Genomic DNA, 64,530 nt, shown 5'->3' on the forward strand with positions numbered 1-64,530 from the left:
GTTCTAGGAGAAGAACCTCAGGGTAGCGGTTGAGAGTTGATGCTATAGACAGAGGTGTCAAACTACATCATATGGAGGCCATGCCCATCCCAGCTCCAGCAATGCAAAAAAAGTCATAATATGTTGTGACACATCACGTGACACAGCCAGTTTGACACCCATGCTCTAGAGGGCATCTTGCTGGGAAAGACCGGCTGAATATAACATCTCATATCCAATTTTTAATTTCAGGAAATTGACGTTTCTAGAAACAACTTTAACCAAAACCTCATGTACTACACAGGTAGTCCTTGACTTATGACTGCAATGGAGCCCCAAATTTCTGGGGTTCAGTGAGACATTTAAGTGAATTTTGCCCTATTTTACAACCTTTCTTGCCATAGCTATTAAGTGAATCACTGCCGTTGATAAGTTAGTAACCCGGTTGTTAAGTGAATCTGACTTCCCCATTGATTTTGCTTGTGAGAAGGTCGCAAAAGGTGATCACATGATCTTGGGGCACAGCAACCATCATAAATATGAACCCGTTGCCAAGCATCTGAATTTTGATCACATGATCGTGGGGATCCTGGAAAGATTGTATCTGAGAAAAACGGTCATAAGTCATTTTTTTCAGTGCTGTTGTAACTTTGAACGGTCATTAAATGAACTGTGGTAAGTGAAGGGCTACCTGTATAGCACTGTGTAAATATATTGTACATTTAACGTCAGTGTAGTATACCGTGGGAAATTTAAAAGTATTCAAGGATAGTATCCCCATAAAGACTGTTTGCTTTCTACTATTCTAGGTATATTCAAATTGTTGTTTTTGTGTGCATTATTTCTCCTCCATTCACTGACAAGATCTCATTTCTCTCAGCTGTTCTTTTCCACTAATGAATGCATCATACTGTACCTAGCACAAACTAAGTGTTAATTCTTTTCAAAAGAAGCCATATTAAGATGGAGATAAATATCATGGTATACTCTCTAATTTAAATAAGACAAGGCTGAGCCTGGGCAACTTTTGCTTGGTATCTACTGAATGTCCTGTTGAATCTGGCAGGCCCTCATCTTAGTAGGCGCAAGGCCATCCCTGACAGCTGGTCACAAGGAGAGTCTGCCAAAAGACCATGTATGATCATCAGATGTGTTTGCTAAGGGCAAGATTCCAGGATGGGAATGTCAAAATTGTTTCTGTCCTAAGCTTACATGCCTATGGCTCAAAGGACCATAATTCACTCCCGCTCCCTCTCTTGGTGAGACCATTTGAAATGACCCAATTGGTTCCATGATCAAATAAAGTTAGCAGGAGGATCTAGCAGGTGATCATGAGTAACCTGGGAAAGGATGAAGATAAAAGCTATTAACAGCTCTTTGTGTTCCACTCCCTTTTGGGATGTCCAAGCATTCGCTTGTAAAGCAGCTGAACTGGATGATCTAACTGGTCCCACAGTTTATATTAGCAGGGCCAATTAAAGATCGAAGAGGGAGCAGGAAGTGCCAAGTTTCCGGGGCCATTGCATAATGGAGCACACCAATGGTTTGGGGCCTCCTCCATACACAACCAGGTATCGAAAGATCAGGCCATATAAAGACACGTAGAGTTTCTTCTGACTCTTCTCTTTCCCCTAACTCTTCTCTTGCTTGAAATTGGCTTCCTGTGCTGCACATCCCATATGCAAAGACCGTGAAAGAGCTTTAAGAGGCCTGGTGGCAAAGGGTTAGAATGCAATATAGCAGGTAAACTCTGCCCATAGTCTAGAGTTTGATCCTGATGGGCTTGAGGCCAAGATTAGTAAAATGATGAGCCAGGCTGCTCCCACAAGGAGGCAATATGCTGACATTTAAACCACTCACAGAGTGCTGTAAAGCACTATGCAGCAGTTTATAAGTTTAAGTGCTTTTGCTTAATCTCTTGGATATATGTGTTAGCTACTTTCAAGGAAAAAAAAGGCTTCATATATTTCAGAGATTGCACACAGTTCTGGAAAGGCATGCAGGGCAAACACTCTTGAGAGTAGATGCAGTGAGAACAAAGAAGTGGAAAAGCCAAGAGAAAATTACATTAGTTTTATTTTGATTTAAATTAAATCACAGGCAGTCTCTGATTTATATTCCAAGAACCAATGTGTAGGACAATTTTTACAAAGGTCAGATTACCATACATGTTCTGCCTGCCCATATGTGCAAACAGCTGACAATTGTGTGGTTTACGGGAAAAGAATGCATAAAATAGTTTTGAAGCACTTGTTATTAAATGGAATTAATGTGAACACCCCCTATTAAACTAATAGGTGTCCCTGCGGATTTTACTCCACTGGGGCGTTGCTCATGTCTTTTTAAGGGCCATTGAGCCAGTGCTGTCTGAAGACATTTCCACGGTCACGTGGCCAGCATGACATCACTTTCTCACCGTAGTGATACCGATTTACCTACTTGCATTTGCATGCTTTCAAACTGCTAGGTTTGCAGGAGCCTGGGTGAGGATGGGAGCTCACCCCATCATGTGGTGCTTAGGTCTCAAACCTGGGTTGCCAGCTTTCCAGCCAACAAGCCCAGCTTCTTAACCATTGAGCCACTGCATTCCCCCCCCCTGAAATTACTATTTAATACTTGTATTTAAGTGTTAGTGGCATAATAAAATTATAATTTGAAAAGAGCCAAGATGTTGAGGGCTGCATTACGATCCTGTATTAACTATGCAGGGTTGCTTTGGATAGCAAGATGGACAGCCATATACATTTAATAAATAAATAAATAGATCTCAATTCACCCCTTCTTAATCTGCAGAACTTTGGATGTCATTGCATTCTTTTAACTCTTCATCATTATAGCTATTGGTGGGTTAGAGCTGGTGCTCTTGATATGCTCCAGATTGCAGTTTCCAACATCCTTACTGTGTGATGAGAACTGTCATTCTGGGCAGAATCAACCTGCATATACAATTTTAGGGGGAAAAAAATAGTATCATTTAAGGTTTGTTTTGTATTTAGGCAAATAGTGTTAGGAATGGAAAATAAAATAATCCATGTCTGAATGTCTGTTTGTCCCTATATAATTTCATGATTAAAGAGCGCTCGTGTACTTCTAGGAGAAAGCATACTTATACCACAGATACTTGTAGGAGAAAATGTGCATCCATGTTACAAATCACAGCTTGTCACTGAAATATTAACCACCTGACCATGAGCGGAGCTACCTGTTCAACTAGGTGCAACAGAAAATCACAGCAGTTTAAGGAAGGAAGAAATGCAACACTGAATTAAGTCTATGAACTGGCTAAAATGGGCCTGCCAAACATTGGCATGATCCCAAGGGGGGAAAAAATGCAAAAGGGGAACCAGAAAGATTGAAAATACATTTTGAATGGACAAATATTGTGGGCCATATTAAACATTTTGTTACCTGTTCATATTAGCACTCTAAACAGCTGTATGAACTTAATCTACTAGGAATCACACGGTCACGTTAGCAGAACAATTCAGCCAATCAAATGTATTGATGTAATAATATCACAAAGAGGAAAAACTCTATCACTGCAGTTTATAACAATAAAATAACAGCAGTATGGATGGTTGAAAAAGCTCTCTGAACCAAAATAAACAGATGAACTGATCTGTTTTGTTTAAGGAACTCTGTTTATCAAATGCAACTGCTACTTGGTGGGCATCCTATAGTGCAGGCAGTAGAGTAACTCCTGGATTTGTGACACAATCTTGTAAGGATGTGCAAATCTTTAAAATGAAGCACTTAAGCTCCTCTTAAAAAGCTAAGGCAGTTGCAGCTTCTCATTCCTTATCACCACACAAATGCTTGCACAACTACTTGTACTCACTTCTTTTTCATAGTCAAGCGAAGGCACATACAGTATATGGTGTGGACACAATGAGTGTGAACACAACTTCTTAAGCAGCCAAGAGACACAGGTTTTGTGAAAGACGTGGCTGCTTTCGTGATTCCAAAATAGGAACTTAATACAAATTCCAGTCTGCTTCAAAATATTCCTTTCCAAAGATTTGTATAGCCCTACAACTAAATAAAAAATAGTGCTGCGTGAAGAAAATGGGGTCTGCATTTAACTGCGGATGTCCAACTTTTTGGATTGCCTGGGCCACATTGAGTAAAGATGAATTGTCTTGGGCCACATACAATATCGTCAATATATAATATAGTTAATGTTTATAAATATTGCTAAAATAATCACATAATATTAAAAGTTTACGATCTTAAGGCACTGCATTACTATTTGTCCAGGGCCACATGGGCTGCAGGTTGAACATGCCTGATTTAGACAGTGCTTCATGCTGCAGATATTGTGAAAAGCATGGGGGTGAGCCAATCTGCCTTAAGAGGCTGCCTCCTTCTAGAAAAGTAAGGTCTGCACATGGACAGGAGCCATTTTTCCCAAGCAAAATGAAACAAGGCAGCTGCTCAGTTCTACTGCTTAGAAGTAGGAGCAATTATCTTCCTCAAAGTGCTTCAAAGGAATGCTTCAGTTGGCTCTTGATTGACGTGAAGTGCCCTTCTGAAACACCCAACCATTTGGTACCATATATCAAGGCACAGTAATTCTAAGTGTCAGGGGAATAAGTAAAGATCATATTTTTTATTTTCTCTGCTTGCAATAAGAACATATTCCAGAAGCACTGTAAATTCCTATATCAGGGCAATGTTTTCATCCCTACAAGTGGTCCTCGATTTACGATTGTATGTTTAACAATGTTTCACAGTTATGACAGCCTTGGAAAAGTGACTTATGACCTGCCCTCAGAGTTATGACCACTGCATCATTCCCACAGTCATGTGATTGCAATTTGGGCGCTTGGCAACCAGCTCGCATATTCAACAATTGCAGCCTCCTGCAGTCTCGTTATCACGATTTGCCACCTTCTCAGCTAACTTCTGATAAACAAAATAGGGGGAAACTGGATTTGCTTAATGACCATGGTAAAAATAATTGTAAAATCGGATCTGGTCATGTGATGGTTCACTTAATAACCATATCACTTAGCAATTGAAATTTTGGTCCCAAATTGTGGCCATAAATCAAGGACTATCTGTACTGACTGCTAAGAAACAATACATGACCAGTTTCATTCTCTATAGCAGGGGTGTCAAACTCAATTTCATTGAGGGCCGCATCAGCATTGCGGTTGCCCTTGGGGGGCCAGGTGGATGTGGCAAGGGTGGGTGTGGCCTACTGGGTGGTCATGGCCAGCTCTACATCGTTCGTGTCAAGGGTGCCTGTGGGGGCCTGGGCAGGAGTGGGACAGATCTGAGGTGGGACCAGGGCAAGCGCCAAGGCATGGTGCATTTTTTCATTCCTCACAAAGGGTGACATTTCCCCAGCATGCACCCAGGGCCGGGGCTGACGCAGCAGGGCCTGGTTCCTCACTATTTCCAGACGGCCTTGTGGACCTAAGACTGAATGGATTTCAGCATAGATGGCCACCACAAATTGTACATTGGCTCCTGGCCGGCCTGGGCCAGGGCCAAGGCAGCGGGGGCCATTCCCTCACTGTTTCCAGGATGGCTTTGCAGGCCACATGAAACCACTTCGCAATCCACATCTGGCCCCCGGGCCTTGTGTTTGACATGTCTGCTCTATAGGATGGCGGTGTGGTGTGCTGTGGTGGCACAGTAGTTAGAATGCAGTATTACAGGCCAACTCTGCCGACTGCCAGGAGTTTAATCAAGGTTGACTCAGCCTTCCAACCCTCCAAAGTCAATAAAATAAGGACCCAAATTGTAGTGGGCAATATGCTGACATTTGTAAACCGCTTAGAGAGGGCTGTAAAGCACTATGAACTGGTATATAATGTAAGTGCTACTGCTGTCACTATACAGAGCCACAGATCTTTTCCATTGGATTCCAGGAATTGAACTCACGAACCATTGTACTTTAGATGGTGTATACAGTACAATGCATTAGCTTCAGGAGCTCTCCAGGTCCTGGCATTCATTAATGTGGCAGGAAGAGTCTACCTTTCAGAACAGTGTACACAGTTCATCTCAGCCTTTCAGAAATCAGAGCAGAGAATATGGATGCTACATTATGAAGTTTTGTTATCCCTCCCCCATTTATTTTCTTTTTAAAAAAAAATTGCTGGCATTTATATAGGTTGCTTTGTGCTTGTAATCTGTTTCAGCTGGAGTCTAATATGTACTCGGTCACATTTCTGTCCCCATAAAGACCAAAGTGTTCTGGTTTTACTTTATTCTCTACTGAGGCTGGTATTTTAGTTTTCCCTTTTTTAAAAAAAAGATTGCAATAGCCAAAAGTCCATGTTGCAAGTGCATAGGAAAGCAGTTTCCCCCCTAAAATAGAGATAATGCAAAGTTTATTCAAGGTTGTGCACTTATTTAGGGAATGGTGAAAATTAGTATTGGGATACTATGCTTCCTCCAGATAAATTATGTCACTATTGTTGGTGAAAAAGACAGAGCAGGATGTCTGAAAATAGTAATAATTTGCAGACAAATTTATTGCCAGGGAAGAGAGAGCTCCTTGTATATCCTATTCTTAAATAAATTAGAGCCCTCATGTAATTAACATTCAGCGGGAGCAGAACAGTGCCATTTTTAAAAATAAGACTATTATTTATCACATTTTCTTATATCCACTTCGGTACCAACTTTTTGTACCAACTTGAATTTCTGAACACTTTTCAAAGGCAGCCTCCTATAAACCACATTGCACTTAATCTAACCTATCTAACCTGAATATAACTACAGTGTGGATAATAACTGAGCTGAAAATAAGCGTGCATATAACTCAATACAACAAATGGCAATCATTCTTCGTTCACACAAACATTCCCAAAGGGAAAAACCTAATTTCAGGATGCCAAAGAGAAAGGTGGACTTATGAATTTTACACTGAGGCAGTGCTGCCATCTTGTGGCACAGTGATGGGCTTTCCTTTTTTGCTTGTTTAAAATAAATAACCCTGAATTATGATGGGGGCTAAAACAATAAAGTGTCTTTAAAGTTGAGCTCAGTGCATGAGACCTCATCCATGCAGGATTTGGGAGTATAATACATTAGTAGTTACCCATTGCCCTTTTTCAGTTGTTTCTTTTTAATTTCCTAGTTTAGCCATTTGGCATTTTCTATTGAACTTCCATCTGAATCTTAACTAGGCCTGCTGTTGTTTATACTCTTAGCCCAGATAAAACCAGCCAGCTGTTTCCACTCAAAAGGTGAAAGGCTTTGCAGAATAACATAATTCTCCAGTTCTGCTGTAGGCAATTCAGTATGCAGAATCAAAGACACTACCTGACTACATTTTGTTGGAATAGTCTGGGTTCAGTTAAAAGTGTGTTTAGATTTTTGAGAATTTTTTTTTTTGGGGGGGGGGGATTTGGAACAATGTTGCTTTTTGGTGAACACAATTCCTTTAACAGAAAGCTTTTAAAGCAGACAAAAATTGCTGTGGCACCATATTTGCATATTGTGCTAAACTCCTGTGTACTGTGTAGCTTAAATATGCCTTTGACAACTATTCTACGTTTTGAATCTTTTGAGTATTGGTGTTAGAACAATGAAAAGTAGGTTCATGATTTTTTAGAAACTGCTTTCAAAACATTTGTATCAATGATGACACATTAGCAAGTTTTGCAAATCCAGGCAATTGTAATTTAGCCACAACCATGGCTAAGTTAACCTTGGCTTAGAGCAGTGTTTCTCAACCATGACAATTTTAAGGCATGTGGACCTCAGCTCCCAGAATTCCACAGCCAGCATTGCTGGCTGTGGAATTCTGGGAATTGAAGTCACATGCCTTAAAATTGTCAAGGTTGAGAAACACTGGCTTAGAGAGACAGACAAATGCAATCAGAGGAGTACATTCAAATGTTTTCTTTGATCTTTGGGTCCTATTGCAAGTTTGCAAAGTCCTGCTTCTGCTGCTCTCAACCTCCCCAATGCTTTGAATCAGCCAGAACTTGGCAATCTCAAAAGAGAAGAATATTTATTGTCAGCTAGTCTGTCAAAGCAACAAGTAATATGTCTCTTTCTCTGCTGTTTTTTTTTTTTTTTTTGTCAAGAGAAACAATAATACACCATTCTAAGAATTTCCAGGCAGATGGGTGGCTTGCTCAGTCACTAGAGGGTGCTCAAGGCATTGCTTTACTAGCTTCATCACTACGCTAGCCTATGACTTCTAATTCCTAAAAAGGGGAGCTGCTGTGTTTTAGAGTAGTGGTTCTTAAAGTATGATCTGGGGACACCTGGACAAGACCCCTTGAGGGGGTCTAGGAAGTCAACTAATTTTTTTTTAAAAATTCTCAGTTTTAATTTCTCAGTAAATATGGATAGATATACTGTAGCTCTTGGGATTCCCCAATCCGATTTAAGAAAGTAAAGAGGTCCTGAGAGCAAATTGTTAAGAACCATTGCTTTGGAATAATATGATTTAGCTTTAGTGTTTTTCAACTTTAGCAACTTTAAGATATGTGGACTTCAAGTCCCAGAATTCCCTAGATAGCATGCCAGATTTTTTTTATTTCCTTAGCCTTTTTTATTGTCTCTTTTGAATGATGTGTAAATCTGATTTATTTCTATTCACCATTTCAATATGGTGTCTACTGATGACTGATTTGTCTGAATGCCAAACTTCCAGGAATTCCAAAGGATTTTTGAATTTAGCCTAGAATGCTTACAGTTTTACAGTTTGTTAGTTGAAATTATAGTTGAGTCTGTCCTTGTGTTGTGATTTTTTTTATCTTATGTTCTGATTGCTCGTTAGTGTTCATGGATGCGCTCTGCTGGTCTTCTGCCTGTCTATTTTACATAATGGCTGTTACAGTCCTTACACTGTTGCGCATGACTCATGCTGATGATGTTATCTACTTGGGGAATGAAACATCTGTAGACATGCAAGCAAGCAAGTTTAAAGAGCACCAAAGTCTCCACATTTGAATCCTGGACTATATGTATTCTCTTTTATTAAATTAGGAGATAGTAAACATTGTAAAGGTGACAATTAAGCTTTAAAAGGATGTATAATAGATAAGCTGGAACTATGGACAGGAACCAGAAAAATGAACCTCGATACAGACAAACCTAAGAATTAGTGCAAGATTGGAAGATGTGGAGAGACCTGGCCATCGAATCTCCAAGAGTTGGACATGGCTGAATGAATCATCGTTGTTGTGGTTGTCACTATCATCATCATCATCATCATCATCATCTCTGGACAGAAAAAAATTAAAAACATAAAAACAGAATGGGGATCTTGGTAAATCACAGACTGAATGTGTGTCAACATTGTGTTGCAACTGCATTTTTTTTTTTTAAAAAAGCAAAGACAATCCTAAGCTGGATCACCAGAAGATACATAATAGTTCTCTTCAAGTTCCTAAAGTCACATAAAATCATGCAGATTTTTTTTTAATGCCTTCATATCATTCTTGATGCCTGGACTAGTCCCTGCGGTTTTCTTGGCAAGATTTCAGGAATGGTTTTCCATTGCCTGCTTCTCAGGGCTGACACTGAGTGACTGCTCCAAGATCACCCAGCTGGCTTTGTGCCTACACTCGTGATTTCCCAGTTTCTAACCTCATGCCTTTGCTACAGTACACCAAATTAGCATGTTGAAGATAAGACAGATTTATTTAAAGTTGTTCCAGAAAACAAGACAAGGAACAATGAGTAAGGATCCAGGTTTCAGTTGGACATAAAGAGATAAAAGATTCCTAATAGGAAGAGGTAATCATCCATGGAATAGCTTCCTTGGGAGGTAGTAGACTTTGCTGCTGGTTATTAAATAGAGGCTGGATGGCTGTCAGGAATGCTGTTGGAGTGAATTCCTGTACTGAGTAAGGGGTGAAATTTCTCCATGATTTCTTCTACCTTTTCCATTCTACATTTCTATAGCCTGTAATAATGGTAACCCTCAGATGCCTCACTGTCAGACCTGCCCCAGCAAGGTCCCTAGGAAAGAAAGACCCTCAACTCCATTTTGTTGAAGTGATAGGTTCTTTTACTAAAGATTGCTGGCTGCAGTAAAGGCAGGCTAGAACTAAGGTCCCTGTGCAAAAGGTTACAAATTTTCCCCATTCATCCCAGCCTTCTCCCCTTGACCAGTTCCTCTTCAGCCAATGGTGAGCTGTATGGTGGTTTTGAGAACTCTTGGGATGTTTGGAGCAATCCACATTCAATTCTCAAGCTTCTCAACCTTCATGGCCTTGAATAGCAGCACAGGCTGGTTTCTTACACCCCATGTGTATGTCAAGCTGTTATTCTCCCCTCCCTATTTCCCACCCATGCCCCATACATGTTTATTGTCCACTAGCTCTCCCCCTTCCCCCTAAAACTGATGGCAGGATGCCAGCGAGGCACCAAGCCGAAGATGACAAAGCCGACACTCACTGTCTTTCATGTATGAGAAACCATCAAACACATATTGACAGCAGTCCAGAGTTAGGAACAGGAAGTCAGGACCAAAGAACAATTTTGTTCAGAAGACTAGCCAGGAAATAGAAAAGAGAGGGGCTTCTGGAACCAAGTTTCAGGAGGCAGGACACATTATATTAATTGTCACAGAAAAGCCAGTAGCCAGCATGGAAGGAGTCAATCTGGAACAAGCTGTATTGTTTTAATTCCTTTATGGAACCTTAGTCAATAGACCCCATCATGAACTAGTTTCAGAACAGTATTATTGGTCTTGGAAAGAACACTTTCATACCATTTTTCTCACCATTGAAGAATTTTGACCTAAGACTTAATAGAAAACTAATGCTTCTGCTCTGTGACGATTTAAAGCACTAATGTAAAAGTTCACAGGACAGCTGGCAATATCTCTCTTTTTAAAAAAAAAATAAAAAGGGGGGAGAGAGAGATGATAATGGCCCAACTGACATCTGCTTAATGTCCTCCAGCCAATTCTCCGCATCCTACTGTTGCTAGTACATTTCCCTCCAACAGCTCTTCTCAATCTTCTCGACAAAGACATTTGGAGAGGAAAGGAAACATTAAAAAGCCCAACATGTTTAATTTAAAAACAGATATACTCTTGCATATTGGCTATAACAGAGGGCATTTGTTAAAATAATGCTTTATTGCAGGCTTCAATATTTTTGTTGCCAACATTAGTGGAAAACTTTGCAAAGCTGAGGCTTTTAAAATAAAGTTATGGACTCTTTACTGTCATTTCTTGTTGCATTTAGACAATTTTAATAGTTTAAAAATGTCATCAGGTCATGGTTTACTTTGAAGTAAATATCTGTTGGCTTACAACAGCACCAATAACTCCTTCCGTGCAAGGCTAAATGCAACAAATATACCAGAACAACTCTCCATCAAGGCATATTGTATTCTAGTGTAATTCTCCAATGTTATATAAATTGCCATCCCATAAATCACATACAGCCTGAGCACCTGTTTTGCATTCCCCAAACTCTCTACTGAACTGTGACAGCAAATCACCCATTTTCTTCACTGATTTTCCAGAATTTATGCAGAAGTTCAATGGCCCAGCTTTTTTTCCAGTCCTAATTGTTTTGTCCCCAAAAGATAAAAATAAATTAGCCTGTGCTTTGGGGATGTCATTAGGTCAAAGATACGTCTGCTGAAGCCATGATCAAATGCAAATAAGCACAACCTGTCTTTCCACAGCACCTGTCACTTCCCAAGAATCCACTGAAAAGTTGAATTATAATTTTTAATGTGACAGGAGGGTAACACTATTAATAAAGAGAGAACAATCATACTATTGTTACACTTTCATGGATTTTAAACTACATTAAACCTAGTACTAATAGTTTCAGCTGCCTCCTTCTGCTTTTTGAAGTGCAGTCTCCAGCACTGATACATTACTTCTACAGTATGACTTACACTTCAGTGTGGCCCGATTATACTTTGCTGTAAATGTTAAAGTATACAAGGGAGTAGATGGGTATTTCCCTACATGCTTGGCTTAAAGAGTTTGTATTAGGTATTTAATGTGAAATATAAAGAGGGACACTTAGCAGGGAAAATTTAGTTGTACTCTGACAAAGTCAGAAAGAAGCTTCAGTATCATGGAAACAGATTCTCAAGAACTGCTCCCAAGACCTCCCAGGAGTTCTATATGATCCAGCTTTTATGAGATGCCAACTCCTGCATGAAGCAACCTAAGGAGATATTTGTTTATAGCTGCCCAGCTCCAATAAATAAGTTTCACTTAGGTCCGGGGTGTCAAACTGCCGGCCTGCGGGCGGATGCATCATAGCAAAACCGGGCCCACTCCATTGCCGGCAATGGAAAAAAAGTCACGATATGTTGTGACATGTCACATGACATTGTGAGTTTGAGACCCCTGACTTAGCTCAATTGTAATTTGAGTTTGAATCAAGCCTTAATTTTAAAAAAAATATATACTTTTTTTTTAAATTATGTTCTGTTTTGTTGGACTAAAGGACTCTAAAGGGGATTATATGGGCAAGCCCAAAATGTTTCTTCAGACTATATTCTTATTGATTAGTTTTTGTATCCTGAATGGCATGTGCCAGTCCAGCTGATCATTTCAAACACTAAATCATAATTTGAAGGAGGCCTGTTCTAGTAGGGGCTGCTTTCTTGTCCTAATTAGTAATAACTCCTCATTATTCTGTATTCCTGAGAAGAGATACTCTGCATTATCCAATTATCCAGAACTGCAAGTTAAAATGTCCTACAAAGCTTTTTTTAAAAAAAATCTTTGAAAGGAGAATGGCTCGCCTTGAATATAACAGATGGTTTAAATATGGTGATTACAAAATCCTGAAGTTAAAATAGTTTAATTACAAAGTCAATACAGTCCTAAGCCTTTCACATAAAAACAACAGACGGGCTAATGCAAATGGTCAGGCAATCTTTAACCAGAACTGTACATTAGCTAGTCCAAGATGATTTTTTCTCAGTAGATCCTCATTGCTTCCTATTCATACATATATCTCTTCTTGTGTGTGTGTGTGTGTTATTTTTTAAATAGTGCTTTGTAATGTTTGAAAAGTTTTATTCCCCTGAGAAAGAGGGACTAATTTTTCTATTTCAGTTGCAGATTGTTTGAGATCCCCTCTCAAACTTCTCTTAATGGGTATTTTTTTAAACTTACTTTCTATGGTTGGGAATGCCATGGGTGACCACTTCTACTTTTTTATTTTTAATTACTCAATTTCCCACCACCCTACAACAAACTTCCCACTCCCCACAACTCTTCCCAACCAGGGGAAACATTAAAAAGAATTCCTCCTGATTTTTCTTTCTATCTGCTTTACAGGAAGCGTGAGTAGCAAAAGAGACGGAAGACAGCTGGAAAAAGTAAGGATACAGTAGAAGAGAAGACTTTGATCTACATCTGTTGGCTGTCTCAGAACTAAGTCAACCCTCACCTGTCAGCTTTCCATTCAAAATCTCTTCTCCTTCAGAAAGCTTCACAAGCAAATATTCTTCCACCAAAGAGAATGAAAGCTGTCAGTAAAAAAAGAAAAAAGAAAAGAATAAAGCAAGGGTGCTTTTGGCAACCCAGCCTTAAATTGTTTGATTCCTTCAGTCCTCCCCCCACACCACTGAATCCAGTTGCCAAAAATCCAAATTTTCATGGAAGAATCACGGGCATAGATGCGGGCTGCTTTGGTGTTGCATTTCCGTCTGTTGTTCTGATCCAAATCTCTTTGACAACTGCCATAAGCTGGGTAAAAAATAAAACCCCACAAATAGATGATCTTTTAAACATCAAGATTGCTTTCTCATTAAACCTCGGAAGAAAGATACAAGGGCCTGCCTGCAGCATATAACTGAAGCTATGCAAAGATCTGCTTTCCCCCCCTAAATTTCTCCCCCCCCAAAAATACTTTGAGGGAATGATGATACAGTTTGCACAGCTAGCAAAGTTTTCTCTTTATCATGCTCCATTGTCAGGCACCAGAACAGCCCTTTTAGTACAGATCAAACTGGACAAATCAGATAAGACTAAGGATGCTGGCACATGGGTGATAACCCAATTGTTCTTCCAAGCAGCCATGTATAATGCAGAGATTTCGGCTTTGATCTCCTCCACTGCCACTTGTTTGGCTTTTGAGGTTCAGGAGTTCTTTTTTTGACAAGATCAGATAAAAACATAGGGCTTAAGACAGACAGGATTTTTATGAGCAGACAACACGGGTCTTAACCAGACATTCTAGATGGGTTGTGCTTGTTCATGGAGACACACAGAGTTGATTATAGCTTGACTGCTTCATGCTCTTAGCCACTTCAGAAATGCAGACAAACTTGACAATATTTTTCAGTTAGAGGAAAGACACGAGGAGTGGTGTTTCTAACAGACAGTTTGTCCCCTGAATAAATTCCACAGTTCCTGATAAATCCTTTGCTCACCATGGGCTGCCACTTTGGATTTTGTAAGGAGAGGGTAAATGGCAAATTCATATATCTGCTTTGTATAGAGCCATAGAGCCCACCATATTTTAAGAGCACTTCTGATGGCTGCTCATGTATAGCTCAAGATTCGTATCTGTGCTTTTAGAAATTGGTTTTTATGCAGTTCGAGGCCAGCCAGAGTCATTGCGAATAGCTAAGTGATAAATATATTAATAAACTAATATGGACAACATTGAAATAAAGAATGGAGGGGGAGTCTTTCTGTTTTTCCACAGCAGATATCTCTTTGGCTTGATTATCTCCATAGATATTGCAATAGCTTAGTGTTGTGGTTCCGTGCCAGCCTGTGCTCCCCACAGCTGAGTCGGATGAATCTGAGGAGGAGGTAGAGGAGGCATTTGAAGGGCCATCAGAGCCAGAGGGAGACTCTGAAGAACAGGACTCACAGTTGGATGCAAAGCCTGGGCCCTCCAGTCGTGTTTCTGATGAAACTCAGCTGTGTGAGGAGCATAAGTCAGACTTGGAAGAATCACAACAGATGGACTTGCTAATTGACGCACGCAGATGGCATCAATTAGCAAGAGTAAGTCAACAGAGGTCAATGAGGCACCTTCAAAGTAAGAAGAAACGGCAAGGAGAGGCACCGCCTTAGGTCTGCTAAATAAAGGGAGGAGGTGTGGGTGGTGCTGGTTGCTGAAGGCAACCGTTTGTAAACTGCGTCTTGGAATCTTGGTCTGTGACTTCTCTTGTAACTTCATGTCTGCTTTTCATCGTGTTCTTTTGGACTGGAGTTTGCTGTATTTGACTGTCAACAGAATTAAAAGGGGTTTTTGTTTTTGTTTGCAAGTCTCCAGCCTATTGTAGTAGCAGGGGTTTTGTCCTTGTGAAGATATTGATATTGCAATAGCTTAGTGACAATAGGCTGGAACAGAACACTTAGTCTCATGAAAGTGTGTGGGGCAGTGCATCCTTTTTCAGAACAAATAAATCTGTTTTGTGCTCAAGTCTTTCTGTCCTTCTTCAACATCAGGAGAAATTCTATTTGACATGAAGATAATGGCACACGGCGTCTTTTCAGTTACTGAGAGTTAGTGGAAGAATCAGGGGGAAAAAATCTTACAAAGCCTTCCACTGTAGAAGTGTAGCTGGGCAAAGCTGTGATGGCATTTACACTGTACCTAATGAGGTAGTTGCAGGCTGATTGAGGAAAGGAAAGGCTTCATCCATATGTAGCTGTCAGTCCTTCAAGGTAGACTAAGAACTGAAGTTATGAATTCTCAAACTATTTTTATTATACCGTTACAATAGCACAATCTTGCAAATCTGAATACTCTTTTCCCCCCTCTCTCTTTTTCTTCATGGAAAGTAGGGAGGGTCACACCTGAAATGTATTCTGCTTTGGACTCATTTTTTTTTGCAATCCAATCATTGTCTTGGGTGTAACTCTCTCTATACATAGCATTTGCTTCTAACAATTTCCAGACTCATCATTGCTTTATAGGATGGTGGCAGAAATTAAGGGAACTTCTACACAGGTTTCATTTAAAAAAGGGGGGAAAAAAGGATGCCCTATTGTTTTTCTGTATAAACATTTTGCAGTTTGGCCATTGTTTTTCTAAATTTGCTCTCTTTTTTTGTGTCTTTCTATGTTCCAGCCTAATTAGCAAGCATCATATTTGTATGCATACAGATAGAGAAAATCTGCATCTGAGCCTGAGACTTCAGACATTTTTTAATGATCTTCTAAAATCCATACATAAATATTCCTTTATCTAATTATATCCAAATATATCTAATGGCAGATATAGTCAATATATTCTTAGAGGCCACCATCTTTAATATACAATATATAAACATTCTGCATTAGTACAGTGATTATAACACTTGCCTTACATATAGAATGTAACTTTTACAAATTACTATTTTTCTTTCCCTGAACTACCTATTTTTTTTAACTGGGCCTTTTTTTTTTAAAAAAAAAAAAAGTCAACTGGAGAAATGAAGAAACAGTGCATCCATTCATTTATTTTTTTTAAAAAAGCCTCTGGAAAAATAGGTAACCGAGGAAAAGTAAACTAGTAGTTAAAAAAAAGAGAAAGAAGCAAATTTCTTCTAGGTTTCATATCAGCAATATTCTATATGCTAAGCAAATATTATAATCACTACACATTAAGCACCAGTTTGGTATTGTGGTTAAGATGTTGGCCTAGGAAACCAAGAGACTGTGAGTTCTAGTTTCATCTCAGGCCTGAGAAACCAGCTGATTGATCACTCTCTTTCAGCTCAACTGATCTCACAGGATTGTTGTGGGGAAAATAGGAGAAGGAAGGCATATTGATATGTTCACTGCCTTGACTTATATATAAAGTAATAAAGGCAGAATAAAAATGTAAAAATTCAAAATTTGCAGCACTGTTGCCTAGACTAGTTGTAGAAGATACAGAGACCATGACCACCCATTAATTCAGTTGAGGGAGCATTTCTGAATCTATGAAGCAGCCAATCAAACTACAGAGGTTGGTCTAGAACAGGGTAGGCAACCTCGGCTCTTTTATGACTCATGGACTTCAACTCCCAGAATTCCTAAGTCAGCATAGTTGAAGTCCATGAATCATAAAAGAGCTGAGGTTGCCTACCCTTGGTCTAGAACAAAATACTCATTGCAAATGAATAGCACAACAACTTTTGAAGCAGAAAAACTTTATTTTGAAACTGATGTAGAAATGTGCACCATGAGATTGCTTTTGTAGTGGGTGAGAAGAGTCTATAGGAAATATTGTTCATTCAAGCCACCCCAAAATTGTGATGGGGCAATTGGCAATGCACTTTCGTACACTGTCTTGATTTGTTAGTGATTGGGTGGCTTTAGAAATAAAACGAATATATATTTTTTTAAAAAAGAAAAATGCATTGAGGAACTCCTTTCTGGATTCTCTTTGGGAGAGGACATCCCTCACCTAGATCAACTCATTTTAAATTCAGTCTTTGCCAGCTTAACCCTCTGCACAAATTTGGTTCAGTTCAGTTGTCGGAGAGTTATCCTACTGATAAGGGCTCTTATATATTTTATTCCAAATTTACGTTGGGTTGGAAGGCGTGAAAACATAAAACAGAATGAATGCACATTTTGCATTTCACTTTCATAGATATTTATTTCTATAGAGTAGTTTGGTCACTGTTCTGCACATGCTGTATGTGCATATGAGTTTTGTGTTACTTTTTCCTTTTTTACCTTCTGATCCAATGAGGAGGTGAGCTGAGTAAAACCCCGATACAATGGGAGAAATTCTCTATTAACTTGCTTCTCGTGCAAAGATATACAGCACACAATGAATACAAAAAAGCTCTCAAAATCAATCTCTTTTTAAAAGCAGAATTTAACTATGTATCTGCCTTTTCTATAGCAACCAGAGCACCAGGGCAATCTGAACATGTGGCCTTTTATTTGATCAAGGATAATAATCAACTAAGCTGAGAGGACAGGAAGTAGATCTCCTTGTGCCAGTTTAGTAGAATGAAATCCCTCTGGTATATTCAATTGTCTCTTGCGAGGTTATTCTAAAATACTAGTGTATTTGGGAAACAACGTGCATTTTATATGCTTAATATGCAACAGTTTATAAAATAATTTTATATATCCTAGCATCTTTATTTTGGATTAAATAGTAACTATATTCTGCTCTCTGCTTCTTCTAACATTTAACCTTTGTTGTGTCACTTCTATATTTGATAACTGGTAAACATCTCATCTCATATCTGGATGTTAAACACATTGTGGAAGCTGAAATTTATTAATATACAGCTAAGAATTAATATAAATGTGTTTCTAATTTATTAGGTGCATCTTCACAATTTTGAAATTTCTAAGGTGTGGTAAACATATCACACTTACAAGCAAGCTCAGTATGCAACGTTGGAATTTCCTTTATCATGTAAAAGAGACGCTGAACCAATCAGAGACTGGCAAAAGGATAAATGAGGTTGTGACTCAATTAATACTTGAAATGAGATTTTTAATCCATAAGATTATACAACATAAGTTTTGGGGTTTGAAAAACTGGCCTTGTAAACATTTATGTAGGAGGTAGAACACATAAATTTGACAACCTGGTAAACAAAATTGCAAATTCTGTAACTCAAATAAATAAAAAGAACATATGTCTATTAACTAGTGTTTCTTTGATTTTACAAAATTGAAAGTATATACAAGACAAAAGAGTACTGCTTTTAATAAATATAGAGAAGTGGCTTTTAAAAAACAAATCACAAGTATATTAATTTTACTTGTCCTGAGGTTGGGGAATACGGATTGGGTGCTAAAGCAAATAGGGCTCATAAAGTTTTAAATTTTGAACAAAGAAAAAAATAAGATAGCTTGCCACTGAATATTCTGTAGGACAATATCCAAAGCAATGCAAGTCCATTGGCATATACTTTTCTTGCAGAGCGCTTAGAAATAGTTCCTTTCATAGAAATCTGTGGAACTCCTAAATTCTGCCATGAAAAGATTTTATATAGACAGAAGCAAAAGTTCAATTCAAAAACTGAGTTTGATTGTCAAATTCACTCATAATGCCTATATATAGATATTTCATATATCTTCTCCTGGGTGCAAACTGACCCATTTGAATATTGAATTTTTAAGGCTCTACTGAACTCATGGCAGTTCTATAAGTAAGAAGACTGAAGCGCGTTAAAGATACATTTATAAACAAAAAGACATACATGAAACCTTCCAGAGGTAAATATTCATAACAATAATTTTGTGATATGTTAAGTAATAATAAGATGACTTTATTGTACAAACTTGGGTCCTACTGTTAGGTACTGTAAGAGTAGATTGTACTACTAATGTCAAATTAATGAAGCTGCTACACTGAAATTTTGGCACTTTTAAAAAATATTGTGTGTCTTTACAACAATAAGAGTGTTGAGTTAATAATGGTGGAAAGCTATTGATATCAAAATCATATCTTCCACTGCAAAGTCCATTCAGAGCAATACCCTATGAAATATCCAGACAAAAATTTGTATCTCTATTCTGATATTCTGACAAAGAGAGAAAGTGAAATATTCTAAGAGAGGAAATGAAAAAAGGGGCAAAATGTGGGTAATATATGGGGTAACAATAAAATGAAATCATGAAATCATAGTGAACCACACGTATTTTGATTAAAAATGTATCTTACAAGGAAACTTCTAAAAATTAGCAGATTGGTAAAACTACAGTTGCCATGTCCATAAGAACCATAGATTACAAAATGTTAGAATAATATAACAGAACATAAAGTATACATAGGCAGTTACCCAGGATCCATACATCATCACATCATCATCATGCATCATTATTATTATTATTGCTATTTTCCCTACTTTTAATTAAGTATTACTGTTAGTTTTCTTAGCCAATTTTTTGGGAAGTGGTTTGCCACTGTCCTCTCCTAAGGCATGACACTTGGAGAACTGATAACTATTTAATGAAACAGTGTAATTTCAGGCCTAACTGAAAAGATGGGAAGAAGGGCTACGATTGTTGCTTGGGAGCAAAATCACAAAATATGCTGTGCCTTAGTATTGTGAAATGATTTAGGATAGGCTTTCTTAATTTGGTGGCTTCAAACTCTGCGAAACAACTTCCTAAATCCCTGCCAGGCAGGTTAAAGTTGTTTGATATTCCTGTCCATCTAAAATTGATTTGATATCAATATCAAGGAGGATGCTGGACTAGAGAAAGATCACCAAATGTATCACGAAAGTGCATCTGTGTTTCTAAGTCTGGAGCAGGTATCACAGTCAGGTGCATCTGTGCAATCCAAAGAGTTTCCAGAATGTAGGTGGTGTATCAAAGAGAAAGAAATTGCAATGAGAGAAAGAGGAATTATTGGTTTTGCTGAAAAGAATGAAACACTGTTTAATTATTGTTTTAAATTGCAATGAGGGGAAACTGGAAATATGATCGTTCTCTAAATGTGCATTTAAACCCAGTCAGCAATAAGAAGAATATACTTTGCAAGTATATTCTCATTTACATATAAGAAATAATTTGCACTTGGACTGAGATGTCCAATATTATTTAAGCATGCACCGTAAAATCTTTCTGGACACTCTTTAAAAACAATTTGTAAAACTTTTCTGATGAACAAAGTTGTTAAGTGGAGGAAGGAAGGAAGAACTAAAAATCAGGTGCCTCCAGCAGCAGTTCCCATGAAGACAATATTAATTGGTGGTAAGGATGACACCATCTCATTGTTAGCTTGTCCAGAAGAGTCCATTGGTTCCTGAGAAGAGCACTGTCGAGAACGGCTATACATGCATTGAGAGGAATTTGTAGGCAGAGCAGGCAGCATTTCTGAAGCTACAAAGAAAATGACAAGAGTTACTCTTTGTGGTGCTTCTAAAAAAGAAAAAAAGGAAAAGATTCCAGAGCTTTTAATACATCTAGCAAGGTCATCCTACAATCTGGATTTCATTTCTTAAATACTAATATGCCAAGATTTACACTAATTATGCACATTAGATTAATGTAATCTAATAACAATTTTAATAATTCCCAAGTCAGCTGCTTTGATTTTTCTGAAACAGGAAAATGATCTCAGAGAGTACAACTAAGCCAGTGTTTCTCAACCTTGACAATTTTAAGGCATGTGGACTTCAACTCGCAGAATTCCACAGCCAGCATTGCTGGCTGTGGAATTCTGGGAGTTGAAGTCCACATGCCTTAAAATTGTCAAGGTTGAGAAACACTGAACTAAGCAAAGGGATCATCACCATGTGTCATTAACTTCCCTGGTGTGAGCCTGCCTGTTAAAGTATAATTTCTTTGTTCTGCGGCCACCACTGAACCCTTTTTTGGCTTTAGAAATTATTTAGATCCCTAAAGTCTTCTACTAGAAGAGACATAGACAAGATTTAAGACAGCAAAGAGACTTGACTAAAACAGAACAAATATATTTTATTGAATATCATTTTTAGGGGGCTTTTACGCAGATTCACATACTTTTATTGTATACCCTGCCGATGCCAATCTGCAGCATAATTTATTCTTCTGTTTCAGTACTAATCAGCTCCGGATACCCTTAGCTTTTTGAGATATCCGAGATTAGATAGGTTGAGGAATTATGAGGTATCTTTGGCTACTATGTGGAGGTTGTGAGCCTGGTTAACCAACACAGTTCTCCCTTTCATATTCACCCGAGGCATGAATCCAGAAGTAAAGGGCATCCATACCATACCAACACTGTTTCAATTTTGCTTACTTATAGAGTTTTGACCAGCGATGGAGGCATCTGGATAATAAGATGTTCCCTGTTTCCTTCCTGTATCCTCTAAGATGCAGAGTGTATCATGAATGTCACTGTATGGAGGCAACGGGCGAACGCTGCTTATGCTGCTGATGACAGAAACATGCTGATCTACCAATGACTCAAATCTGTGGGAATCTGAATAGTCTGTGTTATTTCCATAGAACCCTGTTAACAGGAGATTGACAATCAGTGAGTAAACATCTAGAACCACAGACAATATTGTATAAGCACTACCCTGTAAACCTTAGTTTTTTTTTAAATAAAGCTATTAATTAGTTTCATTAATAAATTTAAATAAAAAAGTTATGTTTCATGTTTAAAGTATATATGCCTTTGTATTGTTATAAAGAGGGGACAAAGATCCTCTTCCAGCTAAAGATATCATCGTTTTTATATTTATGTGCTATTACTTATGTTTCTGACATTTATAGATAAGGTATATCATATATATTCTATATTATAATATATTATATATCATTTATAATATCCTTGTGTTTTGATATCAGAAGAAATGAGGATTTACAAAATATATTGGACGTTTTAGCAAAAAAAAGAAATTGCCATGATGTATCATTTTGAAAAGATTTTAATTACAGCATCCATTGTATCAATCATGAGATATTTGGCAACAATTTAAACCTTAAATATTAAAGTCATGTTAAGTTTTTAATCCACTTCATGCAGTGGATGTAAAGTTAGAAAACAGAAGATATAAAAACCAACCACACTGGTGGATGCTGATTGTGGATTACAGAGATGCAATCCCTCAGGAAGACACAGGTTGGAGAGAGCATTTTAGATGCTCTTATGAAACAGTCTTACTCTCTTAAATATGTGTACATCTAAATAATAGAATGATCAACTACATGGCAAAGTATCATGAAAGTGATTATTGCAAACAATAAACTGAAATATTCACTGTCAAATGTGATGCGCACATACGTTAGTACAGGTAATCCTTGTTTAATAACCATTCATTCAGCAACCATTTGACATTGTCATGGTGCTGATTGAGGGGTACTTAATTTCATACTTGTGGCTGTGGCTGCAGAACTACTTGTGTGTGTGTGTGTGAATGTGTATATGTGTGTTTGTATATGTATAGTGTGTATATATATATCTGTGTGTATATGTACAGTATATGTGTGTGTGTGTTCAATTTGGATTTTGCCGAAAAAAGAGTTAAAGGGAGATTAGTATAGCTATTTTGAGCTATTTAGCTCTCATCAGCTAGCCATAGCCTTCTGAGATTCGAACGTGGGCTGCTTGCCTGTATGATAAAAAAACGCTCCTAGATTGGGGTTAAAAGCAATAAGTAGATTGCTTTGTAAACCCAGTGTTCTGATAGACCGGCTTCACCAGAAAACACTGGTGCATGCTAGATTTTCACATAAACCCACGAGATGGATCAATTAACCCTTATTCTTTTCTCAACTTTTATCATATCTCTGCATTAATTTTTCATTAAATAGGTGGCCTTAAAAATATCTGCACATGCTTACACAAAGTTAAAATCCACATGTGAACTAGTCCAAGGACTACAAGAATACTAGACTGAACTCTAGATCAAAGACAATACAGTAAAATTCTGAAAATGATTAATACCATTAGAAGCAGCTGTGGAATATGATGATCCTTGACAAGAACTTGTTGGGGTGTTGTTCGCAAAGCTGCAGCTCCCATTGTTCAAAATTTGCATACAATGTGTCTCCTGAGCAGCTGAAGAGGCTCCATAGAGAGGAAGGGAACGGGTACTATATGAAGACACAGCACAACTGCTATTGAAGTAGTCCCGGGAGAAACGTTGCTGCTCATTGGCTGCTGGGCAAAGGCTAGATTCTGCCCTCTGGGGACAGGATCCCGAAGGCGGATGTGTCTGGGCCCTGAACATGGCTGGATAATTGGCACCGGCTCCATAGAAGTTCTGGTTTGTTTGTGGCACTGTCTGATAGAGATATTCAGAATAAGAAGAGCAGTGGGAGTGTGCAGATAATGATGGATCTACACTGGATGGTCTGGCAGCCATCGGTCCCTGATTGATAACACTTCCTCGGCTGACTATGGCTGGAGAAATGGGCGGAGTGATAAGGTGGGCGGTGCTCCGAGAGAGGTCTGTCTGACCTGGAAAAAACAAACAGATGTGTTGTTGTTTTTTTAAAACCAAGCAACAAGATACAGTCACAGGTGTTCAAATGTTCTTCTTCTGCGACTCCTTTTGGCAACTTAAAGAGAACTGATCAAGAGCCAGCATCTCCATTGTTTCCTACCTGTGGGTTGCATATTCTCACTGTCTCCTGCAGGGCATGGGTTCAGGCCAGATGATATGCTTCCGTGATGACTGGATGATAAAGAGAAATAGGTTTGCTCTACCAGGCATTCATTTTTCACTGAGGCATCGCTAGCAATTGGGACAGCCTTGTTGCGGTTTGCTAGGAAACAAGAACTGGGGGATGCTGTAAAGGTGGCTTTACTGGCATCTGGAGAAAATAACAAAGGTTTGGTAATATGAAATAAAGATCAGGAAACAAGACAGAAATTAATAGTAGTAATAGTAGTAGTAGTAGTAGTAGTAGTAGTAGTAGTAGTAGTAATAATAATAATAATAAAGTTGGAAGGGACCTTGGAGGTCAACGAGTCCAACCCCCTGCTCAAACATGAATCCCCATATCATTTCAGACAAGTAGTTGTCCAGTCTCCTCTTAAAAACCTTGAGTGATAAAGCACCCACAACTTCTGAAGGCAAGTTGTTCTACTGGTTAATTGTCCTCACTGTTAGGAAGTTTCTCCTTAATTCCAGGTTGCTTCTCTCCTTGATTCGGTTCCATCCATTGTTTCTTGTCTTGCCTTCTGGTGCTTTGGAAAATAAATAGATCCCCTCCTCCTTGTGGCAGCCTCTCAAATACTGGAATACTTCTATCATGTCCCCCCTGGTCCTTCTTTTCTCTAGACTGGCCATTCCCAAATCCTGCAACTGTTCTTCATATGTTTTAGTCCCCAGGCCTTTAATATTACACAAAGGATGTAAGTTGCAGCAATTTGCATGATGATATTGTCATGCAAGTTTCATCCTTTACTTTCCCTTGCCTAAATAATGGATGCCCACACAGGCAGATAAGATATTTGGCATCATCTCTGATAATACTGGATTGATTAGGCAACCTTTCTTCATCTAGAGCCCTCCAGATGTCTTGGGTTGCAAAGGATGGAAGTTGGCATTCTGGGTAGCACTAATTTAGTGAGACTGTGCTGTATTACTTCTATTATAATTTAGAAAGTAGTGACAGTGACTTTCACCTAAAAATATCCATAAACCATATAGAATAGAAATGCATTCAGGTCAGCTTAGGAATGAGACCTAGTAATTACCGTGATAACAGATCTGTTAAACAGTGTAAATTATTAAGGTGCTGTATATGACTGAACATTGCAATAACATAGGTTGTAATGAAGATGAGGATGTCATTTAATAGATGTTTAGAACAGATATAAAGCCCAGAATGTTTTGCAGATTGCACTTTTAGCTATTAGCAAATACTATTTCCTTTTAAGGAAAGCTTTAAAAAGCCTTTGAAAAATAAAGAATAAATTGCTTTTTAAGTATTTTTCTTCAACAGTCTGCAATGGATATTTATTAGCTTCAATCACATTGATATGTAGAATGCTGTTTCCAGCCTATTAAATATAAAATAGTTTGGGTCAAATATTAAAACATACAGAATTTGAAAGTATTTTCAATAACACAACCCCAAATATTGATTCAACAGTGCCTGCCATTGAATTTAATCAGACTGGCTTTGTAACAAATATTTTGAATATTATTAAATGCTCACGTGCTTAGAATGAAATGTCTAGAAATTTAAAGTAATAAGCATAACAGTATTAAGTATGAGACAATTATTCCTCTAAAGATCAACATGTAAGTATATCCAAATATTCACTCAATTTAGGCATCTATCTGCCTAACATTAAACAAACAGGCACACCCCCATTGGGCTTCAGATTTCTAAAAAATGCCAACTACCAATTCCAGTTACCTAAATTCTTCATATATTTATCCAATAAATTCTGAAGTTCTTGTTCTTTATCGTTGTGGAATTGGGTCTCCATTGCAAGGAGGATATATTCATCTAAAAGCATGCGGATGAGATGAAATGAACCTGAAATGAAAGAAAGAAAAGTGAAGAGATGGTGCATAATCTTATCTTGCTGACCATCTCTCAACACTGCACAAGGAGCAAGTGAAACAAACAAATAATGGCTGGACTTTCAGTGACCTACTAAGACCAACAAAGCATGGTGCTTAACTCCTCACCCTAATCTTGCTTGATGCTGGCCCACCTCACTCAATATGTTTACGGTCCTGCAAGTTATTTGACAACCATGACATCAAAGTACAACACTGATGAAAGTGAGACATGCTTTATACTTGAATAGACCTACATTAGAACACAGTAACACTGAATCCATGCAGGATAATGAATTTGCTGCATTTTCCTAATGTTAAACAACTAAAAAGTAGCTGATCGAATCTTGATGGCCTATATGTATAAGGAGTTCTAAAGGAATAATATTGTTATACATATGGCAAAATATTGTCCTCTCTCTACTAAACATCTAGTTGTTTGCATAGCATTCCCATCCACTAATGATATCTGTTGTTAGAACCAGATGTCTCCTCTTTTCACACAAAAAATGAAGGTTTGAATGGCATGGGGGATGAATTCATGTTATGTTTAAGACAGAGAAGTCATACTTATCCCTGCAACATGATAAACCAGTTCTGTGAATGAAGATGTGGTAAAATATGAGGGCAATTCGGAAATATATCTCTGTTTGGTTACTAATGACAGACACTCTCAGATACAGAACTTTTATTATACACATTAGAAAACTACAACGTTACATTACTTTTTCGACATAATTGCCATTCAAATTGAGGCAATTTTCATAATGTCTTACAAGATTTGAAATTAGTAGTAGTCACTTGGCGCAAAATCTGGGCTATGGGGGGTGGGTGATCCAAAACATCCCTGCAGCCCAGATTTTGACAAGGGCCTCAATTTGAATAGCAATTATATCAAAAAGTAATGTAATGTTGTAGTTTCTAATGTGTATAATAAAAATTCTGTATCTGTGAGTGTCTGTTATTGATAACCAAATGGAGGTTTATTTCCAAATTGCCCTCATATGTGAGTGAAAGGAAAGGAAAAAGAAAATAGGTATGCATGGGGATCAACAGCAATTTTTACAGGGGCTGCACATTTATTATTATTTTAAAAAAATTCTTTTAGGAGTTGCAGGTTGCATAGTTGTTGATGTTATTGGACTTCTTAATTTTTTAATGTTTGAGGAAGGGATTTACAGGAAAAAGGTGTCTTAAGACTTCAAATGAATTTATATACCTATTGTAAAGAATAAAGATTTTCAAAAGTAGGGGGAGCAAACCACATGGCTTCCAATTCCTTTACCATCAGCAATCATAGGACAGTCTGCATTCTTTTTTCTGGTTAATAAAGCAATATTTTATTTCTATATGTGCATTTCAGCCCTCTCTTTTTGTGCATCAATGTATTTTTGTGTAGTTATTTGTACTGGGAAGCAAGGGTAAGTTGTATATGATCTATAGGAGTGTTTCTCAGCCTTAGCAAATTTAAGATGTTTTGACTTCAACTTCTAGATTTTCCCAACCACGTGAAATCCAGACAATCTTAAAATTGCTAAAATTGAGAAACACGGGACTATAAGGTCATATGACACAGAGGAAGGAAGAAAGGAGCTTAGAATGGAAGGATTCCCAACATTCTGAGCATTGCCCAATTTCCTCCCCCATTTGGATGCAGGGGGAAGATTTTGCAGAATGTTTTCCCTACAGACCCTACCAGATCCAGTCCATTTTTAACATTATAAACAAACAAAAGAATTGGAGAAGAATCAAATACCAAAACTGGATGCATTGTTCAAAGTGAGATTATGCATTACTCGAGCTCCAAAGAAGCTCCACTTGAGAAGGAAGTCTTGGGCCCTCTTCTTTAGAGACCGACCATTCTGCTTGCTTGCCTAAAAGGAGAAAATATTGATTTTGAATCTTTTATATTTTAAAGCAGATTCTACATTCCTGTCATTGTGTAACATTTCTTGAGATCAGTTCACTTGTCTTTCCCTTATGATGGCCTCCCTAGAAAACTATGTGTTGACTAATGACTTTATGCATTTGCATAAAGATATATTCATACCAAGTTCATCTGTTTCTAACCATCTCCCTCCATGAATAGCAATTGGGCTATTTCGGCATGGGAGTGAAACCCTTTCATCTCAATGATGCTAAAGCAGTGCACCCCTGGACTTATTTAAAAAACAGTAAGCTCAGAGGAATATAATTAGCTCAGGGAAAGAAAAATAGTAGTGAGGCAGTTTAGAGAAGCCCTGAGAGTTCAAACCTATAAAATGTATTAAGCAATCAGGAATTTGAAATTAAATTTTCTACCCCAAAGTCTTCTCTTAATATGGGTTGGGATCTTTCTGAGAGTTCACAAGCAATTTAGAGGAGTTGTTTTTAAAACACTTTGCTTCAGGCATAATAATACAGCTGTGACTTTTTGAGTAATATTACATAAATGGATTGGCTTTCCACCGACTTCCTTTTGTTAGCAGTGGAAGAACAATTTAATGAATTAAAAACAATTATTATTATTATTTCTGTTATATAATTTTATTTTGTTTAATATCTCTTGTGTGTCCCCAGCAGCTCTATCATGATGTATATAATAGCATATTTATAATATTTGGAATGTCTACATGTACTGGTGAAGTTCAGTATTTTAAACTGGTATTTTGCATTTCTTATGCAAACTAAAAATGACCACAAGAAGTGCTGATAAAGGTTGGCAGTGGTCTACTATCTGCAGTTGCTGTTATAAAGAGCAAATGCTGGTTAAAAAAATGTGAGAGTCTCAAAAATGAAACAAGATATCAGGAATTATCCAAAAATAAGCAAACTCATTTTTCTCTCCCATTAATAAGTTGGACTTTACATTTGATTTTTGTTTTGTTTTGTTTTGTTTTTTGATTCAATATGTGTAGAATCCATCTTTTCTGCCTAGAAAATTTCTACTACAATCTTTCATACACTCTGGCAAGGAAGAAAACAAATCATGGAAATTACTTGGCATGGAGTTCAGGGATATAAGCTCAGGGGTCAGAAACTGCATTCTCAATGATGAACTATACCTTGGTGAAAGAATAGGGAGGTGGTATTTAATTAAACAATGGAAGTTCAAAATCTTTTGTGGGAAGAATATGCAAGGACTAAGTAAGTCCTTGCAGTGAATAATACTGTGTGAAGGGGAGAGGTTCAAGCTTGCTTATAGGGAGAAAACAAGCAAAGAACCTAGGATGGAGTCACAACTGTTGCAATAAAATAATACTAAGTTTGCAGGACAAAAAGTAGAATTTCTGGTCTGCAAGAAGTCTTGGCTTTATCAAATGTATTGGGAACAAAATGTGCTTTAACTGTGTATCGCCTGAAAATCTCACAAGATGTGAATGCCATACATGCAAGAAAGCAACCTTCTTACTATCCATACCTAGTACACTTCTAGTTTTCTTCTCGTCATTGTAGGCTTCCAACAGGCCAAACTCTCTCCTCTTTTTCCTCATCTGGAACTTTACACATCCTCTAGAGCAGGGGTCTTCAAACTTGGCCCTTTTATGACTTGTGGACTTCAACTCCCAGAATTCCTCAGCCAGTGTGCCCGGCTAAGGAATTCTGGGAGTTGAAGTCCACAAGTCATAAAAGGGCCAAGTTTGAAGACCCCTCCTATATAACATGCACATATGGATTATTTCAATATCAACCAGTAGAGAAAGGCCTGATTTGGATCAAGATATAAGGGGATGGCAAGTTTTTAAAATTATTCTTCTGTATGCTTTGAAAATTACTCACCAATTATTGCTATTAACCAAGGATGAAAGGCTGAATTGGTATCCATAGAAACATATACTTCAGTTCTTAGAATAATTGCATTGTGAATATGATATATTTCCTTGTTAAATTTTACTCTTCTACCTCTTATATTATCCTCCTTGATTTAACATTAAATGGAAGCTCAAATTTGGATAGGAGAGGCAATAAGTTTAGATTATTCAGTATGGTTTCGTACTACATATAAACAGTTAATCAAGTATCATATAGCTGAAGATTAAATCAGTGAATAGTCTGACTGCAGATATATTAAAAAGATAGCAGCGATCACACCAAGGCTTCCATTGGTTTATCTGACAGAACACATGTACGAGAGATCCTCTTTGAGATCTCCAATCAATCTGGTAGGACTAAAGACAGACCCTTCCAATTTTAGGCCCATCTTCTCTACCCCAAAGTTTGTATGCAATGTCCCACCCATCTCAGTGGACCTAAATTGGCCTTACATCTTTATTTGATTAAAATGTTGTGTTGCATTTTAAACTCCTTTAAACTATTGGCTTATAAAAATATTTTTGAACTTGTAAATTATGTTTTGTGTGTAACACAAAACCCTTCGTAAAAATAGTTTATAAGCCATTTATGACCGGGTTTTACCCTGAAAAGTGGTATATATACCCATTTCACATGGATAAATAGGGTCAAACAGTTCACACGCTCATTTTGGATAATCCTCTAGCACTGAGTAAGACATCAGACTTCAGCTCTTTGTGGTGAAATTATAAAGTGCCACTTTCGCAAACAGCAAACAAAAGAAGCCATTTGGTATTATGGAGAGGCCCTACTCCTTTTCACCAAACAGAAGGCCTAGGGCAATGGAAGGATTATGTGCTCTGTAAATCATTACCCCTTACTCTCTAATCTTGATTCATGTAGTAAATTGTTCAGTTCTTTTTTCCAGACGTGGCTAGAAAACACTGAATATTGTACATGTTTATTCTAGAACAGTGTTTCATAATAGATATTAATTGATGGACAGTTTTCCTCCAGTGCTTTTTAAAATGATGAATATCTAAAGATTAACTAAGCAAACCTGGGAATATCATTTTATTCTCTGATTTATTTATTTATTTTTGTAAAATGATAGAAGCTGTGTGAAAGTAGCAATCATTTTATTAGCGGGATATGACAGACAGTGCCTCTTCTTCCCTCACTGTTACATCTCTGTCCATCATCCTTTAGCCTCTCTATATGCTTTATATTATAAGAAAAAAGCTCTGTGGGAAAAATTAAATATTGGAATTTAATTGATATATGGGAAATGAGGTAGGCTACAAGTTACTAAAGGAGAAGGCATAGACACACCCTTCAGTTCCTTTGTATATAATATAAATGCAAGATTAATTTGCATTTACAACTCAAAAGTATTAATTATACACAAATATTTTGAAATATATATATAATTCTAGATGAATTGATATACATCTGAAGTGCTATGGAAATATACCCTCTCTATCACACAATAAAGCAAATCTAAACATTCATGCTTAATTTGGGGGCCAAGGATGTTTTTCACCTTTAGGTAGCATTCTTAGGGCTGCTCCTTAAATAATAGCATCAGAACAGGACAAGGGAAAAAAAAAATAGATGAGGCCCAGTCCAAAAATCCTAGACTCGATTTAAATGACTTTAAATGTAAAATTAATATTAAACTAATTCAAATACTGCTAATATGATATACTTAATATTTTTTCCCAAATTACAGCATGGTGGAAATTTTGGGAAATGTTCTAGAACCAGACTTTGGAGGATTTTACTATTTACAATTGGATGAAAAAAAAAGATTTCATAAGAAGAAAGGATGCTGATCATAAAGGCAATATCCATAAAATCAGGTTATAAACAGGCACCAGTGGAAGCCATTTATTTTCAACTTTAGTCTTACCTTAATAACTCTTTGCTCAATGACAGTGTCCAGCCATTCAATAAATGATTCCACAGTAGCATTCTTCTTTAAGAGGTCCTTCAGTTCTTGGAACACTGTAATAGAGTCATCTACCATGTAAAAAGGAAAGTATGTGGTTGTGTTTTACTCTAAACAGGACAGGAAGCCACTCACCCATCGTTACAAGTTTTGTAGCATGTAAAAGAAAGGAAAAGGGAGAATTAGAGCAGTGAAGGGGAAATCGGAAGAGTTAGAAAATATAGGAGTTTTCTCGAGTTCATCAAGCTAACTGCTGGACTTATTTCCCACAGAAATGTTATGTGATTAGGAAGGTTTTGCATTTATTCATAACTGACAGATGTATCAATCAATCAAGCTACCCAGTTCTATTGTATATTCAAATTTTGTATCATAGAACTATTACTGTATGCATATCCTTTTTCAAAAAAATTTTGTCCCATTATACATGCTCTTAGCAGTCTTCTTTGGAGAACTCATGCATTAAAGACTGAGTTCTCAATGGGATTATATTGTCTCTATGGCAGTGGTGGTGAACCTATGGCACGCGTGCCAGAAGTGGCACTCAGAGCCTTCTCTGTTGGCATGAGGTCAGCAGAGGTCACCAACCATTGTTGATTGGCGGACTGGAAGAAAAGGGAGGGGGAAGCATTTTACATGCACACATGGGTGCACAGGGCCGTGAGCATGCACACACTACAAATGAGGCGGGGCTAGTGCCTGTGTGATACTCACTAGCCCTGCCCTATTTTTGCATGGTGCAGTGCCTTGTATCTGCACCCATGGCATGGCAGTGGCTGTTTTTGCGCCTTGCAGCACGGTGGCCCATTTTTGCACCCCTGTTTTTTACGTGCCAGAGGTGGCATTCAGAGGTGCTTCCCTGCCCCCCGAGGGCACCACAATGCTGATGGGCCCCATGCAATAAATAAGTGGTTTTGGGTTGCGGTTTGGGCACTCGGTCTCTAAAAGGTTCGCCATCACTGCTCTATGGCATATACCTGAATTCAGATTCTAGCTGCCTATTGCACACAGATGCATGTTAACCAAACCAAAAAGCCAATGTCTGGGGAAGATTATAGTAGAGAGATGACAGAGTGGAAGAAAATTAAGCTTTTCTTTTGCCCTTCCAATGTTATGCTTACTCATCTCATCGGGAAGTGGCTGTTTTATGGAGAAAAAGAACTACTAAGATTTATTTATAAGGACTTATATATAATGTGTAGCTACGCTTTTAGGAATATGGGTGCATATGTTATCCTTACAATTATATTTGCCATTTCATATTATTATGGCTAATAAAGAACTAATTCAAGAACTTTCAGGATACGCCATTATGTACTGGGATGAATTCAGAAACTTTGATGTCCCACTATCAACCATCAACCATCACTATCTAAAAAGATAAGAGAGTGAATTTAGAAAATTTTGTCCAGGGAATAATAAAGCTGAACTGTAAAGAAAACAAAGAACACCATACTGCATACAAAAATTGGAAAGTATTTGTAATCTGAATTTTGTTTTACTAGTTTTTAATCTAATATTTTTTTAGAAGCTATACTTATTTGAGAAAAGCCAAGCCACATTAAATATTTCTCTTTAATTGCATAAATAAAATAATAAATAAATAAATAAAATAAAAAAAGGAAGAACAAAGAAAATAATCTTTGTCAATTAAATAAGGAAACCAAAAAAGGAATCCAACAAATGGTTTTCTCCCATGTCTTTGGTTATTCGGGTTTTCTCCCACGTAAAATTGGAAGTGTCTTGGCGACGTTTCGACGAAGTCTCATTCGTCATCTTCAGGCTGGTGCTTTTGGCTTCGTGCTTCCAATTTTACGTGGGAGAAAACCCGAATAACCAAAGACCAAAATAACCAAAATAACCAAAGACCTACATACAAACACCCGCGAAAACCTCAGAAAACAAATATATATATATATATATGTGTGTGTGTGTGTGTGTGTGTGTGTGTGTGTGTGTGTGTGTGTGAAATAGCTATGCGGAAGAGGAAGGGAAGGAAGAAGGGACTAACATTTCAAATAACATACACAACAGCTGATTACTGTTCTCGACTTACAACAGTTTGTTTAGGTGGCCATTCGAAGTTACAATGGCACTGAAAAAATGACTTATGACTGTTTTTCAGACTTACAACCATCGCAGCAACCTCATGGTCACGTGATCAAAATTCAGACTCTTGGCAACTGACTCGTATTTATGGCAGCTGCAGTGTTCCAGAGTCATTGCAACCTTCTGACAAGCAAGGCCAATGGGGACGTCAGAGTCACTTAACAATCATGTGACTAACTTAACAACTGTGACTCACTTAACAACTGTGGCAATAAGGGTTTTAAAATGGGGCAAAATTCACTTAACAAATGTCTCACTTAGCAACAGTGGGCTCAATTGTGGTCATAAGTCGAGGAGTACCTGTATATCCTTTCCAAAAGATATGTCCCGTTTTATGAATTTTGATATTTCAAGCTGCTTTTTAATCCATGTGTTAAGTTATGGGAAATTTTAGGGCCAAAGACAGTTCTTTGCAGGCAGTGGGAAAGCTGATCCAAAGCTGCTTATGCTATTGAATTGAACTGGGAATCTCCTGTGATCAGGGAATTTCAGATATCTGTAGTAAATTGGGTATTTCTACAGATAGGTCCATGTTGATATATGTGTGAAGCCAGCTTTGCTTTAAATTGGCTTCTAATGCAAAACAGAATCATATCAGATATGGAAAGTATAAGGCAAATTCGAGTATGCAGTTCAGTTTTACAGCATAGAACAAAGGCCCTGGGAAAGGCTGAGAAACACAATCCTTTCAAATGCAAGCAGAAGCGTACATTCGGTGTAGCCCTCCACCTCAGAGTCCAGGCTTCCTGAGACAGTGAGAAGTGCCTGGGATCCAATGCCATACAGATCAACCTTGTCAATATCAGCAACCATGGCATTCACTATATGTTGATCAAAGAGAGCGGGACGTGCAATCTACGAAGAAAAAAACAGAGGGAAAATCCTGAATTTCTGTTGATGGAGTAGCTGTGGCAGAGCACAGCTACATTTCGAAAATTATTCATGGTCGGATATGATTATTTTGCTGCCTGAATATTAATATTATGTGATGTATTTAATGAAATTAATACATTGCTAAAAGTGCTATCAGATTGGTAACTAAATCCTAGCGGCCTCAACAGCAAACACAGATAATCCTCGACTTTTAACCACATAGTAGAGCCCAAAATTTCTGTGGCTAAGTGAGACATTTGTTAAGTGAGTTTGCCCCATTTTACAACCTTTCTTGCCATAATTGTTATGTGACTCACTGCAGTTGGTAAGTTAGTGACCCAGTTGTTAAATGAATCTAATTTCTCCATTGATTTTGCTTGTCAAAAGGTTCGCCAAAGTTGATCACAAGGTCCCAGGACACTGCAACCGTCATAAATGTCAGTTCCCAAGTACCTGTATTTTAATCACATGACCATGGGGATACTACAGTGGTCATAAGTGTGAAAAATTGTTACAAGTAACTTTTTTCAGTGCCATTGTAACTTTGAACAGTCAGCAAATGAACAGAAATGAACTGAAGTCCCATATGGGAGCCAGTTTGAAGAGAGGGAGGGAGGGAGGGAAAGAGAGGACAGAGAGAGAGAGAGAATAACAAATACAGAACAGTTTTGAACTATTACTAAAAGTTTTTCATCTTGCTTCTTTAAGTAGCCCTGACATATGAATGCATTTTTAGAGGAGACAAATGGCTTGTACCTCTCTCCTCTTATTTCGAAGAAGGCTATTTGCATTGCATTTGCAGTATAGTTTCATAGCATTTCTACTAGGAATTTCTGCAAATACTTGAGTGCATACAGTACCTACTGAATTTACAAAATAAATGCTGTCCCGTTCATTACTTAAGCTCTACCTGGGCTAAGTGTAAAAAGGAGGTCTGACGCTTCAGGGAAGATACAAATCTCCGTGCAATTGGTAATTTCTTTGCTGCAAGTTCTTCTGGCAGATTTTCTAGTGCAGAAATCATCCAGTGTTCCCAGTTTTTAGCAAAATTTCTTATATCAGCCAATATTCTGAAACAAAAAATAAAGAGTTTGAAATCTATAAAATGACATGGATATGTTCATGTTATAGGGTTAAAAAATATTAACAGCTTCATCCAGAAAAGTGATAGCTCAACACAAATCAGACTTTACAGTCTGAATTTAATAGGAAAACTACATGGCCAGAACCAGAACAATAGATGTGTAAGACTGGGAAGAAGGATTTCCAATATGGCAAATATCGTTATAACAAGTTGTGCCAATGCCATTATACCAATTTTAATTTCCATTGTCTGATTTGTCCTAGTATTACAACAACAGATTTTGACTGAATAAACGGGCTACTAACACTGCAATCCCTTCCAATCTAAACTTTTGAAGTATTTTATAATACTTTATTCTACAACAGAACTTAAAATAATAGAGGTAGAAAGTATCATCTTCCTAATAAAACAGGATTCAAATGAGGGTAAACTATTGGACCACTGTCACCGTTCATGATGAAAAGTAGCCTGGCACTCACTACGCCACAGAACTATTGCTTATCTATCTGCTGCTACATGCAAACCCATGCAGGGAAGCAAAGGAAATTTTGAAGACAATCTGACAGGTGGATGGTGGGATTTCAACAATAGAAAGCCCATTTAGAATAGTTTTTGATAACGAAAAAAAGAACTCAAGCTTCATACATTAATATGAACTTCTGGGGAACTGAAAGCTAAATGAAAATAAGGGCCATACAAGTACTACTATTAATTCTTTTGTGGTCCACTTTGAACTTTGATGATTTTGAAATGTCATCAAATAAGTGCCCATCTCACACAATCTTATCAATAAATATTTCTCTACTACAGATAATGGCCAAAAAGTGACCGCCAAGTTAAATAATGAACCTGTTCTTGCAGACATTTCATTATCATCAGTGCCAGGTGCAAGACTAAAAGAGATGTACCTTAATTTATTTTCTAAAAGCCAAGAAATCAGAAACCAATCCTAGTTCTATAAGAAAAAAAAAATCCATATTTTGGAAAAGAAAGCCCTTTTCTCCAGTGAATGGCATTCTTAAAAGGAATTCTCCCATATATCTCAACAACTAGCCAGGTTCAGGTAGTAGTTCTTGAGATAGTTATACTATAGTTATACCATTTATATTGAAGAATTTGTTGTATTAAATTTGTTATATTAAAAAATAGCAAAAATATTATTCTAAGGTTTCAACTATCAGAATACTGACCTTATGTTTTCAACAAATTCACCTACAGTGCTACCTACCCTTCTGGCATTTCTTGCATAGTTGCCGGGATGAGTACATCTATAAGGACCTTGAATACAGAAGGAGGAAAATTAATATCTCTACAATGCTATAAAGTGCATGGAATCAGGCTAACAGGCCCTGTTACTACTTGGTTGCAAATAAAAATTCACCCCATTGCAAATAAGAATGCATCAATTAATGACTCTTCTTGTGTAATCATACACATGATTTTTTGCTCAATACAGGATCTTCACTTTACTTCCCTACTCATATTGGTTCACATATTGTTACTTCAGTAATATGTGACCTTTGGTAGAAGTGCATATATGTGCATGTATAGAACAACAAATTGTCAGATGTAAATTGCAAACTAGTCTTGAAATGCTGGAAACAGTTGGGTGTGTTGCAACCTATTAGGCCAAACTTAAAAATGGCTTCAGTTATCTATTGCACGAGGCTCCTCCTGTCAGGAAAATTGACATGAAATAAAAGATGCATCCAACACTGGAGGTTTTTAAGAAGAGACTGGACAGCCATTTGTCTGAAATGGTATAGGGTTTCCTGCCTGAGCAGGGGGTTGGACTAGATGACCTCCAAGGTCCCTTCCAACTTTATTATTATTATCGATCATCGCACAGTCAGCGAGATGTTCAGACTGGATTTGGCATTTTGTCTACCTATCGAGTCCTTACCCAAGACCTGGGATAGGCAGATGTGGATGTTTGATGGTATTACAGATATCGTCGCAGGATGGAAGCAGTTCCTAATAAGGCCGCCTTTTGCAATTGACTAATAGCGAATTTGTCAATGCCAATGGTGTTCAAGTGGTGCTCCAGTTGTTTTGGGATTGCACCCAAGGAGCCTATGACTATTGGTACTACCCTTGCTTGCTTTTGCCACAGTCTTTCTATTTCTATTTGTAGGTCTTTGTATTTTGTTATCTTCTCCAGTTCTTTCTCTTCTATTCTGCTATCTCCAGGCACTGCCACGTCCACTATCCAGACTTTTTTGTCTTTCTTATCGACAATTGTTAAGTCTGGGGTGTTATGTTGCAGGTGCTTGTCTGTTTGAATTCTGAAGTCCCAGAGCAGTTTAATTTTATCATTTTCTATGACTTTCTCTATTTTATGATCCCACCAGTTTTTGCTTACAGGCAAATGATATTTTTTGCAGATCTTCCAATGCACCATTGTTGCTACTTTGTCATGCCGCTGCTTGTAATCAGTTTGTGCAATCTTCTTGCAACAGCTTACCAAGTGGTCCACTGTTTCTTCAGCTTCTTTGCATAGGCGGCACTTACTGTCTGTTGCTGTCTTCTCAATTTTGACTTTGTATGCATTTGTCCTTAAGGCTTGGTCTTGTGCAGCCAGAATTAGTCCCTCGGTCTCTTTCTTCAATTTTCCTGCTCTTAGCCATTGCCAGGTTTTATTATTATCTGCTTTCCCAGCTATTTTTTTCATGTATTGGCCATGTAGTGCTTTGTCTTCCCATGCCTCTATTCTGTTCTTCATTTGGTTCTTATTATTATTTCATTTGGTTATTATTATTATTATTATTATTATTATTATTATTATTATTATTATTATTATTATTATTATTATTATTATTATAATATAGTACAGACTCAATTGTCTTCCTGAGTCAGTTCAAGGAACTTAGAAAAACATAACAAAGTGCTGGGATACTTTGTTCATCAACTACTTATTAAACCAGAGGTGGCTTCAAATGCATCTCAGTCAGTTTGCATCACTTACTTCAGTGCCATTTGGAGAAGTAGATGAGGCCAGGGCAAAACCAAAACTGGATTTAATAAAAAATGCTGTATGCTTTATTTTATTTTTTTTCAGTATGATACTTTTCTAGTTATTTAATCATTCTTCCAACAGCTACATTAAATCATACAATTTAGTAGTTATGACAGAAGGCAACATACCTTATAGAGTATTGAGTCGCAAACACAGAAGATGTCCAGGATAATTGCATTTTCAAGCAGGGGGAGAAGATGCTCTGGCATTCCTTGCCAGAAATGTAATAGGAAATGTTGGATCTAGGAAGGAGATGTAAGAGAGCAAATATGAGTGAGGTTTCTGGCCATGCTCCTTATATCAGAAACAGATTGACCTATAGTTGTACAGGTCTTACCTCTTCAAAGTTTCCATTAATGGCATTGTCAAGGACACATTGGCAGTGAGTTTTGTACATCATGATAAGGGTATCCACCTATTTTAGGAATTAAAAATTAAAACAAAGTTACATTAAACAAAATCTTTATATCTCTTTCAGGAATTTCTTCTGTAATATTTTGTGTTTGGGAAGGGAGGACAGATTGCAGGTGACTGAAAATTAAAAGAATAATGACTCATGGGGTTAACTTAGTCATAGAAAGACCATTAATGTACTTCTAGCAATGACTCTTTGCCAGTTAGATAGGATAGGGCTTTAAAGAACAGAATTCGCTGTCCCAATCTTGTTTATCCCTACTGCAATATCCTTCCTTACAGGAGTTTCAACTTAACCAGGACACTGCCCATTGTTCTCTAACTGTTGCCAAACAACTACTCTGCCACTTTTTGTTTATGGAATCTGGCCTTCATAAAATAAAGAAAACAAATGTAGTTTGTCAATGTTGATAAACTTGTTGTCAGGGTTGTGACCAATCAAATCTTTGTTTTGGGGAAGGATATATTAAGGATGTTTGATATAGACAGAGGGAGTCCTAAGTATAGTGTGCAGGGGGTACTCTCATACCCTCACATACATTTATTCATAAACTGCCCAGTGTCATACAGGTGAGATGGGCAATATAAAATTGGGTGGGTAAATAAATAAAATAAATAAATAAATGATATTTCAAGCTGTAAAAACAAATAGGTTCACCTCTATATTTTAAAGCTACTAGATCAATTGGACTCCCTAAAAATATTCATTTACTTTCTTGGTGTCCAACTCCTGTGATTAACTAATTAGCAAATAGCATGCATGCCCCTCTTGAAAAAGATTCAGTGCTCCTAAACTTGCGGGTGTTACCATCTTAATAATTTCAACCTGGAGGATATACTCTCATCATCATAATGCTGACATGGTCTGGAGTATTACCTGTGAGGCTAGAGACCCATTTAGAATTGCTACTAAGTTACTATAGATCAAAGGTACATGTGCTATACTAGTCACCCAGAAGTACCAGTGGACCTGATCACATACTGCTGAAAGATTTGGATAGGGGGTGAGGGAGATTTGGCTTAGCTTTTATATTAATAGAGGACAATTTCAGAATAAATGGGTACAATTTAACAAGCAGTGAAAAGCCAATGAACCCTTATTATGTGAACTCCAATGTATATCTAGTTTCCTTATGAATGTTTGGAGGATATATTAACGTTTTTAGAGTCAGGAAGAATGGGGGCTCAGAAAATGTGAGTTGGTTGGACCTCATACATGCATAGATGTTCATTAGCACGTTTCTAGCTTTCTCAGTCCGTATCTACAAAAAAGACTGCTTTGCAGTTAATCAAACCAAACCAAACTCTCTGGGACAACATTCCCCCACTCTGGGGAGATATGGATGATTCCCTCTCTTCCCATGTTCTGGAAGTTTCTGTTTCTGCAGTTCTGTTCTGTTTTTCTTAGATGGAGCCCCTGTTGAATTTTTTTCTAGAATGTTATTTATGTAGTTTTGTTTGGGCATTAATTAGTCAAATTAATTAAATTATAAAAAAATAATTGATTAAACATTTAAATTAAATTAAGTTTAATTTTTTAAAAAATATTGTAAACACACAGAGATACAGAGTCTTGACATTCAATAACAGAACAGAATTGTCCAAACCTATTGCAATAATGAGGGAAGGATATGCAAAACTGAACATGCGCAAACTGAAATTTTATTTGAAAATCAAATCCTATATTTTAATCAGCAAGATATTTTGGTAACTGACACTAGAATCCCATTCTTTAATATAATCCAGTAATTATTGAAATGTATCATCAAATCAAGAAACTATTACTGATCCAGGCCTCTATTAACATTAATTACAAAATACATAGATAAAATGTTGATGATTATTGTCAACAATGTTTTTTTCATGCTAAATTTGTCTATGCAGATTAGATCTAATTTAACAATTTTAATTGTACTTTACATGAGATATATATTCAGACTGTCCTAACATGGGTATTACTCTGTATTTGGAAATTAAATCTAATCAGTTTACATATTTGTATTACTTAAACTTATCATGCATATCACCTCGAGAATTATATTTGTAAATATAATTATTTTCAGTGGGATATGAGCAGATTATAGGTCTTAAAAGGCCACTCCTCCTGGCGGAAATGGCAAAGATTTCGGCTTTCTTAAAGTAACAAACGCAAGAGAAGTTTCTTGCCGTTTGGGATAAATGGATAAAATTTATACAATTTAGACTGGGTATAAAAAAATATCACATAGTTTTTTCATAAGTTTTATTTTTATATAGAGAGAATGTTATATATAGATACTTTTTTATATATATATAAATATAATTTTTTTAATTTAATTTTTATTTTTATTTGTTAATTTTTAACTAAGCCTATATTCTGCTCTGGGAAGCTCGGGGGGGGGGGAAGGGAGGGTGTTTGTGAGGGGTGGGGGATGGGGTTTTTTTTTATATGTTTAGTTTTTTATTTTTTTTATTTTTTTGTATATGTTGTTTTTTGTTTTGTATTGTTTTGGTCTTTTTGTAAAATTTATAAAACTTTCAATAAAAAAAAAAAAAGGCCACTCCTAAAATACATTCAGTCCCAGTTCTTCCTATGAGTGAAAGTCATAGATGCATGCCAGTATCTGTTTCCAATATGACACAGATTTTCTTAAATAGAAAAGTGGCTACATTTTAGGGACCTTCCTTCAGATGCACTAAAACAGAGGTCCTCAACTTTTTGGGCACCAGGGACAGTTCTGTGGAGAGAGGTTTTTCTGCGGACTGGGGTGGGGGGATGGAGGGGGGTGGTTTCATGTACTGTCTGCATTCTGCAAATAGGGCTTTGCTTGTTTGCGCGGACTGGTTTCTGGCATGCTGCGGCCCAGTGCTGGTCCGTGGCCCGGTGCCGGTCCATGGACCGGGGTTTGGGGAACCCTGCACTAAAAAGAAGATACAGGAAGATGCCTTTAATGGTTCGTGTACTCTATGTCCTGGTGACCAAGTTCACTAATGAACATATTTTCCTCCATAGTACATATTATAGAGATGTTTTAAATGCACTTATTCCTCAAGCCATTCCTCAAAAGGATATGAGACTGTTACTATTCACTTATTACTTCTACACATTAATTATTTCATTATTTACAAGTAGTGTGTGGTTAGGCATAAAATAAGGCAGGACAAGATTGCTAGTAAGCACTGATTCAGCTTATTCAATATTTCTATTTTCAGCACAGTTCCTAGATATTTGGATTTCCTATTTAAAGACTATATTATCATTTTATTAACTTTTTAAATAAAATATTTTATTAACAATTTAACTGGTTATGTATTACTCTATGGTTAAGGTTAGGTCAGATTGTTTTACGTTTTTTAGCTTTTTAGTGTTTTACAGATATCAGATCTTCATTACAAATTTTATCCTTTTGTATATATGTTTATATGTGTTTGTTTATATATATATAAACATATATATATGTTTATATATTTTTATGTTTTATATATGTTTATATATATATGTGTATATATTTTTGAATAATAGACCTTTACTTATATGTAATACAATAAAATAAAATATAGTAAATATATTTTATGTATATATTTAAAGTGATCAATTTACTGACCTTTGTATTTTTCTACATTTTATACTGGTGAAGACTGAAATAATGTTGATTTATTGATTGGTGTTTTAGCACAGTATCCATATATGTGTGTGTGTGTGTCCCTTTGTGTTCATAATTATAGGGTTAAGGACATTTTGAGTCTTAGTTGGTTCAATAATTATGAAATAATTATTTAAAGTTGGTTAACAATCATCTGCATTTCTTCACAAAGAAATACAAGGAATCAGCCACATTAAGAACACTATTTAAGAATCAGAGTGATATGTACATCATTATCAAATGATAAAGAAATACAGAAGTGCTAAGTTGTGTTCATTGAGTAAAAGAAAAAAAGTAGAAAAATCCACTTCGTAATTTGCCTCAAATAATTTGCTTCTGCCTTATCAGTGTTAAATTAGTCCATTGGTATTTTGAATGGATAGGACTCTTAACTATTTCTTTGTTTTGCCTTTGTCAGTACAAATCCCTCTGTTTGTAAAATATTAGGCAAGTTAATATGTAAATAATTCAACCACTGTTCCAATGGAAAACCCTTTAAAGGGTGATAGTAAAGTTTTGTTCCCTCTATAAATCAGTCAAGTCTGTTTGATTACAAACATTTGTAGCTGTTTCATATCACTACAGTGAATCATTTGAGAAGACAGGTGATATAAAAAGTGCACATTTAGAAGTCAGTTTAGTATGCAAACACTTCACATTTTACCTTGTCTTTAGAGATACACTGGTCCAACATAAGATGCTGAGCACTGGGGAATTCTGGAAGAAGAGTCCCCGTTTTGGAGCTTAAAGAATATTTCCGTGTAAAGCCACCCTAAAATATATGAAATAACTTTATAAATGCATAGTGATAATAGGCTATAATGGTCATCTTATTGAACTGTATACAAATAATCAGATTGCTCAATATCATGTGGGCACAGACTTGTGTTCATGCAGCTGAATTTTCTATTATTATCATTATTCCCTCTGTAAGAATATCAAACCTTCTCCTGGATTCATCTGAAGACTCTATCAGAACCAGAAGGTATCGGGAATTTCAGCAGATATGCCGCACACACACACACACACACACACACACACACACACACACACACACACACTGGACATTGCTAAATTTGTAGAGACCTTGGAGAAGTTATTTCAGATTGACCACGTGGGCATTTTTGCTGGATAACCAGACTTCTTTCTTTCCTCCTTCATAATTGAAAGACAATGGATTAGAAATGCTTCCAAGAATAAACAGCTTCTGTCCATCAACCCTTTCTGCCTTACATTTTTTTCTATCAGCAACAAAGTTCAGGAAGACAAAAGGAGAGCAAAGGAAAAGATACAAAATCTGAAATATATTTTAAACATTTTCATGTATGCTATTTTGTTTCCTTCAAGTGTTCTTTAAAGACCCCTCATCCAGCCTTTAACACCTTCTTCACATTCTCTGCATTATTCCTGTCGTACTGCAGAGTCCGCAGATCTAGCCTTTAACATTTATGTATAATATTTTAATTGTCATATTAATACATAACTTGAAACTATTTAAATAAATGTTCCCATCAAAAGAAATTCTAATGTTTATATGCATTATAATATCAGTAAGATTTGCGTAATGGATTCAGCTTTCAAGATCTGTCATTTAAAAGAGAAGATGAAGAGAGGAGAGAAGAGAAGAAAAGAGCAAGAAATAGAACAGGTATTTGGGTGAGTCCAGAAATGCAAAATCTAGGAATCACAAAAACAAAACAAACAAACAACAATCCCACCTACATTTCCCCAAAGGGAATCCCATTAAAATCTCCATTTAGTTTTTGGGCCCATAGCAGACATTCCCGTAGATGCTTGGTCACTGCCAAGTTTGAGAAGTCCATCAAATGAGATATTTATTTTGAAGATCGACTCAGTTCTGGCTTTTTTTTTGTTTTTAATATATGGAAGTATCCTTTCCTGCCCCCAACAAAGATGGAGACCCAGATGGTAAGTGATAGCATGAGTTTATTTCCTGGAATTCTTAAGAAGTACTTTCAAGTCACATGGTAGGGGGTCCACTTTTTAGCTGAACCAAACAATGGAAACAGCTGAAAATGTTTTTTTAAAAAAATTTACACATTTGGATAAAACTGTGGATATTTTTAGATTCTTCTTTAAAAAGATCAGCAAAGAAATGGAATGAAAATTACTGATGGACTTTGGTAAAGATCAAAAAACTGAGTAAATCTCTTCTGAACTACTTTAATAGGATATTTTCTATTTCAGATTTCATAATTTATACCATTAAGCCAAGAAAATAAAATATGAATAACGTAAGATAAAGTCATAATTTATTTTGTCAAATTATCCTTTATATATATATATATCTATACATATAGCTTCTGAATTTATTTCAGTTGAACGTTATTATGTGTAGGCAGTCTCACACTAATATCCATTTAAGATTGGCACTCTGTCTTTGGATCATGGCCAGTCTCCCAATCCAGAAATTGTTTCAATTAACAGTTTAGGTACACTTCTTTTTATAGTAAAGAAACCAAGATTATTCAAGCTATACCTAGCTTGAACATCAGGCTACTCAAACACAGATAAGGAGCTAATGAAAGAAGTGATGTGTAGTTCCCATTGTATGTTGACATAAACATTAGGTCATTTAAAAGCTGTCATGAGTCAATATGGCTTCAGTTGAACAATTACCTATTAGTATGTGGTGATTTTTTTTTTTAAAAAAAGATAAGACCAATCTGAAAATATTATTTTCCAAGTAGATGATAAAATACACTCTGGAAATTTTCATAAAATGGAAAATAAAGTGCAAGGGCAGGAACTCTGTGACAGCAAGGCTACAGTGAATACATTTGCATATATGGAAGCTTGTGTTTCAGTTACATGTTTGATTCTTTTAACTAATAACATTTCTTTTGAAAACATGACAATGTGAGAGTAAGTGGTGATAATGCTGTCAGCCCACTTAATTGCATTGTACCAAAGGGAACACTAAGGACATCATTCTTTTGATGGAGTCTGTCAGGGTGGGATTTTTCAAAATCAGGAAAGTGCTGTGTTCTATCTTTTAACCCTTAGTCTGTTGATTAAATATTTCTCTAAAAGAAGCTCAAATATTTAATTAATACAAGTAAGGTTAGCTTCATTGGTTTAGATTAAAATATCCCGATCTACATATGACTCCAGAAGTCATCTGTAGACTCCAGTGCCATTTTGTGAACAATACTGAGGGCAGCAAATGAGGAACAATCCTTAATTCTTTGTCAAACAAACATAACTCTTTCATAGACAGCAAATGTCTCTATTGCATGGACCTCCCAACATGAACAGTAGCTACACTGGGTACTCTATGAATCATAACCATATTTCATAAAAAAGTGAAAAATTGAAGAAAAAACTTGATCCTGTACTTTTCCTTTATATTCTCTCATTCTTTCATTTCTTTCAGAAATTTCAAACTCCAGGCTTTCACACACACACACACACACACACACACATACACGTTGGTTTATGGGAGTTGAAATCCAATCCAGTCAGAAAATAGCTGGCTGGAAAAAGTTACATTTAATGATTCATATCTCTAGTCAGCATGAGTTTCTATTTGAGTTTAAAAAATTTCCATCTATATAAAGAAGTAGCCTGGATGTATGGACTATGCAAGTGGGAAAAAGCTAAACACAATGGCAAAGCGCTGTTTCGCGAAGGGAAGGACACAGATTCAATCTCATACATCACAAAGCAGGGTGAGAAATAAATAAATAAATAAATAAATAAATAAATAAATAAATACATATTGGCTAAATAAGCCAGTGGTTTCTTTCAGTATCACTCAGGCAGCTTCCTCAATTTATTCTGTGTGTGGAACGTCTACAATTGAATAACCAGAGATTTGTGTTTGTCAAGTTTTTTTCTTATCACTGCACATTTAAAAGATCGAATAGCAAAGCTGACGGGGTGCTCACCTCATTCTTCAACTTGCTTCCAGAAAACCTTGGAAAACCAAAATGTTTTACTTATATTTCAGAAAAGAATATTAGATTAAAGTTTACTATGATGATAGAACAGCGTCAAATACCAGATTATAAGGAACAATAGTAAAGGTAAAGGTTTTCCTGTCAGTCGTGTTCAACTCCCGGGTATGGTGCTTATCCATTTCTTCGCTGAGGAAGCCAGCATTGTCCAAAGTCGATTTCCATGGTCATTTCACTAGCATGGCTATATGCCAAAGGCACATGGAACACTGATACCTTCCTATCGAAATGGTATCTATTAATCTGCTTACATTTGCATGCTTTTAAACTGCTAGATGGGCAGTATCTCTGCAAATATTTATAAGAATGGTTAATTTTTCTAGTTAATCTAGAATCTATAAAGACACTTCAAATCTATGCTGGAAATGTGATCAACAGGAATGATCATACTGACTGAAAACCTTTATGGACTTTTTGCTTAAAAGAGAAAAGTATGACTTCATGATTAGACAGGATAGATTGTAGAGAGTCATGATGTAACTTTCATACTTTTTCAAAAATCTCTTGCATTTTTGGCTCTCATTGATTTCCCCCCCTTTTTTTCCTGTTGCTCCTAACTCTATATTAGTTTGTATTAGTTTTTACCTTTGTTTTAAAATATTTAATGCATTTTTTTAGGAAAAAAGGAATAGATAATTTTAGACAATGAGGTGTTTTTTTTTAATTTTTGAACCTTTAATAAAATCTATTGTTTTTGCAAGATGGCATAATTAGAACTATTAGAAAAAAAGTCTTGCAGAATTAGCAGGCTTGAGGCAGTCAATTTAATTCAATCCTAAAGAATAATTATGTCCTCTGCTTAACAACTGTAGTATGTTGTGATTTTACTACAGTACATTCCACCATAAAGCATTGTTATGACATTTATTTTTTTAAATATACATGCATACCAAGGATCTGCTTTTTTTTTCAAAGATATTTGGTTGTTAAGTGATGCGAGGTAAAGCCATTTTCATCAGGCAGAAGATGTATGGAAATGTCTGTTTTTCTTTATATGGGATGTGCACACTGGTAAGCATCAACTCTTTAATAACCAAAGCACTGTTACCACCAAATCTTAGGAAGATTTGAGAATCTGCACACAAATGATTTGTTCACAGATCAAGTGAGCAATTCAATTTTTTGCTTCACGTGCTAGTTTCTTGCTGGCAATTTGCTGTTTTTGGCTAGAACAGGGATAGGCAACTTTGGCTCTTTTATAACTTGTGGACTTCAACTCCCAGAATTCCTGAGTTGAATTCTGGGAGTTGAAGTCCATAAGTCATAAAAGAGCCAAGGTTGCCCACCCCTGGCCTAGAACATTTTATACCATTATATACTACTTCACAAAAAGCAGAACCATTTAGACATCATTAAGCAACAGGCAGTTCATGTGATGAGAATTGAAATGATAAGCATTCGTGTGCAGACCAGTCCTAACTGATTCATCTTTGTTCATCATCTAACATTTTATGGATTACATACCTTGTTAAACCTTTGCCAGAATACACAGAATGATAATATGCACTGCTTTCTTTGATGCCAATGCCGTAATAGTGATATCTGTTGGAGGTGGGGGGAAGGGAAGAAGAGGTATTAACAAAGATACATAAACCAAGTGCCCTGATGGATGGTGCCAAGAGCTCATTTTATTTCTGTTTATGTTTGTGTGTATCTTGTGTGTATCTTGCTCTCTTTCCTCAAACACACATACAGGTAGTCCTCGACTTACCACCATAACTGAGCCCAAAGTGTCTGTTGTTAAGAGAAAAGTTGCAAAGTGAATTTTGTGAAAAATGGTCACAAGTCACTTTTTTTCAGTACTGTTGTAACTTTGAATGGCCACTAAATGAATTGTTGTAAGTCAAAGACTATCTGTACACACACACACACACACGTTACACACCTGTATACATTTTTGTGAACAACTTCCTTAAAAGTTTGGTTGTCTGCATACATTTCCTTAATTGAATTTTACGCACGCTCTATAAGTGGAAGCTACAGTATGTCACAAAATTTTGGAAATGGGAAAATGGGGGTGGAAATTACATCCCAAATAGAATAGGCAAAAAAGGAGTAGGAACTCAGTTCACTTCTGGTACTCAAATATTTCAGCCCAGACTTGTTCAGTTGAAAAGGTATGTTTTGCACAGATCCTTGGTTTATAAGAAAAAAGAAAAAAATAATAATTCCTGCAGGCCTGAAATGTATGCATCTTGCATATATTGTACCCCTGAAACCTCTTTTACTTACTTTGAACTATTTTGTTTAATTAAAACATTTCTATCCCAACTTACCTAGTACTCAATGCAGTTAATAGAAATAATTAAAACAGTACCATATATTCACTGGAAATTTAAAGCTTCAAAATTATACTTTGACCTACTAGCTCTTCACCTTATATTGGAATACGGAGAGTATCCAACCCTGATGGACTTTCAGGAGATTGACTCTGTGACAGTGTAACAAAACAAACAAAGAAAGAAAAATCCTACTTCTATGTGCCAGGATTTTGGATAGCTTGTCTCAAAAAAGAGCTGTGCTTTGCACCTTTCAAAATTTTTCTCAGGATTGATCCTCACATCATGCTTGCCCCAATGTGTGGATAGCATCTGAAATAGTGTTTTGCTAAAAGCAGGACAGGCTGTTTGACCCACCATCTCCACTTTATTCCATCCAACATGGGCATGCCCTCTGTCCCAATCCGTGCCTTCTGACTGTGAAAGCATTTTATATTGGGCTGTGTGTCTGGACCATCACAGAATTTTATATTGGGCTGTGTGTCTGGACCATCACATCATTCTTTCCTGCTTCCTGCACAATGCGAAAATTTCCAAAGATTATACTAACTCAAAAAACAGAGTCAAATTATTTCATTTCTTGGAAGCAAGGAGAAATAACTGATGAGATCTCCAATAAATTGGATAGAGGTTTTACCCACCACTATTATATACATGAGTTAGATATATGAAATGTATAACATATAACACACATACACACACACACATATGTATATGGTGCACACACACACACACACAAACACACACACACACACCCCTTATCTGTTGGGTGCGGCACCCAGTCTACCAAATATAAACCAATTTGTTCTGCGTTTTGCTCCAATCTAGGAGCATGTTTTGCGGGCAGACGTCACATACTGTGAACACTATAAATTCAAAATTTGTGGCTGCCTAACATGCAAGCTGCCCATGTTCGAATCCCTGAAGGATGTGACTAGCTGATGAGGGCTAATGAGCCTGAAATAGCTATACTAGTCTCCCACTAACTCTTTGCCAGCTACAAATTTTGAACACACACACACACACACACACACACGTGATGCACTTCATATCAATGGGATTCTACAGAGATGTCATGTATCACATCAAAGACACACAGATTTATGATGAGTTTGGAAAAAGCAACAGAGGTACAGGCAGAAAAAGGTAGGCTGGATCTGTTTAATTTGTATTGGCTTGGAAAGAAATAAGAGCAGTGATGCTCATTGTTAGCTTTCTCATTAAAACTTCCAGGAAGAAACCAGCCAGGCTGATTTTTCCCACCCTCGTTTTCCATGTGCCCGAACATCTGTCCCTGTGCTGCAAGCAAACCTGACTAGAGCATATGCCAACACAAATGATAGCTGATAAGGCAATGATATGATTAAGCTGCTCAGGGACTTGCAATAATTCGTTATCGCAAGGCCAGCTGCCATATCAGTTTTATTAACCCACTAAATCACTTTTAATAAATAAGATAATGCCTTACAGAAAAGGTGGAAGGAAGTTAAGATTTAACATTGATCAAAGTCTACCTCCCAAATGACGCTGCAACTGGAGCCCACAGTCCTAAGTGGTGTACAGGTAATCCTCGGCTTACAACATTTCATTTAGTGACTCTTTGAAGTTACAATGTCATTGAAAAAAGTGACTTATGAGCATTTTTCATACTTATGACCATTGCAGCATCCCCCCCAGGGTCACGTGATTTACAATCAGATGCTTGACAACTGGTCCATACTTAGGAGAGGTGCTGTGCGTCCCTGGGTCGTTTGGTCCCCTTTTGCAACCTTCTGACAAGCAACAGCAATGGTGAGGCCAGGTTCACTTAACAACCATGTGGCTAATTTAACAACTGCAGTGATTCACTTAACAAACATGGCAAGAAAAAACCATAAAATGGGGCAAAACTCACATAGCAATTTTCTCACTCAGCAACATACATTTTGGGCTCAACTACGGTCAAAAGTCAAGGACTACCTGTGTTCTGCTACCCATACACACATCACCTTCAAAGGAAGACCCTTCAGTACTGCTGAAGTTGGCTCTCACTCAGACTAAACCTAGGCTGAATTTATTTCTCTCACTAATTCCCACTAAGTTTATAGGTCCCCAGCTGTCCCTGGATTGGCATAATCGTTGTACATGATTTTTGCTGACTCCTCTTCCATGAATTCCCTTCATTTCTGCTCCATTTTAATGGTACCCTTTGAATGAAACATTATTTGCTGTCTTCTGCTGCTGATCTATAATGCTTTTGCATTACTGCTCTACTCCATTAGAATTCTTTATTTTCTGCTTCACTCTTCTCTTGCCCAAGTCTTGTTTTTCTCCTTGTACCGTATCTTGTTGGCTGCTATGATAGTAAGAGCTAGCAGCTAAAGGCAATGGATATGATAATAGCAGTGGCATGCTCTACTGAATGCCAACTGTCATCTCTACGAAGGAATCTCCTCTTAAATTCCAGAAAACACCTGACAATAATAGGCTAGATGGGAACCAGTTTCTTACAGGGTTAAAGTACCAGGCAAGAAATCAGGAGACCATGCTGTGATTATGTTGTGTGTTACTTAAATATTAATGTTATGAAATGTAGTAAATAAAATTAACATAAGTTTTTAAAAGCGCTATGAGATTGGCAACTAAATTTTAGCTGACCCAACAGCAAATATGTAAGCCAGTTTAGTGTGGTGATTAGGGCATCAGGCTAAAAACTGGGAAACCATGAATTTCTCACCTTAGGCCCAAAGTCAATTGGGTGATCCTCTCCCAGCCCTAGGAAGCAGGCAATGGCAAGCCACTTCTGAAAAACCTTGCCCAGAAAACTGCAGGGACTAATCAAGGCAGTCTCTGAGAATCAGACATGATTGAACAGAAGAAGAAAAAAAGATATTTTGGGGGGGGGGCGAAATGGCTGTTCCAGGTGCAGAAAAGATAGCCAGCTAATACAAACAAACAAAAAAAAAAAAAATTGGGAAGTGCCCTGTCTTCTCAAAGTTACAGGAAATGCCAGGCATTCATTCTGTTGGAACTCAGGTCTCACATCTTCTTCCTTCTGCTCAACAGAGAGTTCTCCAAGTTAGCAATCATTAAACACACTACCAATGTAATAAATTCCTCTATCATTATAAGGCTTCTATTGTGGGTAGGAAATGAGCACCTTCAGTTCCTGCAGGTATTGTTTGACTCCAATCCCTATCAGCCAAAGTGTTTGTACACTGTTCTGCCTAATCCAACTTGTCTTTCCAAACCTATTGTGCTAGATAGTGAGAGACTGAGATTCTTGCACTCTCTCAGTGTCTAAGGTGCTGGCCTCGTTTTCTTAAATGATAATGTTGTCTTATTACAATCACAATCACTAATATTCAATAAAGAAATGATGGATGTTAGAGCATGATAGGGAAGTAAGAACCAAAGCAAAAAGTATATGTTCCCTCCTCCCCCAAAAAAGTATTCACACACTATCACTGAAGCTCTTTTTTTTTCTTCATTTTTTCACTATTCGTTTGCTGGGAACTGAACTTCTTTCCATATCTGTTCAATTCAAACAACTTCACGACCAGGAAGTTCACACAAGGATTTTCCATGTTAAAAGTCTTGTCCCCCTTTTTTTTTCCTCATAAGAAAAGGGGGTAGGGATGGGGGAGGCCACATTGGCAATATCTTAATTAAAAATATACAGGCAGTTTGGTATAGTGGTTAAGGCACTAGGCTAGAAATTGAGAGACTCTGAGTTCTGGTTGCGCCTTAGGAAAAAAAGCCAGCTGGGTGACCTTGACCCAGTCTCTCTCCCTCCCTCCCTCCCTCCCTCCCTCCCTCCCTTCCTCCCTCCTTCCCTCCCTCTCTCTCTCTCTCTCTCTCTCTCTCTCTCTCTCCTAGGAAGCCATGGCAAATCACTATTGAAATCTTGCCAAGAAAACTGCAAATACTTGACCAGGCTGCTTGCTAAAGTCAACACTGATTTGAAGGTGCACAATAAACAAACAAACAAACATATAACGAGAGCTTCTCTACTCAAAATTCTGCCATTCTGAGTGATATTTCCATCACCTCATGATTCCTTCCATTGGAATCCAAATATACATCCCAACTCTCTATAAAGGGTTTTGGGGGATTATAAGGATCTGGAGCATGTAGGAAATGGGAAATTATGGTTTTCAGTAAGCAAGTCAATACAACTTGACAAGAAACATGGGAATTGCTACACTTTTCTATACCCTTCGTAGCAGACTTCCACACATCTGGATTTCTTTCAGATATGTAGACGTTCAATTCAATGGTGGGATTCAGTTGGTTCTCACCAGTTCGGCAGAACCAGTAGCTAATTTTCTGTTGCCCAGATCCACAATGGACTTCTGGAAGTGCTATCCACACAGAGAACCAGTTGTTCACATATTTGAATCCCACCACTGCTTCAACTCCTGTAATCTACTAGTTCGCATGGTGTTTATGCCCCTTGAAGAATTTTGGGAATTGAAATATAACAAAACATGGACCACCACCAGTTTGATTACTCTAAAAAGTGTTTTTCAGCTAATAACGCATTTGGATTCCAGCTACCTGTATCAAGAATGCATGGCTTTATCTAGATAAGAATGAATTTAAAAAGAGTAGCTCCTAAGAACAGCACTTACTTTGAATGGCCTCTTGTACCCAGCCGCCTGGTGGTGAGGAGAGGAAATTTCTGGCGAATTGTCTAAAGAAAAAGTCAAATATTAAATAATTGAAACTGGTAAATTCAAAATGATTTTATTTTTGTTCTAATTGGCTCCTCTATAAATAATTAATTATATTAAATTCATTTTAATGATCAGTAATCAGGCAAAAGAGTATTAACCTTACAAAGTGGGAATTGTAACAAAACATAATTATATTCCGGATTAAAGGTATAAAGCACTGTTATATATTCCAAGGAGATGCTATTCCATTTCCTCTATAATATTAATAGGTTATGATACCACCAAAGCTTATCAAAGGTACATTGTATTAAACATAAATCCTTCTCTGAAATTACCTTTCTCAAAACATCATTGTTCTTCTTAAGACATTTTTTTTCTTTTCCACAAAGTTATTTTAAAATTCAGTTTTGTTGGAATTTGGCTTTATTAAAAAGTATTCACATTGAATTATCTTCTCATGAACTACAATTGGAAGACTAAGGTCTTAAAAAAAGGTAAATGATGGAATGAATAAAAATAGAATGGTGCTTTGAAACTTGCTTAATATCAGAACTCAAGCAATATACCTGTAGAAATGCTTCTTTTTGTACCAAAGGGTGGGTGGACAGATGGATAGACAGAAATAGCTTTTTGAATTATACTTCTTTCATTCTATAGTGCTATTGTAGAGGTGAAGGATAGTGACCAGTCATATGGATCAGAATTCAATTGATGAAAAATTTAGTAAGAGAACTCATCTCCATTACAGCTTCATATATCAGCTCTGTAGCTCCCCACAAGAAATCTTGGAATAAAGTTTGATTTGGGTGGAAATGTTCTTTGATAAAACTGGAAAAGGAATGATTATCAGTCTACTACATGAAACATATGATACTGTTATTAGAGATTTTCAGTGAGATTTCAGGGATTTTATATATACATTTCTTGCCTGAACTAACAATTCTCACTGTACGTCATTCAAATGCAAAATCTCCTCACTTAAAAATGTATCGCTTAGCTCTAAAAATACTGTCGTTTTTTTTCTATTACACAAAGAACAAGGGTCCAATAAGTTTGCTGGAATGATACAAGTGAGGCTTGTAGCTCTTTTAACATCATTGATGAAATGATCAGAATAACAGAATAACAGAGTTGGAAGAGACCTTGGACATCTTTCAATCCAACCTCCTACTCAAGCAGGAGATCCTATACCAGGGGTCTGCCACTTTGACCACTTTAAGACTTGTGGACTTCTTACGTCCACAAGTCTTAAAGTGGCCAAGGTGGCAGACCCCTGTCCTATACCATTCCGGATAAGTGGCTGTCCAATCTCTTCTAGAAAGTCTCCAGTGATGGAGCGCCTACGATTTCTGAAGGCAAGACCTTCATACATTCATTCATAACCCACATGCATCTATAAAACAATTGCATTTCAATTAGTAACTGTTTCCCCAAAGCTGTAGGTGAGACTGTTCATTTGGCAAATCAATTTAATAGCACCTCTGACATTAAATGGAAATGTGATCGTGATCAAGCCTCCCACCTTGGCCCCTTGGTGTATCTATAACCTCCTACAGTCTAAAGCCTGGGTTTGAAGTTTATTTGCACAGTGAGCATTTGAAGACGAAACAATAGTCTCTACTTCCACAGATATCATAACCCAGCAATCAACGTTAAAGCAAATACGGAGAAAGGCAGCTAATAGAAAAAAGATAATCCTGCTATTTTCAAAGCTAGAAGAGAGGGTTTTTTTTTTTTAATGTTTACAGTCAACTGTGTCCTGTTGGTTCTGAGTCATTTAATATCACAGGAGATGTGAACCCCAAATTTCATTAAACTAATGTGTTTCGGTTTTTAAGGCAATTGGAAGTGATTGTGGATGTTTTAAAAAGACTGATCTCTGAAGCTGTCTTGGTATTTAGTTTCACCCACTCCTAGTAATTTGGATTTAATTTGGGAAGGCCACCTCTCATGTTGATTAAATGATTTCAGCTTTTAAGTAGAGTGGATGTTAGGGTGGGGGAGGGGAGAAAATATCTACAGTCTGTACTCTTTTCTCACAAAAGTTGCATTGCTTTCAACTTTGCCAAGCTAATGATTCTCTTTCCGATATCCTACTCTCCTTAAAGCAGTGTTTATCAACCTTAGCAACCTGAAGATGTATGGGACTTCAATTGCCAGAATTTGGGGAATTCTGGGAGTTGAAGTCCACACATCTTCAGGTTGCTAAGGTTGAGGAACACTGCCATAAGGTGACCTACAAACCTCTTGCTTCCATATTAGAAAATAAAAAGAGCCACATATATCCCACCAGCAGCAGGATTTAAAGTATTCTGGAGATTTACCAATTGCAGGTTTTCTCAACCCTGTCAGAGACTTTGATTATATAAGACAAGGGGATATAGTGGAATTTTTCTTCTAACATAAGATTAAATAAGGCAAGAAGATCAAATGGATTAACTACCTTCCCAAATGTTGCAGCACAAGCAGGCTCCAGTTTCTCCTTTCTGCAGAAGTCCAGGTAGTGCGTATAAAGGATGCATCGGGGCAAACAAACTCCCTCACAGACAATGTAATTTTCTTCTAGCCTGTAAATGAAAAACAAGCCAAGAATTTTAAAAATGGTTCCTGTAGTTTTACCATATTTTTTCACTGTTACTACCAATCTTATAATATTTGAAAGAACTTTTTGCCTTCAAAATATAAAATATTTCAATTTTTCCTCAGTAACTTTTCATTCATTCATTCATTCAATTTCTATAGCTGCCTATCTGGGTAGTGAACAATATCACAATTAAAACCATAACAAAAGACAAAAACTATTCTTCTGTAACTAAAGATGTGGTCCTATGAAATTCTTCGTAGGTCCCATGGCAAATGTTAATTTTGACTTACTAATGTATATAGTTAATTGAAATTAGGAAACCTATTGCTTGATCATGTTGTGTGAAAAAATTCATCCTTTAGTTTGATTGGGATTGGTAATGTTACACATACACATAGAAATGTTTCTTTGAAATTGTCGTTTGCTGTGCCCAGGATGGCAGACATACAAATAGGAAAATGATGTAATAAATCCACAGGATATTGTTTTGGGCTGAATATCAGGTTCAGAGCTAAAACTTGGAGAAAAAAACTAGACTGGAATTTTAGTACATCTATAAAAGCAATTATTTTGTTGACTAAAAGTAGTTACTCTGCACAGGATTTTTTAAAATTAGTTTCTTTACTAAAAATATAAACATGAGTTTCAGATGAATTAAAGCTGCAATCATGTAGCTAAGTAGATATATTAGCATTAGTACAATCACATTAATCTTCATCTATGGCTGGCAATTAGTTTTTTCCAATTGGCTTTGATAAGTGCTAAGAATGTATGAGTCAACATCTTAACTGCTAATTTCTGCAAAGAGTTAGCAACTAGAAAGAGGCAGATAGAAAGATGAAAATTGGTCTCAGATTGGCTTAGACTTGGTTTACTATGATATATACTATCTATTAGCTCAACTTTTACAGAATGCTTGTAAGAATCATCTTTCCTAAATATATACCCTAGTTAAGTACTGTACTTCATTACTATTGTTATTGTGTTAAATTCATATCCTGCCTTTTTTCTGTAAGCCCAAGGCACAGTAAACTGGGAGCTCCCTTCCCATCACGACAATAGTGATAGGACAGTCACGGAGTGACCTACAGGATTGAGTGATTACTTGAACCTGGATCTCTTCTATTCCAATCTTACGGTATACTTTAGTCACAAGTGTTCATTGGCAGGAAAAAAAAGGCAATCCTGATGATTCAATGGCCCCCACCAGGTAACTGCCCCAGCCCTATAATGAAAGAGGTTTATCATTGCTTTCTGAAATATTTTTCCCACTTGCCAATCAACTCTTCAGCCCCAGGGCTTTGTGGCAGCCTTCCATCCAAATGCCAACCAGCTAAACCTGATTCTGTTTAGCTTTTTTTGAACTCAACCAAGGTACAATGTTAAAATGGATGATTACAATATAGTAGTCTGAAATTGCCTAGGATTTTATTAAAGGCCATAAGCAATAGTAGACAAAACAGTACTTATAACTTCTTGGACCATTCTTGCAGAATTTTGCAATTTTTGTTTTCAGTTAATCTATTCCATGACTACCCATAGGGAATGGGAGCAAATGACATTGCATGACATTTGCATGCAACTCATTTTGAGATCATTGTAACTTCTACCAGATGCCAAGATTCCCTTCTTCCCATGACAATATAGAAAAAGCTAACTAGCACACATTGTATACTAGAAAATAATTCCCTATACATTAAAGCTTCGTTGGTTGTTAAGCCTACCATTGCAAAGTGAGTTGTGTCTGCTTCTTTTTGTCCTTCATAATCTGAGTGATTGTTTTCTTTGGAGGCAAATATTTGCTCAGAGATTTTATCTTGTTTTCTTGAGTCTCTCCATCCTCATCTTCTGAAGCAATAGGTTCACTTCTGAAATGAATTTCTGAGTGCCAAAACATTTAAAAAGAGAATGTACTTATTAATCTACCTCTCTATCTTGTAGATTAGATTAAATAATTCTATGTAAATAAAATTACATATATTCAAATGAATTGCTGACTATTGGATGATATATTTGGGACAACACTGAAAATGTTTAATTTATTTGAAAATTTCTCTGAGGATGCAAATGGAAATGAATAAGTAGGAAAAGTACTTTTTGGTCCAGTTGCCTACTACTGTACAATGATAATCTTATAATTTGCAGACTCCGTATGTCTGATGATTTTGGGGTATTTTTAAGTCTGTTTTTCTCATCCAAACATAAAAATCAGGAAAATGGTATTTATATTACACCAATAAAAATATTTTACTGATCGTATCTGATTCAGTACAGAACTCTTTTGCCAATATAGTGTAAAAGATACACTATATTGAGATTGAGAAGGAAAGTAAAAAGAGAGAGAGAGGTACACAAGCAGTGGAAGTTCCTTCAAGAAACACTAACATTTTGAGTATATGAACCCAAAGTAAAATGTTATGCTGCTGCCTAATCAACAGAATTCCATACTACAATTCGTTGCCTGTTGGCTTTGAGTCTTTAGATATTTAGATGAAGGAAGAATTCTGTGTCACTTGGAAAATTACAAACTCCAGCATCAGAAAACATTGCATCATATGTCTGCAGATAAGTAAAGCAATAGGTAGATAAATACAATAGGCCTCTGCAAAATCAAAGAGACTTGGGATATTTTCACACTTGGAATATATATTCCTGGAGATCCTGGATGGATGGATGGATGGATGGAATGGATGGATGGATGAGTAGATAGATAGATAGATAGATAGATAGATAGATAGATAGATAGATAGATAGACAGACAGACAGACAGACAGACAGACAGACAGATAGATAGATAGATAGATAGATAGAAGACAGATAAACAGACAGATATGGAAATAATCCCTACTTCTTAGGATCAGAGTAGGAGAGGTAAAATGATATAGCTAGTTGAAGAATTCTGAATAACAGAAGGCCACCATACTTTTGCTTCAAACATTCCATAAAAACATATATTCACCGGGTACAGAATAATGACATTTCCATCTTGTTATCTGTTGTCCTCAAACAGACTTTTTTTGTTTGTTTGTTTGAGGATCTTTACCCAATCCCTCTTCATCTCAAAGACTGACACAGTGCAGATGCATGTTTTCACTAAGGCCATATAGGTCCCCTTGTGTCTCTTTGGGCTGAAATTGTTTCCAGGTGATCTTTCCAATAAATAAGTGACAGGGGAAGTCAACAATGTGTTTATGCTGGAGCCCCCCCCCCTCCCCCCTGACTGTCCAAGGCTCAACCTGGCATCGGTTTCCTCCTTCAAGATTTGACTGAGAATCCATAACAAGCCTTTCCCATCTTGCCTCTGCCCATAGCAGAAACATACCATGGAATTATTTTTTTCCATTTTGTCCCTATGATATTCCTCTCCTTCCCAGCCAATGAGTGAGGCAAGCTTAAATCACTTCAATTGTACAAGTGTCACCTTTTATTCCGATACTGTCCAAAGGCAGCATCCTGGTGGATAAAATTTTTGTCTCTGAATACATTGGAAGCAAGACTGCAGTTACGCCATAGGATTTTCTGACCCCAGCAGCCGGGTGAGGAGGGTGGGGGGGATGGGGGGGAAGGCCCAGAGTAAATGGAAATTCCCCAGGGCCACCAGGGTGCTTTCCTATCCTATTTACAGGAATCAGGGAAGGGAAAGAGGGAAAGTGCCCAAGCGGAAGTATATCCCAACCCTCCATCAGGAGAACCAGGCTGAACACAGGTGAAGCAGGTTCCTCTCAGACCGAAGGCGGCACAGACATTAGCCAGTTGAAGGCAACCGGGCGCCCAGTTGCTTCTCCGCCCAGCTCCGAGCCTGTTCGAAAGTCGCCCTCACCTGCCTTGATCCCCGCGCGGAACCCCAGCTCCCCATCGGGGCGTTGCAGTCTGCCCCGCAGCGAATCGACCTCGGACAGCGGTTCTCCGGAGGGCGAAACCTGAAGCAAACCTCTGGAGAGCAGCTCGCCATAAGAGTCCTCCAAGGGTTGGCTGTGCGCAAAGGCGCCGTCGACCCTGGTCGGGTACATGGCCATCGCCTCTTCAGGACTCGGAGCCTTCCCTGTCCATTGAGCGTCGGGGAAGGGGGCGGGCGGGGGGTGCAGAAGAGTTGGGATCGGGGGACGGGGAGGATCGCTGGGAAGTCAAGCAGAGGGAAGCGCAGGGAAAGGTCCGGGGCAAAGATGCGCGGTGATGGGCGGACAGGTGGCTGAGGCGAGGCCGGGCTGGAGTTGGCTCGACGGGCGGAGACGGGCGGCTTTTAAAACGCGCTCGGCCTCGAGTCCTTGACGAGGAGGAAGAGGAGGAGGAAGAGGAGGAGGGTGGCTAGAGTCGACCGCGGGCCGAGATCACTGCGCCAGAAGCCCCAGCCGGGCCGGGCACAACAAGAAGCCCTGCCCACCGATTGTCAAGAGCTCAGCCGGGACTGCCCCGCCTCAAGTTTGCTAGAGTAAACTCCCACGCCAATCCCCCCTCTGTATTCGTGTGTGGCGCTTTCTGGAGGTCTTCTCCTTTCAGTTCCCCTTGGCACTTGAACCTGAACCGTAGAAGAAGACGGGAGGAAGGCAGGAGAAACCGTGACAAAACTTCTTCTGAACAAGTGCGAAGTCTCAGCGCACTGCAGGGGACCGCAGTACTTTCCTGGAGAATATGGGGGTGGATGGGTTTCAAGCTAAAGAGCGGTGTGTCTGCGGCTTCTTTTGCGCCCTTGTTTTGAAGCGGTGTCGTCAACGGCAGGAGAGGGAAGAAAAATATGTGGTGGCCTTAAAACAAGTGCCCAACAAGCTTTCAATCCCAATCTGCTACCACTGTGCATACAAGAAGGGAGGAGAGGAAGGATCCCTTTTGATGCTGTAACTGGCAGCAATAGATCTTCGGGTCATTTGTCCTCAGAGCTCTGATCCCAGAGAATGATCACCCCTTGGGTTGGGAAAACAGGCATCAAAGGGACCATTCTTTGCTGCTTCTGCCCAGCTCCCACTTCTTTCCATGCTGCTTGCCACCTACGGCAGGAGTAGGGGCAGGAGAAGAGAGAGGCCCCCTCCCCCTTCTCTTGTCTTGGATGGCAGACAAAGGGAGGGGGGCTCAGAAGGAAGGGAAGAGGGTTTTCTGCTGACTTTCCTCATTTCCAGTAGCATCGGTGAAGTGACATCGGAGGAACCCTCCTCTCCACTTGTGCTCTTGCCTAGGGGCAAAGGAGAAGAAGGGAAGAGGGTCTTATCCATTTACTGAGGAGATGCAACTGAAAAAGTTCCCTTCACGAGCAAGACCACCAGATACTTGTCAAGAATACCTACCCAGCTTAGGTGCTGCAATGCCAAAACCACAGGGGAAAGATGTATGGGGTGCGGGTGGGAGTCACATCTCGACTAGCAAAGCGGGCCCATGAGAAGGGAAGTGGAGAAAGCAGGGCTTCAGCTATCACAGCAATAGGACAAATGTGTCTTGTTAGGACAGCTGGCACTCAAAAGACTACTTCCCCTCCATCTCTTCCTGCTTTTCCTTCTAACCCATGGATTGAGAAGTGAAGGGAGAGAAATGGTTTCTTTTTTGGCACAGTGGGAAGCCCTCGCCCTCCTACTGGCGAAAGGAAGGGGTCCCTGCAGTGAGTGGCCAGGAAACAGGAAGCAGGTGCCCACACCAGCTCCAGGTGGTCCCTAGGAGCTTTGCTGGCCCCACCCCTATCCTTATTAGGATGTGCTTTCATTCGGACCAGATGGAACAAGCTGGAAAATCCTACTTTACAGCTGCAGCGGGAAAAGCTGTTCAGGCTGTCCTCTTACAAGTCGAGTAGGTTGAACATGACATCATCCAGCCATTTCTCCTAGCTGTGTTTGCTGAAGCACCTTTGACCTAGGTCATGCGGAAGAGATTTTTGGAACAGTCTTATACCTCAGACTGGCATTTCCTGACTTGCTGCCAGCCTAATGTCCATTTTTAACTTGCAGCGGGGGATGGGAAGAAATGGCCGTATTTTATAGTCTTATCTTGGACCATATCGTTTTGGTCTACCATACCTCTTCACAACCAGGATTATTATCTTCACTTGGCTGGCAATGCAGAGAGCACCGATTTATTTCAAGTAATGTTTTCACTCGTGTCTGTACCACTTCATAATGTACTCCATACTATAAAACTCATTACTCTGATTGATAGTCAATGTCCTTCTACAAGAATGTAACAGGTACATCTCCACTGGCATCTAGAATCAATGGAAAGTTGCCTTTTGGTACTTTATACATGTACCTGTATACATGTACAGAAAGATCCCAGTGTGGTTGCCTTTTGAATAGACAGCCCCAAGCCATTCAAAGTATATTAAAGCTCAACCCCCATCATTTTATTTATTTATTTATTTATTTTATTTACAAATATTTATATGCCGCCCAATCCTAAAGGACTCAGGGCGGCGTACAAGGTTAAAAACAGTCATAAAAGAATAAGATAATCCAGTCATACCGCGAGTCCGATCATATCCCGGCCCTCCGGGGACATCAGCCCCAGACCTGCCGGAACAGGAGAGTTTTAACAGCTTTCTTAAAGGCCGGCAGGGTGGGAGTAGTTCGAACCTCGGGGGGGGGGGGGAACTACTTTTCTCATTAGTTGTAGTGGAATAGGATGCAGGCAGGTATAGAAAAATTCTGCCTCTCTGGAGGATGTAAATGGAAGGTTTACATTATTAATTAATGGAATTTATTCCAATAAACTGATACAATTAATTCATCCCCCCCCCCCCGAGCTAACCAACCTCTCATGTCTAACTTTGATGGTTCATGGTGCTATTGGATGCATTTGTTAAAATATTCTGAGAATTAGGGGAATGAAAACAAACTTCATGTTTATCCCTGTTGCATCCTCTGGGATCTTCAGAGATGCACATGCTTTCAGAATCTTTTTCTCCCCATTTAGCTCATAGCCTTCCCATCCCAAATGACATGGATGCATCTTCTGGATGGGTGCAGCCCGTTGCTAATTTGACTGGCCTTATCTGATGGGAAATTGGGAATCCAAAAAAGGTGGGCTATTTGAAAGAACAGTGAGAAAATGGGGATTCCATCCAATCAGAAATGGCTGAAGGAGAAAGAACACGATACAGGTGCAGAAGAAATAATTCGATGGAGAGAAAAGAAAAATGATAAGGATTCATATGACGGATTGCAAGGAAAGTAAAGAAAGGTAATCTTTGTTTTTAGACGTATGCTCTAGCACAGGGGTCTTCAAACTTGGCCCTTTTATGACTTGTGGACTTCAACTCCCAGAATTCCTCAGCCAGCATGCCTGTTAAAGTCCACAAGTCATAAAAGGGCCAAGTTGAAGACCCATGCTCTAGCACTACCCTCCTTCCATTCCATTATGGTGAGAAAAAAAACGAGAAAAAACAACAACCAGAGACAGTCTTTATCTTTGCCTTTTTTATGACTGTTTGCCCCAGAAACCACAGCATTAAAGCAGAGCCCAACTATGTCAAAACTCCAGCGATTCCAAGTCAAACTCAGAGAGTACATAATCCTAACCATAATTAGTAAAAAATTCTAATTTTATTATACAGTAACTACTTCTTATTAAATTGCCTACGTTGTGACAGCAAATTCTATAAGTTAATGGCTCTTTAGACCTCTTTGAATTCTTTGCCAATTAGATGAGAGCAATTGGTTTGTGAAGGAAAGATAAAATGGTACTATTTGCTTTCTTGATTAGTTGAAAATATCGATCTGGCAGGTATTATAGACCGGTCTGAGAGAAGACAGGAAGTCAACCTCTCCTACCTCCATCCGCTGGGATATTCTATGATCAGCTTAGAACTGGAAGATAGTGAGGTGGCATGGCTAGCTCTATAGGAACCCAATGTGGTTCCCTGATGCTCTATCCTACAATCTGCCAATTCTGAGTGTTTAAATCTGCTTCTATTATTAGTGCACTGTTCAACCCATTGTGCAACAGTCTTTCTTCCTCAACTAGCCTGTGAAAAGAACTTTTTAAAAGCTTTTTCTAGCTCCATTATAAGGAATGAGCTGCTCTTCGGTCAGTTTTAGATTGGCAACTCCTTGAAACCTCTGCAGGGGTGGAAGATTAGCTAATACACTCCCATCCTAGTGCCTGATAGATCCAGATGGTTTTCTGAATGCACATAGGGAATTTGTTACCCTAGGTATTCTCTTGGTGGTGTTCAGCCTTGTCTGGTATGGTGGTCTCTTGGTATCCTTCCTGGATATCTGGCATGGATAAGTCTTGGAAGCATTGTTTTGCAGAAGGATGAGAAAGTGGAACTGGGTAACAGCAAGCCTTTTGTTTAATTTGTTTATTTATATTTATTTATAAGATTCAGGTACTAAGATACAGTCTCATATCCCTAGGTGGTCTATGGTTACAACAGTAACAAAATAATGCAAATATTTT

General features: G+C 37.8%; 1 protein-coding gene across 1 annotated transcript; it reads right to left on the reverse strand.

Moving 5' to 3' along the window:
- Positions 1-18,417: 18,417 nt before the first annotated feature.
- On the reverse strand, positions 18,418-60,170 carry RFX6 (regulatory factor X6). The gene is made up of 19 exons (XM_039355471.1): positions 59,975-60,170; positions 57,879-58,035; positions 56,014-56,137; positions 53,526-53,587; positions 48,098-48,175; positions 46,565-46,592; positions 43,318-43,425; positions 38,954-39,031; positions 38,745-38,858; positions 36,829-36,878; positions 35,427-35,586; positions 34,354-34,498; positions 31,496-31,590; positions 27,569-27,686; positions 25,664-25,786; positions 23,897-24,106; positions 23,235-23,750; positions 21,582-21,794; positions 18,418-20,680 (listed from the first exon to the last, which is right to left on the reverse strand). Exons 1-19 carry the CDS (start codon positions 60,168-60,170, stop codon positions 20,505-20,507), a joined length of 2,751 nt encoding a protein of 916 aa, XP_039211405.1. The 3' UTR covers positions 18,418-20,504.
- Between the last annotated feature and the right edge of the window lie 4,360 nt (positions 60,171-64,530).

This window comes from Crotalus tigris, unplaced genomic scaffold (assembly GCF_016545835.1).
Source record: "Crotalus tigris isolate CLP2741 ecotype Arizona unplaced genomic scaffold, ASM1654583v1 scf7180000018691.1937549, whole genome shotgun sequence".
NCBI classification, from domain to species: domain Eukaryota; kingdom Metazoa; phylum Chordata; class Lepidosauria; order Squamata; family Viperidae; genus Crotalus; species Crotalus tigris.

What these genes read in the sequence shown, in the direction of transcription:
- RFX6 (XM_039355471.1), bottom strand. Translation starts at nt 60,170, where the DNA reads ATGGCCATGTACCCGACCAGGGTCGACGGCGCCTTTGCGCACAGCCAA. An exon ending in GAAGCAAGTTGAAGAATGAG is followed by an intron (nt 43,426 to 46,564) that starts GTGAGCACCCCG and finishes CATATATTTTAG; the next exon opens with GGTGGCTTTACACGGAAATA. An exon ending in TTAATGGAAACTTTGAAGAG is followed by an intron (nt 38,859 to 38,953) that starts GTAAGACCTGTA and finishes TCTCCTTCCTAG; the next exon opens with ATCCAACATTTCCTATTACA.